This window comes from Apium graveolens, chromosome 4 (genome assembly GCF_009905375.1).
Source record: "Apium graveolens cultivar Ventura chromosome 4, ASM990537v1, whole genome shotgun sequence".
NCBI lineage: Eukaryota > Viridiplantae > Streptophyta > Magnoliopsida > Apiales > Apiaceae > Apium > Apium graveolens.
The window spans coordinates 167740957-167813045 of NC_133650.1; the positions used below are offsets into that span (position 1 = coordinate 167740957).

Sequence of the window (72089 nt, forward strand, 5' to 3'; positions counted from 1 at the left end):
ACATCCGGGATATCGCGTGTAATTATTTTTATCAATAAATAATTTATATATGATTAATATATGATTTTTGGTGAATTATCAGATGATTGGTGTGAATATGTGAATGCTTATATGTGATATAGTATAAGTTTGCTAATTTTATTATGACCAGAATAAAATATAGATAATTACGGTATTTTTCTGGTAATTTTTGGACTGTTATATGATTTTATATTGATTTATGAATTTATTAATTATTTTCTGAATAATTACAAAATTATTTTATAAAGCCGGGAACCGTCCAACTTCAACCGTTTTTACGTTTTTACAACCCAAAACTCTTCCGAAAACTCCTTCCTAACCTAATCTGGTAATTCCGGACATTTTTCGTGTTTTGACTTTTTCAATCCGGATTACGGTTTGACCCGTGCGCTGCCCGGCGTAAGATTTTCTATACAATAATCATTTCGGTGAATCAACAAAACCCGTATTCTCAAAGGACGGGATAATATTACCTTATTTTCGTATAAAGTATTTTTATAAGAAGCCCGGTTTGGATATTTATCCAGTACGGGTATCAAATCAGATCATTTTTATAGTTACTTAGCGACTAAGTAACTAATTTAACGATCCAAAATGATCCAAAATGAACCAATATTCCAAAAATATATATAGCCTATTTATTATTTCATTTTATTCGTTTATTCATTTGCAACCAGTGCAAATATGGTAAATACAGAGAAAAACCCTAGAAACTGATAAGTTCTTGACAATCAAACGTAGGAACGAAGGCGTTATCGAACTCCAATTTAGGCGGTAAGCATATCAAAACGAAGCTCTCGAAAAGTACTTACATGATCAATCATCCGTTTTTATGCAGGAATCAAGGTATTTTTCTGATTTATTTATTTTATTTTGAATTATTTATGAATTAAATTATTAAAATTTGTTCTTGATATTGTTGATATGATTTGATGATTCCATCGCGTAGATAATATTTTTCTGGTCAATTTGATATATTATATGTCAAAAACTGAGTTCAGTAACAGGTAGAAAAGTTGGTCTGATTTTCAGATTTGAATGTTCTTGGTGTTCTTCAATAATTTCAATCGAAATTTGGGATTTTTACAATAGTTGATTCTGGATATGTTTGATGAGTACCAACAGTTAGATTGTGTCAAAACGAATCAAAGCACATGCTCAGTTGCTACGTTTGACCCCCGTTAAGCTTCGCCGGAAAAGCTCGAACCCCGGCCGGCTTCAATGGCGTTTTCGCCGGAAACACAGGACCAGGGTTACGAACAAAAACAAAGCAGGGCCCTGGAAACGTCCAAAGTATTTTTTTTTGCAAAAGATTTCACCAAACGACTGGAGAGTTGCTCGAATTTGGTTCGCCGGATTTACCTCCGGTGGCCGGGTTTCAGTGTTCTTGATTGACTCGTTCGGGTCGGTCTTGGACCCGAAATAAACCCGATTTTGATCTGATTATCTCGAAAAGGTTTCTGAAAACTGTGTTTTTACAGTTTGACCCCCAAAACTTCTGAAATTTTGCAAATAAAGAATCCCTGTTTTAAAAATTTACAGTAAATGGATTTTCGTTTTGAAATATTTTGTTTATTATTTTAAATATTAGAAAACAATTAGTTATTTAATTATTTTAAATTCAGAAAATTATTCTAATTATTTATTTATTCAAAAATAAATCAAAATTATTTTATTGATTAATTTAATTTGTTTTTAATTATTTTAATTAATCGATTAATTTATAATTGGTTGATTAATTAATTTAATAAATTATTAATTAATTTTAATTGATTTAATAATTAGATTTAATTATTTAAAATTGATTTAAAAATTCTGAAAAATAGTTTCGAGCTTTAAAATATTATTTTAAATTATTTTCAAGGCTCGATAATTATTATAAAATAATTTTAAAGTCAGATTCGGGTGTTCGAACCCTAGTATTTTATTATAAAATGATTCGGGTGAAACGAAGGGTAGATAAAAGCTTCTGACGTCTATGTGACGATTAGAATAATATGAGTATGAATAATTGATAGATACTTATGATGCCTAGCAGAGTCAGCAAGGCATAGAAAAGGGAATCAGTGATCCATAAATAGAATCAAAGCGTAGAGAGAGAATGAAAGTAATTGATAAATAGAAGCAAAGCATAGAAAGAGAAGAAAAGTGGTTGATGAATAAAACTTTTAGATGAGTACAAGTAAAGTGGAAATCGTCGGTGATAAGGCAAGTACTTCTGAAGTTCTCTTCAGGATATATTGCAAATATTTTCAAACTTTTTTCATAACATGTCGCTATTATTCAAAATAATTCATGTTCTATATTATAAGTGCTTTAAACTATTTAACCTTGAACCCTGATTCTTATTGATCTTGAGACATAAGCCTTATTTTTCATAAACCATTGACTGTTGAATTCCTAGATACGAGCCATACACATACGATACTACTCCACAAATACATATCTACCACATACTGATTCTGATATTGAATTTCTTAACATACCAACCCTTATTCCTTGTTTAACAGAAGACCAATTCTTGGAACCCTTGAACCCTTGGTCTTCTACTTTCTGATTCTTTCCTTGATTGAAAGCCAATCTTTTTGAATTCCTTGTTATACCGATATAGTATTGTGAATAACCCTATGCTTCAAGATAAATGTTGTTTATGATTCAGCTTATTGATTTACATTAGTTATCATATTGAATTATTTTAGAATTAAATGGTTTTATTAATGTGGACCAGATTCGTGGTCAGACCAGATTCGTGGTCATAATAGGCCAATGCGTGCCTTGGATCCAGTATATAAAGCAAAGCTGGGAGCCTTGCTCGGGGTTAGTGCGTGACTGATCAGCAGCCTAGCCTTGGTTTTAAAATGAAAAGTGAATATCCAATTATAATCATTTCTTATTCGGAAACTTGATTCCTCTGAATCACTTCAATTGGTAATTGTTTAACTTCAATTGCTGCTACTATTACATGTTGAGCTAGTAAGCTCACTCTTGCAAATTTTTTTATGTTTTCAACAGTTGAAGAAGAAAGTGTGGGCAACGAGGATTCCCTGTCCAGTGTGCGAGCTAGGGTTTCCGGTTAAATTGGATCGAGCTAGCAGAAGCTTTATAGTGTAGGTGGGTTATGCAAGATTGTAACAACGATATCCTTAGCCATTGTAAGTTGAACTAGTTGGGATTTGGTATGATATAATAAAAGATAAGGTTGTGGCTTGTTTTCATACGTTAACCTGTTGTGATCCGTGGTTGTGTACAGAAGGGTCAATGCATATAATACTTTATATACAGGTTTAAATATTATGGTATGTTGTGAGCCCCAAACTTCTGACTCGGGTTTGGATGGCGTCACACCCCATATGAAAAGTGAAGATGGCTATGTTTCTGGAAGCTACTGATCTAGATTACCTTGACAAAATTAATGAAGGACCGCATAAGCCAACCAAGCTCTCTATTGTAGTTGCAGATCAGCCAGCAAAGACCATACCAAAGGAGAAAAGTGAGTATACAGTTGAAGATATCTCATCCATTGCCAAGGATGCAAAGGTAAGGCATTTGCTGTATAGTGCCATTGATAATGTCATGTCAAACAGGGTAATTTATTGCAAGACTGCAAAGGACATATGGGATGCTTTGGAGACAAGATGCCAGGGAACTGATGCAATCAAGAAGAACAGAAGGACTATACTCACTGAAGAGTATGAGCACTTTGACTCAAAAAGTAATGAGTCATTAACTGACTTATATGACAGGTTTGTGAAACTCTTGAATGATCTGTCACTGGTGGACAAGGAATATGATCTTGAAGACTCAAATCTAAAATTCCTTTTAGCTCTTCCTGAAAGTTGGGATTTGAAGGCTACTATTATAAGAGACAACTATGCTCTTGATGAAACTACTCTTGATGAAATTTATGGTATGCTCAAGACTTATGAACTTGAGATGGATCAAAGAAGCAAGAGGCAAGGGAGAAAGTCAAGGACAGTTGCTCTTAGGGCTGAGGAGGAATTCCCCAAAGTGGTTGTCTCAAAGAAAGGCAAAGGAAAGGCTCTCATCATAAAGTCTGATTCAGAATCATCAAGTACTGATGATGATGATTCAGAAACTAAAAGTTTACCCGAAATAGATGCTGATGAAGAGATGATGAAATGTGTGCTCTTATGGTGAAGGTTATCACAAAGATAGCGTACAGGAAATTCAGAAGGGGAAAGAAGTTTTTCAAGAAAGGTGGAAGTACTGATAAGAAGGGTTTCAGAAAATCTGAAGGTAGAGGAGGAAAGTCTGACAGAGAAGATTATTCAAATGTCAAATGCTACAATTGTGGTGAGAAAGGCCACATATCTCCTGACTGAAAGAAAGGAAAAAGTGACAAAGGCAAAGCACTTGTCACAAAGAAGAAAAGCTGGATAGACACTTCAGATTCTGATGAGGAGAACTATGCCTTGATGGCAAATGCTGATGGCAGCCCTGAAACTGCTGAATTAAAGGTACCTCAAACAACTTATGCCTTTCATATTGATGATATTACTGAGTTGAGATTATATCTTAAAACCATGTTTATTAGCTACAGAGATCAAACTTTAACATGTGAAAGATTAACTTCTGAAAATCTTGCTTATAAGAAAAGGAATGATTATTTTGAAAAAGAGTTATTTATGTTCCATCAAACTCAGAAAGAGAGAGATGATGCTTTTTATGTTAGAGATGAATTGCTAAAATTGAATAAATCTCTCAAAATTGAGTTAGAAAAAGAAAAAAAGATTATCAGGACTTGGACTAACTCTGGCAGAACAACTCAGAATTTATTAAGTAGTGGAAACTGGAAAGAGGGCTTAGGTTATGGAGATGACAAAAGTGAAAAAGGAACTAAACAAATTGAGCCAATTGTTATTAAACAAACTGTTAAGCCAAAGGTAAATCCTGTTAAGTTTGTAGCTAAAACTGTAAAGTCTGATTCTTAAAAGATGAAAGAGTCTGTGACAGAAGTTAAGGAGAATTCAACTTCTGACAAATTGGAACAAGATAAACCAGCTGAAGTCAATATAGGCTTAATGACAAAGAAGCAGCGTAAGCATAAGCTGAAAGAAATAAGGAATGTCAACAACGTTAAGGCAACTAGGTAAAATAGGAATGGAAAGGAAGGTGTGAATAAAAGCAATAATTATATGCCTGTTCCTAATGATCCTATAAAGAAATGTTATAACTGTGGAAACTCTAACCATCTTGCTTCTTTTTACAGGAAGAATAAGAATATAAACTCTTTACCTCCTAAGTCAGGAGTTAAGAGTCAGTCTGTTAGGTTTAAGCCACAAAATCCTAATTTTCATTGTGGTAGTTTCTAGCATTCCATTTATACTTGTAAGGAATATTATAGTTTATACTATGATTATTATCAAATAAAACCTTCTTTGAAGAAAGTTGCTTTAATTCATTCTAGTGTAAAGTCTGATGCAAAGTCTGATATAAGTTCTGATAAATAACATGTTAGCATAAACTCTGATATTAAATCCACTGCAAATGCTAACAAACTTAAAAAGGCCAAAGGATCCAAGCAAGTCTGGGTCCTTAAAACTAACCATTAGTGGTCTTTGTGATTGCAGGACAACAGGAAAAACATCCTAGTACTGGATAGTGGATGTTCAGAACATATGACTGGAAATAAAGCCCTGCTCTCAAATTTTGTGGAGAAAGCTGGCCCGGGAGTTTCTTATGGAGATGGCAACATGGGAAAAACTCTGGGATATGGCAATATTAATCTTGGGAATGTCATCATTGAAACAGTAGCTCTTGTCTCAGGACTTAAACACAATCTGCTGAGTGTGAGTCAAATCTGTGACAGAGGTTATCATGTGGATTTCTTTGAAGAACACTATAAAGTTGTAAGCAATTCGACAGGCAAAGTGGTTCTGAAAGGATACATGCATGGCAATATTTATGAAGCCAAACTTTCAACAAATTCTGATGGTTCTGCAATCTGTCTGATGAGTAGAGCATCAATTGAAGAAAGCTGGAATTGGCATAAAAGACTCTCTTATTTAAACTTCAACAACATAAATGAGCTTGTAAAGAAAGATCTTGTGAGGGGATTGCCAAAATTAGTATTTGCTCCTGATGGCCATTGAAATTCATTAAATACTGATTGTTATCTGCTGTGGATCTTTAAACTCTGATAGTGTTTTGAATGTTCTGTGACTATTCAATCCAATGAGGATAACTGTGCTAGCTGCTGACCTAGTAGTCTTTAACATACTAGAAATCCCATGTTTGAAGTAGTTGTTTATGTGGAAACTCATTAACACAAGCAAATTCTGATTTTGAGCTTAGTCAAGTTTACTTTATGTATCTTATTACTAAGTCACAAACTAGATTCTTGCTTCTTATCTGTTAGATTCTGATGTCAGTAAATCTTAAGAATGAACTAAATGCTGATAAGCCTCACTTATCAAAAGAAAAGAAAAGAAAAGAAAATAAAAGTCAGGTACTCCTTTGAGATCTAGAGTAAATATGTGGAAGGGAAGACCCAAGTGCATTGCTGGTATTAAGTAATATGCATTAGAAAAGCAAATAAATTTTCTTGGTGACTTTTCACATTCTCTAATTACTGGAAAAATACTACGACAAAAGCATAAATTCTGATAAGCAGTCGTGACTCACTTACACTGAGAAGCCACTGTAAAAAGGAATTTCAAAAGATGCATAAAATGAGCACAAACAGTTGAGGTGGACTTTTGCATATATTTGTTCTTGAGTAGACTTCATGATTGATGACAGATTTTAAGAACTTTTCTGAGTTATGCCTTATTTCTAAGATGTATTGAAGTTTATCAGACTTTAATCTTTATCTGATATTCTGCTGAATGCACACACTTTCACTCCATATGAATAATGAAAATTACTATGGTGATTAAGTTGTTTTTGATAAACTGTTAAGTGTCATTTGCATAATTTCTAAGGATACGTTCTGATGGAAGTTCTGATGATTAAACTCTGAAGAAAACAAGTCAGTATTTGTATGAAGAATCACAGAAAAAGATATTCACTTTTTGAGTTCAGAAGCCATATTCTGATGACTATTAAAATCTGATATAAGCTAAGTTTTGATATTAAATCCTGATGGAATCCTTAATGCTTACGTGGTATTATTCTTTACTTGACTTATTTGTGGTAAAAACTGAAACAGTCATATTTAAACCAGAATATATTTGGGTAAGATAAAAACAGTCATAATCATTATGAGTTAGTGATAAATGTATTGGTCTTGAAAAACTGCATGTGCACGGTAATTATTGCTTATTTTACGTGCCCATTAACTACTGCTTTACTTGTTTACTGACTGTTCACGTGTTGCCAGGTGTAAAGTGTATCCCATGTTTCAAAATTATAGCTGTTGAGTGGAGATACTATATATATAGGGGTTAAAAGATTTTCTAATCTTTTATTTACTTTTCTATTCTTAATCTCTTTTATTCTCTCTCTATCTAATATTCTCTGAAGCGTTCTCTTACAGGCATTCTCACAAACACCTTTCGCGCAATATATTTTCTCACTTAATTTCTTACAGAGATGGCACCAAAAGACGTGATTTTCAATGGAGCTAAGTTTGTTCCCAACAACTACTCGTCTAATCTTAGCAAGGCTGAAGCTCTATCGGAACTTCACTTTATTCAGGTACGCTCTGACCCAACCTGACGCAGTCTCTGGAATCCAAGTACTGGAGTTTTGGAGAAGTGGTATATATAATGATGGAGGTGCTCAAGGGTCCCAAAGTATAATCTTTACAACAGGAGAGGATGAGCATGTAGTGACTCTGGCTACGGTTTGACAAGCACTGCAGCTTCCTGAGAACTACTTTTATACACCTGTTGAAGAGCCAGTTCTTCAAAATATGATGGCAAGTATGGGGTATGAAAAGATATTGGCAAAGCTGGGTCAATTGAAGAGATCTAACATAAGGAGGGAATTGAGTTTCTTCTTTGACTGCATTACAAAGACCTTTGCCAACAAATGTTCTAATTTTGATGCAATCCTCATACTCAGTCAACAAATTGGGTATGCTCTCATTAATCACACCGACTTTGATTATGCAAGTGCTATTTTAGGATTTATTGGGGATAGGATGACAGAAGATAGGAATACTGTCTATTTTGCTAGATTCTGTTAGCTTATTTTATAGTTTTTGCTGTAATGATAAGCCCCAATCCGCTAGTGAATTAATTCCATCATTTAGACTAGAAAAAAGAGCTTTTAATGACTTATTGTCTACTGATAATAAGAAGGCTGTGTTAAGACCCCTCTGAATTCCTTTATCTGTCAAACATGCCTTAATAACTTATGATCCAGTTACATACAATACACTATATCCTGATGTCCAACCATCTGAACCTCAACCATCAGCACCTAACACCACTACCCAAACACCTCAAACTTCTCAACCACAACCAAAATCTACCATCAGGACATCTGTCAAACCATCAACTCAACATCCTGAATCATCAGCACATACCATCAGATTTTCATCTTCCAGGCCAAAGAGGACAAAGTCTGTTCCTCAACCTCCACAAAAGAGAAGGAAGATGATTCTCAGAGATGAATCTGATAGTGATGAGGAAACAATTGAAGCACGGGTTCATGCATCAGAACCTGTGAAAGTTGGAGCTGAGAATGTTACTTCTCAAAAAGAAACTGCAGCTCAAAGTTTTGATACTTTGAAGAAGAAATTTGTAAGTTCTGAAGCTGCTAAAGCAACTCCTTCATTGGCAAGGAGATTGAAGAAAATGAAGGCTAGGAGGTATTTGGCTAAGGCTCCATCAGAAGATACTGAAGAAGCTGAGGAAGGGGATCAGGAATCTCTGATCTCACAAGAACCAATTGTTATTGAAGTCCTTCCAGCTCAAGCTAAAGACACTGCTACTAATACAGTTGTAACCCCTCATGTCTCACCTATAAAGCTACAGATTATGCTAAGAACAAACTGAAAATTCTGAAATAGATATTCATAATTTGAATATGCTAAATGTTCTTTATCTGGAAGCTCCATCTACAGAAGCTCAACAATTTTCAACTCATTTTCCAATTTTAAATTCTGAGATACCATCTACATCAACCACACCAGCTCTGGAGATAAATTCTGATATTCAGAAATTAAATGAAGTTGTTCCTGAATCTCCAGTTGCTTCAAACACTGTTGTGTTGTCAGAACATGATGAGTCTTCCTCAAGTTCTGAAGAAAATGTTTCTGCTGAGACTCCAGTTCCTATACTAGGAAAGGAAGAATTGGTGAAGAAGTTTGTTGAAAAGGAAGCACCTATTCCTTGGGAGGATACTCATAGAGGTGTGGAGTGGACCAAGAAGTGGAATGACACTGATTTCATTCCAAGTTCTAACATTCTGATAGAGCATATTGCTAAAGCTGATGAGTTGCTCACAAATGCTGATTTAAAGACACAACTCAAGATCACTGCTCTATCTACCAAACATCTTCAAGGTCTACATTCTTCTACTCATGAGAAGGTTGATACACTAAAGGAACTTGCTGATAAGCTAGATCTATAGCTTAAGCTTGACAAGAATAGATATATCAGACCTACTCTTGAGAAAATTGAAGCCATTGAGAAGATTCAAGAGAAGCAACATGCCCAAATTGATGAGGTCCTGGCTAACCAAGTTTCTCAGAAAGCTCAATTGGAAGAGATACAATCTTCAGTTGAACTTCTTCTTTCTCTCTTACTTCCTGATGATGCCAAAAAGGGGGAGAAGGTAGTTAAGTCCAAATGCTCACCTACTGAAATACTGAAGAAAAAGGATGATAAAGGTGATGACCAGGGAAACTCTGATAAGAGTAGAGGTCAAGGAAAAGTTCAAGGAAAATATTCTACACAGAACAAGTCAAGTTCTGATGCTATGAATGCTAAAGGTCTGAAGTCAAGTTCTGATATTCTGATTCAGTCAGGATCTAAAGACTCTCAGAAGTTTTTACAAACTCTTAAGCTAAAAGGGAAGCAGACTACTGTTTATTACAAAAATCCTAAAATCCAGACACTTGATGAGGAGATAACTAGAAGATTATTTCTGAAAAAAAATCCAGGAATGGATTTGGAAACTCTTAAGGAGGAAGAAGCTAGATTTGCTGCTGAGAAGACAAATCTTAAGTCTAAAGCTTCTGATACAAAGAAACCTTCAAGGACTAAGGAAAAAGGTATTGTGATCAGGGAAAAGTCAAATTCTAAGATTTCAAAGTACAAGACTAGATCAAAAACTGAAATTGATCCTAAGTCAAAAGGAAAAGAAAAGGTTGGTGAACCTTTAAAGATTGAGAAAAAGATAAGTTCTTCCATTTCAGTCTATCAAACTACAGTGCATGATGATGATTTGATAGAAGATGAAACTGTTCAAATTCTGAAAAGAAGAAAGGTAATTGAAGAATCTAAAACAACCTCTAACAATGCTCAAGTTGTTCAGAATGAAGAACAGCAAGCTACAGAAGAAATAACAAATTCTGATCAAGTTAATTTGGAAAAGATGACAATTGCTGATAAGAAGAAGCTGTTATGGAAGAAAGCTACTCCAGTTGAACCAAAATCCAATCTCTTGATGAATCAACTCGCAACATTTAGATTGAGATCCAAGCAACCCAGAGATAAAGCTGGATTAGGTTCTGATAAAGAGAAAATACAAATAGGAGTAGAAGTTACTCTAAGAGATCCTTTCATGTTGACAAACAAACCATATGAACAAATCAAACAAAAGCACCTTGACAAGGTGTTATCTTCTCGAATCGTGATAGATGCTCATGATAAGGAAAATCTAAATGAGAAATTGATTTGATTTCTCTATGATGGATTAACTTACAGACTAGCTGATACTGATGTGCTAAAGAAGTCTGTCAGAGAACTTCAACATATTCACTATCTTCTGGAAGTAAAATCTGATGTCACAAGAAGATGGCCAGAATACATTTTGAAGGCTATAAGAGATCTATTTAGAATCTCTGGTACAAAGACTTCTCAGTATATACCAATGATTACTGAAGATGATGGAAGAGAAATTCCTATGCTGAAGAATTCTGCTAAGGAGGAAGTTATTCTGAAAGGAAGATGCTTATGTTATAATGAAAACTGTCCACATCCTAGAGTTATCAGACTTGGTGATGGACTTGAAAGAACATCAATTCAAGCTCTCAGAACAGCCATTTATCAGATTGGTGATAGTAAAGATAAAGAACTGATGCAGATTAAAGCACAGTTAGTTGAAATTCTGAGGAAAGCTGAAGACAAGCTGGTAAGAGATTTTGTTAAGAATCATTATGGATTCAGATTGATCCAGTGAAGTTAGTAAAGCTAAAAGGACTGTAAGCTGTAGTTAATAGTCTTACTAAACTCTTATTTCATTTGAACTTAAATGTTTTTGACATCATCAAACCTATTAACTTGTATATTTTGCATAATTTACAAGTTGGGGGAGATTGTTAGATATATTTGAGATGTCATGTCTATTATGTTTCATGTTTAATTTTCAGATCTTAACAAACAGGAAATATCAGTACTTACTGGAATCAGTACTTACTGGAAGTCAGAACTTAAAGATATTCAGGACTTAGATTATCAGAAGATAATATCAGAAGATGGATATCAGAACTTAAGTACTGAAGGACTAACAGTTAAGGAAGGAAGCTGATTTACAGGAAGGAAGATCAAGACTAATACAAAAAGAAGATATGCATGGAAAGAGTTAAAGAACTTAAAGTCTTGTATAAGATATCTGATTGATATATTTTAGGAGACAGAATTATATTCCATATCAATTAGAAGTTATCTTGTAACTGTGTACTATATAAACACAAACATAGGTTAACACTATATGTGTTATCATTATCGAAAAGATCATACATTGTAACCTAGCAACTCTCGAGATATTTGTTCATCACTGAGAGAGTACAGTTCCATTGTAACAGAGTTTATTATATCGAATATATCTGTTTACTGTTACTTATGTTCGAAATCGATTTGATTGTATTCTACACTGTATTCAACCCCTTTCTACAGTGTTGTATGACCTAACAATCTGTTATGTGCCATATATGTTCAGTGTGGTTCGAGATATTTTTCGACTATTTTATTAAGTGTTAAATGAGTTTATATTAAAAATTATGTTATCAAGATTAAATTTTAATAGTTGTTATTGCATATAGAGAATTTGGCCTTATTTTGCATAATACGGCGTTTACTATATTGATTTTCAGAACATCCAGTTAATTTAGAAAATATCTTGTTTTGTGAAAAATAAATTTTCTGGGCCCTCATAGGTACTCCGAAACCCACAAAAATCATATTAATATTTAAAAAATTATGGGACTTTCAAATATTGTATATTTTTTATTATTGAATAGTTTTATTCAATTATATATTTTTAGGGAATTATGGGACTTTCTAATTTGTATATTTTTTAATTTTTGATTTCTAGGGTTTATGTCAAAATTGGGGGTTTTTGGTTTTGGGGTTATTTGTTTGATTTGATGATAGCTTCATATGATGATATATGATTGATTTGCATCATCAGTTAAATCATTTTTTGCTAGAAATCATAACCCGATTGTTAGGTATTTAAGAAATTTTTGAATAATTCATTTTTGATTTTGAGCAACCTGAGGTATATTTGATGTTAAGGCTTATGTTCTACAGGTTGTAAGCTTTGATTTGACATATTAAAATCGAAGTTTCATATACAAATTAAGTAAATCAATTTTTGGCAGGTTTTTGGATTTATTTAGCCGGAGAGAGTTTCAGGGATGATTCTGATTGATTAATGATTGATATGTGTTGTCGATATTGTGAGAAATAAAAACCCCGTAAAAACCACACCAAACAGTGCTATTTTTTCCAGAAATAGGGCTCACCGGATTCTGGTGAGACCTGCCAGATTCTGGGTTTCATCCCGGATTCCGGTGATGTTTAGACCCATTAACCTAAAACCTATGACCCGATTTTGATCTAGAAAAACTCAAATGCAATTCCGAAAAACTGTTTCTGGATTTTAATATTAAAATAAATTCAAATTTTAGTTTATTTATTTAAATAAATTGATTAATTAATTTAATTAATTAATTAATTAATTAAATAAATAAATTTGAATTAATTTTAATTATTTTCTAAAATCCAAAATTTTATTTAGATGGTTATTTATTTATTTTGTTAAATTATTTTAATAATTAATCATTTTATTTAAATAATTATTTATTTTACATTTATTTAATTTCCAAAATTTATGGAAAATCATTTTAAATTCTGATTTTTCCTAAATAATATTTTAAAAATAAGATTAATGATTAATTAATTTGAAAATCAATTATTTTGAATAATAATTTGATTATTCTCTTTAATTAAATATTAATCGAAACATTTATCCATTTTAAATGGAACGGACGTGATAGGGATAAATAAATTATGATAGTATAATTAAATACTGCAAGGTGTGGGCTGCTAGGCCCAATAAAAAGATATATGATACTCAGACCGGAAAGGTTAAGCCTGATGGACCAGATTAGGCCTGATGGAATAAAAAAGGCCCAAAAGCCCTGATTATTAATTAATTTCGTAATTAATTAATAAGGGAAAAATCAGCTATTGAGAAGAGTCCCGATAAGGATATAAATCCTTATAGATTATCCTCAAGGGGACCTAATAGGATAAGGAATCAGTTTCCTACTGTCTAGGACTCCAAAGTCCATTCTAATTATGAGACTTGCCCACCAAGTCTCCTATACCAAGTCCAATTCAAGGACTCCCAACATCTATATAAGGGGCCTCACCCCACAAATCAGAACTACGTTTTTTGGCTTGATTCTCTAATATACAGAGATACGTAGGCATCTCGTAAAGGCAGATTTGAGCCACGAAACACGAGAGCAGCCATTAAAGGCCTTGAGCTCCCGAATCCTAGTAATAAATACAGCAAATAATAACCTTAGTTTTTATCCATAACATTTGGCGCCGTCTGTGGGACACAACAACAACCATGGCGAGAACACGGAGAACAATTGAAGCTCTAGAGGAAGGAACACCATTAGAGACAACCCAGGTGATTTCATCAACCGTGGAGGTTCCTCCCCATTCAACTTATGCATCTACTCAGGGGGAAGCCCAGACAGGGGCAACTCATCCTCAGCCACAAGGGACAACTCCCCCGACTGTTCAAGGTACGAATCCTCAAGTTCAACAAATACATATACCTGTGAATTCTCGACCCGTCGGGTATGAATATTCAACTATTGTTACTACTAACCCCCCTTATGGGATGCCCCTTCACCCTGAGGTTGGAGGAAGCGGATATGCTGGGCGAAGCGAAGCACGAGGGCGGTCGCCCCCCTATATACGAGGCTTGGATCCTATCCCTGAGGATCGGGAATTTTCTGGTCCATACACTGAGAGAGACTCCGAATCTTCGGATGATGAAGTGGCCCCGAGAAGGAGGCGTCTTGGAAAAGAGCCAATGGCCGATGGAAGGCAACGCCCCCAAAGCACCCCAGGGGCGAATCCCCAAGAAGTGCAGGAAAAGATCAGGGCTCATGAGGCTGAAATCCAAAGGCTGAGGAGTGATTTGGAGGCTCACCAAGCCACCAGACCCCACATACCTCCTAGGGGGAGAAATCCTCCTCCTATCATAGACCTGGATGGTCCGGTAAGAAGAAGGGCTGCTGTCCTAAGAACTGATCCAAGCAATCTCCTTCCCCTTGGAGATCCTGATGATCCAACTCCACCCTTCACAGAAGAGATAATGAATGCCCATATCTCAAGGAAATTCAAGATGCCCACTATCAAAGCCTATGATGGCACGGGAGACCCCGCTAATCATGTTAGGACATTCTCTAATGCACTGCTGCTGCAACCCGTGAATGATGCTATAAAATGTCGGGCCTTCCCTCAAACCCTGTCGGGTATGGCTCAAAGATGGTACAGTCGCCTACCCCAAATTCTATTGGATCATTCAGAGAATTAAGTCAGGCTTTTATTGAGCAATTCATCAGTGGAAGAGTCCATGAGAAAAGTTCAGCATCTCTTATGAGTCTTGTGCAGGGAGCTAAGGAATCCTTAAGAGATTACCTGAATCGTTTTACAAAGGAGGCTTTAAAAGTCCCAGACCTTGATGATAAGGTAGCCATGATAACACTGCAACAAGGAACTAGGGATGAGTTTTTCAAGATGTCTTTGGCCAAACGACCCCCTGAGAGCATGTTGCAGCTCCAAGAGAGGGCAGGGAAGTATATCAAGGTTGAAGAAAGTATGAGGAAGACCGTAGTAAGTAATGAGCCCACTGGAGGCAAGAAACGAAAAGCTGATTTGGAGTATATTGCTAAGGACAAATATCCTAGAACCGAACAAAACCCTGATTCAACCCCCAAGAAGGGAGGACCTGGGCAAAAGTTCACTGAATACGCTAAGTTGAATGCTCCCAGAAGTCAGATTTTGATGGAGATTGAGAAAGACAGAGATATTCGCTGGCCTAAGCCCTTGAAGGCTGATCCCGCCAAGCTAGATAAGGGCAAGTATTGCAGGTTTCACAAAGATGTTGGCCATGACACCGATGAATGTAGGCAATTGAAAGATGAAATTGAGTTTTTGATTCGAAAAGGAAGATTAAACAAGTATACTGGAGATGGAGGGGACAGAAATAATAATGGAAGGAAGAACTTTGAAGATCGTAGGAGGGACCAAGACGATCAGGGGCGAAACCCCCAGCCTAGAGGACCAGTTATAAACACCATTTATGGAGGGCCGAGACCTCGAGGGCCTGTGATAAACACGATCTTTGGAGGTCCAACTGCTGCTGGATTGTCCAAAAATTCCAGAAAGGCATATACTAGAGAGGTTATGCATATTGTTGGAGAAGCCCCGAAGAGGGCCAGGACAGAAGTAACATTGGCTTTTGATGATTCCGACCTAGAGGGTGTGAAGTTTCCCCATGACGACCCGCTGGTCATAACACCAATAATAGGAAATAGCCCGGTTAAGAGGGTCCTTGTGGATAATGGTGCTTCTGTGGATATCTTGCTCCATGACACCTTTCTAAGGATGGGGTATAACGACTCCCAGTTAACACCAACCGACATGCCGATATATGGATTTGCTGGAGTAGAATGTCCTGTGGAAGGGATAATCAAATTGCCAACCACCATAGGTACGGAGCCAAGGCAAGCAACGCAGATGCTGGATTTCGTGGTGGTAAAGGCTAGTTCGACTTATAATGCTATCATGGGGAGAACAGGGATACATGCCTTCAAGGCAGTCCCCTCTTCCTACCATTCAGTCATGAAGTTTCCCACCCGAAACGGGATTGGAGAAGAAAGAGGAGATCAAAAAATGGCTAGAAGCTGTTATGTGGCCTCTTTGAGGGCAGATGGAGTCGGGGGGCAGGTTCTTCCTATTGAAGATATGGATGTTCGAGAAAATGATGAGAATAGAGGAAGGCCAGCAGAAGAATTGGTCTCGGTTCCTTTAGACCCCGAGAATCCTGAGAGGACGACTTTCATTGGAGCCACATTAGAGGAGCCCTTTAGAGGGAAGTTGGTGAAATTTTTGCAAGAAAATAGTGATGTGTTTGCATGGTCAGTAGCTGATATGCCAGGCATAGACCCGGAGTTAATTACTCACAAGCTAAACGTGGATCCAAGCCGGAAGACAGTGAAACAAAAGAAAAGAAATTTTGCCCCGGAAAGACAAGAGGCTATAAAACAGGAAGTAGAAAAGCTCTTAGAGGCTGGTTTCATAGAGGAGATCCAATTTCCGGAGTGGTTAGCCAACCCTGTAATGGTGAAGAAGGCTAATGGAAAGTGGAGGATGTGTATAGACTTCACTGATCTGAATGATGCATGCCCCAAAGACTGTTTTCCGCTGCCTAGGATTGATACTTTGATTGATGCCACTGCTGGACATGAGATGCCGAGTTTCATGGATGGATTTAGCGGATACAACCAGATCAAAATGCATAAGGATGACATTCCAAAGGTATCATTTATCACTAACTTTGGTGTTTATTGTTATCTTGTTATGGCGTTTGGTCTCAAGAATGCAGGAGCCACCTATCAAAGATTGGTAAACAAAATTTTTAAGGATCTTATTGGTAAGACTATGGAAGTCTATGTTGATGACATGTTAGTCAAGAGTCTAGTAAAGACCGATCACATAACCCATTTGAGGGAAGCTTTTGAGGTCCTGAGGTACCACAAGATGATGTTGAATCCTGCGAAGTGTGCTTTCGGAGTAGGATCTGGAAAATTCTTGGGATTGATGGTCTCAAAGAGGGGAATTGAGGCTAACCCCGATAAAATAAAGGCAATCCTGGACATGGAACCCCCAAAAACTGTCAAGGATGTTCAGAAGCTCACGGGAAGGGTTGCTGCGCTAGGACGATTCATCTCCAAGTTAGGAGACAAGTGCTTATCATTCTTCAAGTCACTAAAGAACATCAAAGACTTTGTATGGAGTGAGGAAAATCAGAAGGCATTTAAAGAGTTAAAGAAGTATATGGGCCAGGCCCCGTTGTTGGCCAAGCCAGTTCTGAATGAAGTTTTATTCTTGTACTTGGCTGTTTCAGAGAGCGCCTTGAGCGCCGTGTTGGTTAAGGAGGAACTGAAAGTCCAGAAACCCGTATACTATGTCAGCAAAATTTTGCATGGTGCTGAGTTGAATTATTCAGCCATTGAGAAATTCGCTTTAGCCTTGGTAATGGCTTCAAGAAAGCTGCGTCCTTATTTTCAAGCTCACCAAATTGAAGTGCTAACAAATCAGCCACCGAAAAATATCATTCACAGTCCCAAGGCAAGTGGGAGACTGATTAAGTGGGCAATAGAGTTGGGAGAGTTCGATCTCAAGTATAAGCCACGTACGGCCATAAAAGCCCAGGCACTAGCTGACTTCGTGGTGGAATGTACCATACCCAACCAAGAAGTCGGGGGGCAGGAAGATACCATACCTCAAGACAAGGGAGTCGACAATGGGGACAAGGAGAAAGAATATTGGGTTCTCTATTTTGATGGAGCATCAAAAACAAATTCCAGTGGAGCAGGGTTGGTTTTGCAAAGCCCTGATGGATTCTTAATTGAGTATGCCATGAAGCTAGACTTCCCAACCACAAACAATGAGGCAGAGTATGAAGCCCTGATTGCTGGCCTTGGTCTAGCTAGGACACTTAGAGTCAAAAACTTAAAGGTCCGTGGAGACTCGAAGCTGATCATATCCCAGGTAAAGGGAGAATTTGAGGCAAGGGATGATACGATGGCTAAGTATGTTCGCCTAGTAAGGGCTGTGATGACCCAATTTAATGAATGCCATGTTGAACACATTCCAAGGGAAGAAAATGCTAAAGCAGATGCGCTATCAAAGTTTGCTTCATCTGAGATTGAAGAAAGTTCAGGAAGTGTGTACTTCCGTGTTTTGAAGACACGAAGCATAGATGTTAAGCTTGTGGCTCCCGTAGGCTTGGGGACGTCATGGATTGATCCCATCAAGGCTCACATTCAGACCGGTTGGTTGCCAAGCGATGCAGTTGAGGTACGGAAGTTAACTGTTCGAGCACTAAGGTACTCTTTGATAGATGGGATTCTATATAAAAGATCTTTCGTGGTTCCTTACTTGAGGAGTCTCAGGCCCGATGAGGCACGCTTAGCTCTTGAGGAAGTGCATGAAGGTATTTGTGGACAACACTTGGGGGGCAGAGCCTTAGCTCATAAGATAACCCGTTTAGGCTTTTATTGGCCAGAAATGATGGCTGATGCCAAATAATATGTAAAGAAGTGTGATCGCTGTCAGAAGCATGCACCAGTTGTTAGACAACCCCTCGAGATGCTGACCGCTATCAACTCGCCTATTCCCTTTGCTATGTGGGGGATGGATATTCTAGGGCCTTTTCCTATGGCCACGGCACAAAGGAAGTTTCTGATTGTAGCCATTGATTATTTCACCAAGTGGATCGAAGCCAAACCTTTGGCCAAAATCACAACTAAGAAGGTTGCACAATTTCTGTGGGAAAACATTATGTGCCGATATGGAATTCCCCGTATCCTCATCACTGACAATGGAACACAATTCAACAACGAGGAATTCAAGAAGTATTGTGAAGAAAATGAAATTGAGTTACGGTTCACCTCTGTGGCTCACCCACAAGCTAATGGGCAAGCAGAAGTAGCAAATCGAATAATCCTGGATGGATTAAAGAAGAGGATCGAGAAGTCAAGAAATAATTGGGTGGACGAGATACTTCCCATATTATGGGCCTATAGGACTACCTGTAGAGTCACGACAGGAGCAACTCCCTTCATGTTGGCATATGGGGCAGAAGCAGTAGTTCCAGTAGAGATATCACATTCCTCTCCAAGGATTCAGGCTTTCAATGCAGAAGAAAATGAGGAAGGGCAGAGGTTAGCCCTGGATCTGATCGATGAAGTGCGAGATAGGGCACATGCAAAGATAGTAGAATATCAGAAAAAGGCTTCATTCTACTACAACCTAAGGGTTAAAGAAAGGTTTTTTAAACAAGGCGATCTAGTCTTGAGGAAGATAGAAGCATCTGGTGTAGGACAAAAAGGAAAGCTTGCCCCGGATTGGGAAGGGCCGTACAGAGTCAAGAGCGTTCAGGGTAGAGGAACCTACAAGCTGGAAACTATGGATGGTTTTGAAGTCCCGAGGACCTGGCACGCACAAAACCTGAAGGTTTACTACGTGTAAGATAGACGAAGTACGATTCTCACTTGTCAAGATGACAAGTAGGTTGAAAAGCACCTTGAAGCTTTGTTTGCTTAGGATTTACATGTTTTGACTTTATTTTGAGGTTTATTAAAGACTTGTGTAAGGGATGAATCCCAATAATTTATGAAATTCAGAAAATTTTCGAAATATATTTGAATCTCTATGGCATGGCAAGTAAATTAAGCACATGATATGAAAGCCCAATAAAAAGGCCCAATTCAGAAGAAATAATGAAGTTAAGTCTTGTTGGGCCTGGAAGTAAATCAAGCCCAGATAAGGGACCAAATGCTCAAATCAAAGTCCTGCACCGGGGTCCAAAGTCTGGAAGAAAATATAGATGAGTATTATCTTCAAAAAAAAAACACCTAGAAACTCTAGATAAATCTAGAAAATCCAAGTGTTTAGGGGCCCAAGAAGCCCAGTGTCAATGCTCAAATCCAGGATTTTCTAAAGAAAATCAACAAAAGGACCCAAAAATAAAAAGCCCATGATAGAAAAAGGGGCCCAGGTAAATAAAGCCTAGAAGAAGGCCCAGTCCAAGAAAGCCCAGTAAAGGGATCAAGCCCAGAAAAAAGGACCAAAAGTTGGAAAAAAGCCAAAAAGAAAAGCCCAGATTTAAGAAATGGGTCCAAGATTAAAACCCATGAAAGAAAATCCAGCCCAAGAATTATTGGGCTTAAGGGTACAAAAAAGCCCAGTTCAGAAAAAGCCAAGTATTCAACAAATCAGGAGCCCAAAAGAATCCTGCCCAGACTTAGGGCCCAAATCAAACATATGGAGTCACAAAAAGTGATATATCCTAAATTCTTGACCCAATTCGATCAGGTTTCATGTTGTAATCCTTGTCGAATTAATTGAGGTCGAAAAGGCTTCGACCAAGGCTAAGAGAAAGGGTTAATTCGGTCAAAATCCTAGTTCCTGACCGAAAGAGTCAAGATTCAAATCGAAGAATCCTAACACCAAGAGAATTTGTCGACCAGGAGGTAAGTAAGGATCCTGATCGAATGAATCCTGATCGAAAAAGCTTCGACCAAGGCTAGAAAAGAAGGTTAATTCAGTCAAAAATATTCCTGAGGAAATAAACAAGCCCAGTTAAGGGCCCAAGTGTTTGAAAGGCTCAGCAAAATGGCCCAAGTTAAAAAAAAGGGGTGGAAGAAAAGTGGAAGAGAAGCCCTGTTAAAACAATGGGACCAAATGCCAAAGACCCAGGACATAGTCTGGTCCAAGTTTAAGCCCAGAAAAGGGCCTAGTTAATTAAAGAATTAGGGCCCAAATGCAAAACCCAGATAAACCCAGAAAAATGGGCCCAAAATTTTGTTGAAGCCCCGAAAAAGGAGTGCTGTTGAAAACGGGCCCAATAAAGGGGGATGGCATAAGATAGAGGCCCAGGGATAAGGCCCACTATATTTAAATAGGGTTAAATCATGCCCATGAGCCAAAGTCCAGTTGAAAAAATATGCCCAAAGATCAGCCCAACAAATTTAGCCCAGATTTAAGGGCCCAAAATCTAAATTATATGCAAAAAAAAAAAAAAAAAATTATGTAAATATTACTGATCCATTCGACCAGAAAACATAAAGAAATCCTGGTCGAATGGCTTGAGGTCGAAAACCTGTCGATCAGGGGTAAAAAACGGCCTTAATTCGACCAGAACCAGGACCAATTCTACCAGAAATTGTGAAAGATTCCTGATCGAAATCCTCGAGCCCGAATTACTGTCGACCTGGGCAATCAAAAAGGGGATAATTCGGTCAAAAGTAGAGATCCTGACCGAAAATCCTGATCGAAATAGAATCCTGGCCGAAGGAAGCAAGTCCTGATCGAAAATTCCTGGTCGAAATAAAAAAAGAAGGAAGGAAAAATCCTGGCCGAAATTCGACCAGGATTCCTAATCGAAAGCATCCTCCTCGAAAAGCCTTCGACCAAGGCACAGTAGAGGCTAATTCGACCAGGATCCTGGTCGAACAGGATTCCTGGTCGAAATTTATATATATAAAAAAAAAAAAAATCTGAAAAATTACAGAAATTAAGGAAATTCCTTAAATATTTTCTGAAAAATGTTAATATTTTCAGAAATAAGGAATAAATCCAGAAAATTAAAGGATAAATCCCAGAAATTAGGGAAAAATCCAAAAAAATAAGGAAATTCCTTAAATATTTTCTGAAAAATGTTAATATTTTCAGAAATAAGGAATAAATCCAGAAAATTAAAGGATAAATCCCAGAAATTAGGGAAAAATCCAGAAAAATAAGGAAATTCCTTAAATATTTTATGAAAAATGTTAATATTTTCAGAAATAAGGAATAAATCCAGAAATTTAAAGGATAAATCCCAGAAATTAGGGAAAAATCCAGAAAAATAAGGAAATTCCTTAAATATTTTCTGAAAAATGTTAATATTTTCAGAAATAAGGAATAAATCCAGAAAATTAGAGGATAAATCCCAGAAATTAGGGACAAATCCAGAAAAATAAGGAAATTCCTTAAATATTTCCTGAAAAATGTTAATATTTTCAGAAATAAGGAATAAATCCAGAAAATTAAAGGATAAATCCCAGAAATAAGGAATAAATCCAGAAAATTAAAGGATAAATCCCAGAAATTAGGGAAAAATCCAGAAAAATAAGGAAATTCCTTAAATATTTTCTGAAAAATGTTAATATTTTCAGAAATAAGGAATAAATCCAGAAAATTAGGGAAAAATCCCATAAAATTATGGAAAAATCCCAGAAAATTAGGGGAAAATCCTGGAAAATTAGGGAAAATCCCGGAAAATTAGGGAAAAATCCAGAAAATTAGGGAAAAATCCCGGAAAAAAGGGAAAAATTCCTGGAAATTAAGATAATTCCTGAATAAAAGGAAAATTCATTGTAAATATGTAGGTCGCTCCACACTTTACGCGAAAACGAAACCTTGAAAGGGAATAAACAAACTTAACTTCTGCGAAACCTAATCAATGTTTCCCAAAAGTTGGGGGGCAAATGATAGGGATAAATAAATTATGATAGTATAATTAAATACTGCAAGGTGTGGGCTGCTAGGCCCAATAAAAAGATATATGATACTCAGACCGGAAAGGTTAAGCCTGATGGACCAGATTAGGCCTGATGGAATAAAAAAGGCCCAAAAGCCCTGATTATTAATTAATTTCATAATTAATTAATAAGGGAAAAATCAGCTATTGAGAAGAGTCCCGATAAGGATATAAATCCTTATAGATTATCCTCAAGGGGACCTAATAGGATAAGGAATCAGTTTCCTACTGTCTAGGACTTCAAAGTCCATTCTAATTATGAGACTTGCCCACCAAGTCTCCTATACCAAGTCCAATTCAAGGACTCCCAACATCTATATAAGGGGTCTCACCCCACAAATCAGAACTACGTTTTTTGGCTTGATTCTCTAATATACAGAGATACGTAGGCATCTCATAAAGGCAGATTTGAGCCACGAAACACGAGAGCAGCCATTAAAGGCCTTGAGCTCCCGAATCCTAGTAATAAATACAGCAAATAATAACCTTAGTTTTTATCCATAACAGGACGTTCCTAAAAATTGAAAAAAATGATCTATTTCCGATAAAATTATTTCAAATCTCAATTTCTTTTGGAAACGAGTCGGATTTCGATATTTATTTATTTTTAGACCCAAATTGTTTTAGAAATGTGGATTAAATAATTTATAAAATTATTATACGAGTCAAATATTATGTAAAAATGTGAATAATAACCTGATTTCGATTCTAAAAAAATATTTTACTAACCTGTATGACGACCTGACTTATGTGTTATATGATTATGTGTGTAGTTGAGTTCTAATTGCTATCTTTGATTATTTTGTGAGTTATTTACTATCATACGGGTAAAAGATAGGATATAAACATGTACAATTATTGTACAAACTAACTAAAATAGTATCTTTTTTATAGATATAAACCGGACGAGGCAATACAAGCCAGGGTTAGCTAGAAGTAGTAAAATTTGTTTTAATCACATACTAGGAAAGTTTTCTCCCTTATTCTAATTTCAGAGTGAAATATTTTACCTATCGTTTCACCATATACTTATTATGCTAGTACGCATATTCCCTGATCTTTCAGTATGATAATTATTGATATCTTAAGCATGTGACCTTTGTTGTGGCTTATTGCAACTCAGTTATTGTTCTTTTAATAACAATTCTTATAATAATTCTTGTTAGTCTAGATAAGTTGAACGCTTCAACTTGTATTCTATTTTCTTACGCATTATTTATATCTAGTTATAAATTATGATGTTAGAATAATATCGAAGCATACCGATTATTCTGGATGCTTACCTTATGGACTGGATGGTTACAGATAGGGCCAGGGATAGACTAGACCTTTTGTTTTATTAAGGCCATAATAGGTCTGGGTACCCTATGTGATGGTGGGTCAATGCGGATGGGCATAGGTCTATACTTTAACCTGACTAATTAGCTGGTTATAGTACATATATTAGTTCTTGTGTCCAGTCTAGTTTATTGTTGATCGCTGTGAGCGGCATTCCTTTTAATTACAAAAGTACATATATCTATTGAGATTACTTATTCATTATTTATCAAATTCACATGTTTTACTTCTGTTGATACTGGTACCTATATAATATGGACTTGCTGAGCAATTATGGCTCATGCTCATTGTTACTCCCTTTATATTTTAGTTAACCTAGAGAATAAAGTTTGTTCACACTCGAGTGGTAAATAAGCGTGTGAAAAGACGGGACCCTCTAGCACCTAGGTTGCTAGCACCAATTCAGGAGGAGAGCTTTGAGTTACCTACCCAGGTGTATTTTATGCAGTGTATGTTATATGTTAAAACTGAACTAGTTGTAAAACTTAACTAGATTTTTTGGTTGTAGTGTGTTTCTTATCATATTTATGTTAAAAGTTTAATTTTGAATGTAATAATAGTTATGTTTGTGTTCTTGTTGCATGCCATAACCTGAGATCGATCCTTAATAGTTAAATGGGGTCAGATGCATGTTTATTTAGATATATTATACATGTTCATTTATGTTTATGATAGGCAAGTAATCCCCAAATCTAGAACCCGGATTTGGATGGCGTTACATCTATCATATCATTTACTAGAATTACAACTTCTTTCCCAGTTTCTTATAATTCCTATAAATATATTAAATATTCATGACTCCCTTAATTTTGTTAAACTCTCACTGAAAAATTAACAATCACAAGAAATATTAATACAACTAAACAACATAAGAAGCTAAAGTATACTACCCAACTCTTGGATTGAAAGATTAGCTACTCATGTCAAGATAAACAAGATATGAATTTAGATTATAAACCATGAGCGTAGGAATTTAAGTACAAAGAATACAACTTGAAAGGTTCCTTTGGAATTCGGACGAATCCCTTCGCTCCTTCCTCCAACCTCGCTCTCAAAGTGCTTATTCTCCTTTTCTCTCAAAAGTTACAAAATATCCCTATTTTATTCTACTATACATATTAGTTGTCTATAAAGAATATGTAAAAACCTAATATATTAAAGAGTTTTAATTTTTTTCCAAAAATAAATTGAATTATGATGTAAAATTCGTAGGCTATCTTCCAGGCCTGATTTTGGTATGCTCTAGTTAGAATCTTGAATTTGGACCACTTCTAAACTGTAGATAATTCTGTTAGCTTTGATGTACTGTAAGATTGCCCAATTTTGATGTTTAGAACTCAAGTTAGGGCCCAAACTGTGTTCACTACACCATATGTGGGCTATTGCAACACCAAAAAAGTGTAGTATAAGACCCCAAATATGTTACAATAGAAGCTTTTGCAACGTTTTTGCTAAAATTCAGCGTTGCATTTGCTGCCGTTGCAATAGACCCCTATAGCAACATTTTTCAGAGTTATTGCAACATTTTCAAAGTATTACAATAATAATTTTGTTGCAACACTTTTCTCAATTTTAGTAACATATTTATGATATTGCAATAGACCTCTGCAACATTGTTTTGTAACATTTATTGAGGTAAAAGTGTTGCAAGAAAAATTTATTGCAAAACTTAGCTGCAACATTTTTTTGCCTATTGTAATAATTTTTATTTTTTAGCAACTTTTATCTGCAACACATGGTTTTCTATTTTAATATTTTCACATTATACTAGAAACACATATGTGCTAACACTTTTTATTAGTACAAATTTTATTATGATGTTTTATTTTTTATATAATATCGCAAAATTATACCAAAAAAGCATCCACATTTCAAATTTTGCTTAGTATGGAATCCAACAAAACAAATGATAATAATCCCAAACAAAATCAGCTTATATCACTACATCATCTTACATATATTACTTGAGTCTAAAGTCCAAAGTATAATGGCAAATAACTAATAACTTTCAATATTGGCTACAGCTCCTGTGTAAAATTTTAATACAACCTATATTACATTTCAACATAGGAACTTGTATGTCATTCCCATTCATTTGGCTTCTGTTTCCTTTTCCCACAAGAACCTGTACATGTTTATAGTGAAATTTTGAATCCTTATGTGCAAGACGCTCAGCTCAGCTGCTCTTACAAGTCTTTTTTATGGGAGCCTTCCATATTGTTCCCAAGCTTTGTGCATGCCTGCAAGTTCTCGTGGGACAGCTACGGAGAGTGCACCACTAGCTTTTAGAGCAGTATTTCCACCATACATATTCTACAGGAAGGGAACAAAATCGCAAAACTTAAGTCCATTTTATATAAATTTGAAATATCAAGACTCAATTTCAATTCCCAAAGTTACATCCTCTGTAAAGTAGTGTCAAGAAAAGCCTTTCTTTTAAGGTAACATTTGCAATATATAAAATTGGGGTAATGTTGCCTACAATGATCTTTCTTGCTAATGCAGGAATTTTGTGTGCTTTGATCGTGTGTACCATATATGGTTACCTGATCATAATTAACTTGAAGCTACTTTATTAAGTTCTCGGAGTAATTATCTAGTTCAAATTGACTTAGATTAGTTTCCTCTTCTGATGAGTAATTCATCTTCTGATGAGTAAAAAATAATCAAGACCCTGAAATAAAACTCAAATCTACTTCGAGCAAAATCAAAACATGATTTTCATATCCTAGGTACTAAGAAACAGATAACATACATATGGACTTGGAGAACCCATATATAATCTCTAGTTGACAAAAACAACCTAAAGTATCAATATTGCCCATATTATGTACTTAGATCTACTTCGTGGAGCTAGATAACACGTACATTCATACAAATAACATCACAAAAACATTAGATTAACATACATTTATTCTTAGCTATATCTGCTAAAACCATGAAATTAGACTTAAAATGATATACAAATTGTGTACTAAAAACCACATTTCATGTGCCAGAAACAATCTAATATACATGTCATAGAGCTCCATTAGAAAGGGAGAGAATAACATTTATTTACCTCAAGAATGGGGCTTTATGAACAGGGCCAAGAGACTGAGGATTTCAAGAAAGAGAGTGAAACTGTAATATAATGGAAATAATGAGTTGATAAACCCTGTAAGAAACTATAAATTTTAAGAATGTAGAGTTGAACAAAGTAAAACAACAAAACTAAAACAAAAAACAAACTTCCTGATTTCTAATACATGATCTTATCCTAGAAAACATAAAGTACTACATGTATATAATGATTGTTCGCATTACAAGTTTGTATAAAAAGCAAATATAGAAAATTAAGTAATACACATACATTTTAGAGCAGAAGCAAGCTATGTAGGCTAGAAAATATCTTCTGCTTCACAAGGAAAAGTTACTCAACATTACAGAGGAAGATATGTGTATTTATGTTGCTACTCAGTTGTTTTAAAACTATAAGCACTAAATGCATCATATTCTATTAACACTCCTGGTACTTGTAAAACATATATTAACAATACAGTTTCAAATTCATTCCTCCTGGCCGTTTATATTCAAATACAAACTTGTTCAAAATATCTAATGAAAATAAATTAATATAATCAAGTAAATCTTAAAATTAACATGTAACACTAAGATTCAGCAGTAGACCACATGAGCACGCATTGTATTACAATGTCAATTAGTATAAAACCATAAGGAGTCACAGTAGATCCTTGTTATTCCTTATCAACCTATGCATATATAAAAGGTTTCCCAGTTGCCCATACACTGCTCCTTCCTTCATTTATCTAAATATAGTGGTATATTTTACAGAGGAGGTTACAGATACAACAAGTGATATATTCTAACAGTGATATTTAGTGTAAAGAAGCACACATTTATCCATCTTACTGTATAGTTAGTTATTGCACACATAAATATGATACATTGTCTTTGCACAAAGATTGAAAGCAAAAATGCCATAAAATGCTAATGCTAAATTCTACAGCAAATGCTAAATTCTTTTATATTTTTGTAGGGACATGGGCTCATCCATCCAGTACCCTATTTCCTGCCATACTATTTTCAAGTCACACACTGATAAAATGTTAAAATTTGATTGTAATTATTCATAATGTATATGAAGATAAACAAAACAAAAAAAATTAATAAATATTAGTACAAATTAGATGACAGAGATTTTACGCAGATGCAAAACAATCAATTATTAAAGAGAAATCAAACACTTCACAACTAATTCAAGTAAAATAGATAAATTCAGTGTGTTAACCCCAATTTCCCAAAACAACATTAATCGAAAGTGCATATTATAATATGAATTAGAGAAATATTTGATTACCTCAGCATCACGTGGATGGAACTTTGTTGCTTTTTAAAGGTATTCCAAGGCCTTCTCATTCTGTTCAAGCTAAACGAATATATGACCAACAACCTGTATGATTTTATATGGAAAGAAGTCAATACAGTATGTATATAGCTTTGGCATGTGGGAGAGAAAGGCAGTGCAATAATTATATAGTAATAAGAAAACAAATTTACAAATAATTATAGTAAGCGAAGAAAAGAACTAGGTTCAAGAATAAAACAAATTAACCAAAAAATCTTTTAACAAACTCACTTTCAGCGTCTCACAGTTTTCAGGGGCCACCTCCAAATCTTTTTCATAGTTTGAAAGGGAACTCCTCAAATCTCCCAAATGCAATTGAATGTGTATACAAAAAACTTGTAAATTCAATACTCAATTTATACTAATTTAATCAAAAACCAAACATTTATAATCATAAATTTTAACTTGAAGACATACATATACCTCAAAACGCGCATATACAACATACTTATACTTTAATTAAACATAATCGAAAGTTACCTAAAATCAAAGCCCTAACTGAATATGACTGAATCAAAACTTTCATTAGTTGTGGGGTTTTGGGATCATCTCCAATTATATTTGGATTGTTGCTCAAATCTATACTGAATTAGGTTTCGGGTTTTGGGGTTTCTGCTCTATTAAAGATAAGAAACGCATATTTAGGGAGGGGGGAGAGAGAGGGAGAGAGATATAGGTAGAGAGAGATGAAAGAGATGAGATATGTGTTGTAGATGAAGTAGTCGAAGAGATGAGAGAATGAGAATAAAATGTTTTTTGTGATATAAAATATTTTGGTACCAATTTATCCCGCCCAATGAAAATTTTGGTGTCCCGCCTATAATTTTCGGAAAAAGGAATGAATACTGTTTCATCTATTGTAACGCTTTGTTAAAGTATTGCAATTGTTCGAAAATTTCAAAACTATTATTTCCCTTGCAACACTTTCAGGTTTTATACAACATTTTTTAAAATATTGCAATAGACCACCAAATTTTATCTTTATTGTAACATTTTATGTAATATTAATATATATTGGGCTTGCAATAACCCATATATGGTGTAGTGGTTGTATGCCCATGCAACCGTTGAAATCCGAATTTGCTTATAATTCAAGTCCAAATAAGCCCAATTTCATATAAATTTGAGAATTTTGTATTTCCTGTAATAAAATATTAAACTCTAATTAATAATATCCGATTAATAATATAATATTATAAATATGAACATAAAATCCTTTAAAATATATATAAATATATACTCTATCAAATATCTCTACACTTAGTATTTTGCACGTCCTCGTGCAAACTAATATAGTAAACTACTAACTAATACTACTTTTGTAAGGTGATCACGGTTGCATTTGGAATATACAACAAGCCCCTTTAAATCCCAAGGTAGCCCTAGTGGACGAGTAAGGTCTCGTGAGGGTCTATAGTTTATGTACCCACAGAATCCATCTAACCCATGTAATATGAAACTATATGAATGCAACTAAATAATCTTAAATGCAAAGATCTCAACTATAATAGTGTATATCAAGTCAGCAGTAACCCTTAGCTCATGCACCAAATGTATACATATCAAGCTCACACACAATATCGCCATATAGTTAACACAAGTACAGAGTATGTGTGTGTGCTTAGCTTAACAACATGCTCTCTATTGAACCAAGAACAAAGAAACAGAAGTTTCAACATGACAAGTCATGCGAGTTAATAGCTCCCAAGTTGAGAACTATAATAGATCTTAAACACTTCATTACTTAGAACTAGCCATCGTTCAAGTTTAGCAAGAGATTTTCATGTCTTCTTTTCTTTCTATAACACTACTACTATATATACATATGGTTTTTTACTGTTCGGTCTAAGGTTGGGCGGCTCCTCAGTGTAAATGAGTTATGACTGCCATAAGACTTCACAAGCTCGATCTAAGATTGGGTGGCTCCTTAGTGTAAGTGAGTTACGACCTCTATCAGACTTTTCCGACCATGTTATACACACATATATATTAAATGGTTTATTTAACTATGCAATGGTCGAGATCCCTAAAAATTTATGCATAAACACCCATTTAGCGAGTGTTGGGTCAGCAATCCCAAACCATAAAAGGGTTTGGGTTACTAAGCACAAAGTCCCCTCAGACTTAATTACTCGAGTATTAATGAGCTCAACCTAGTCAAACATACCACAATTTTTAAAGTTTCCTTTTCTTTCTTTTTCAATTTTTTTTTGTTTTTTTATGAAGACATATACACGCCATTAATTTCCTCAAACTTAAGCGTTTACCTACTAAGCTCAATATAAAATAGTCAAAATTCTAATCATCAACAAGCGGCTACCCCTCAAAAAATAAGCATATCTAAGTTTCAATTCAAGAGCATAATAATAGTGTGTTAAGAAATAAGCTCTGTACTAGTGACACTACGCATGTAACATCTTTAGCATGTGATCATAACAAGACTTAGTCAATAATAAGGTACACATAGTATCATCATATGTCACCAACTTGGACTACTACTAATATGAGATCATGATATGATGTGCAATATAATGTAAAAAACATATATGTAACTATATGATACAATGCAATCTATACGATTTTTTTATTATATATAATACAACTACTGAAAACATATCCCTACACTAAAATGAGTCAATATCTTCATGACACGCTAAACTAATAATTCTACAATTTAAAAGAATGAAAGAAATACTCCCCTATGTATATGCTTGAAGTGTCGTGATTTATGACTAGCTTGATTGAGACTATACAAACTCATCTCTCTTTTTTTATTGATGTAGTTATGTTGCATGAGCATGCGAATCAATTGCACGAACATGCCAATCAAATGCGCGATCATGTCAATCGCCTGTGTGACCCTTCCAAACCCCAAAATTTGGCCGTGAGTTTCTTGTCCAGTTGCATGGTCATGCCATAAGGTTGCGTGATCATGCCAAATTGTAAAAAGCAAGTCGAGGGTATTGTTTATGCTGCATGACCATGTCGTAAGTCTGCGTGATCATGCCAAATTCAGATAAACAAGCCGAGTGGTATTAGTTCCTACTGCATGAGCATGTTGGACACCTTGCGCGATCATGCTATTTATCTATTCTTCTTCAAAACTATTCTAAATACCTAAATCACTTCAAGCAAACACATCAAGGAAACATGTGGGAATAAAAAAAATCTAACTAAGACTATAATCTTGGGTTGCCTCCCAAGCAGTGCTTCTTTAATGTCATTAGCCCGAGTTATACATACAGCTAGCATTATCAATATGGTGAAAAAGTAAATAAATGTACATACCTATAAATTATTAATAAAATTATGATGTGCAAACATACCTTCGATCCATAAAAATAAAAATAACTTTATGATCCACACTTGCATAAGAGACTTTGAAAACTCAAAATATCTCGAAAGTCATCAGAATAATCACCACAAATACGACCCATGAACTCCTCCCATATTGGATCTTTATATTCATAAGCAAGCCTTTAAATTTCATCAATCTTAAATCCCTCCTCAATTTTAATTGGACACTCATCAATTTTTATCCCGTCTACCATTTTATTAAGCTCAACAACATTATCTAAATTTGGTAGAATTTCAATTTCATTCAAATTATCTTTATCACACATGTGACTATCATCAACTAAACATGTAGACTCATTATACACAAAATTTTCATCAATTGCTAAATAAGAATCATGAATCATTGAAAAATTGACACAAGAAGGGACTTGAAGACAACCGTTATGCATCACAAGTTAAACTTCCATTATAAAATGATTTCTTTCTCTATTCTCCTCGTACCAACCTATTGATTCAAGCTCACATGGAATATCATTTTTACGAACTATCTCAAAAGATGGGTCATTAAAATTTTTAAAAAGTCCCAAGGAATGTAAATAACGATTAAAATAATTCAAACTCTCATCAACCGTATTGCATACGTATGAATCATCATTGTATTGATTTTTAAAAGAGTATGAAAAATCAGTGCAAGGAAGGTATGAACCATAATATGAGTTGTAACAATCAAACGTGTTCACCTAATACGTGCTAAAATTTTGAAAAGAATTGAAATCTTGATATCTTTCTTGTTATACATGTCTCACCTCAAAAGCTTTCCAATGTGCACTTCAAAGTAACCTGTAAACACACAAAAGAAAAAAAAAGAAAAAAAAGGGAAAAAACTATATACAAAGATAAAATCCAAACTACAAGAAATAATTAACTAGAAATCAATATTGTTGCTTGCCCTGACAGAGGCGCCAATTTGTTAAAGTTTACTTAAAAAGTATCGTTTACAAGGATTGACTAATCTTAGTACCAATTCCAAGTCTTTTATCCCTCACAGTTCAGAAGTGTGGAAAAGAATTTGATGGTTGTTTGAACTATCTACTAGCTTAATGTGATAAACAAATAAAACTATATAATAAGTGTGAGAAAACTATCTGTAATATCACGTATTTTCAGAATTTAGAATTTATCATTATTTGAATATTTGTGGTGATTTCTATTATAGAAGGAATAAAATTGCGAATATTTTATTCCTATTTGATAAGTTCGTATTGTTAAATGGCTCAATATACTAATTGTTAAAGTTTTAGTGTTGTATCGATCCCTGTCAGTAATTGTGAAAATATTAATTACTTTTACTATTTTCAAAAGTTTATTTACAAGCCGATCATTTTATCGATATCGGTAAATTGAGTATGTTTAGAAATTTTAGGGATCAAATGGATATTTTAATTGTGTGAAAAATATATTTGGTATTTTGTCCAAGTCTGCCCTAATAGTGGGTGAATTGTGAAAATATTTAGAAATAAGATTTTATGACTATTTTATTACGGGTTAAATGAATTATTATGTGTTTATTATTATTTAAAAATTTTGTTGGCTATGATTTAGCATGCGGTAGAGTTGTGTGTGGTCCTGTAAGGACCAAAATATTTTTCGGATATATGTTATGTGTTTAAAATGCGTTTGTATGAGATTATACGCGATCTGAACACGTGATAAAGTGTGTTTATTACGTTGTACCTATTTTGTATCGGTTTGCGTGCATTTGCATATATTAAATTAGTTTTTGAGATTTAATGTTAATTTATAAAATATTTCAGTTTCTTAAAAGTTATCGGACTGCGCACCTATCGGGACGTAAAAGCCCACAAAATATGTATTTTCATTTTTATAAAATCGTGGGACTTTCAAATATTATATTTTTTTGGAATATTCATAATTTTTAGGGAATTTTGATATAATTTTTGTATTTATTTAAAAATTATTCCCCGTAAAATATCATTCCCAGGGTATTTGCTTTAAATTGTGGCATCAAAACATCAATTTATAATTTATCGGGTGTAACTTTTGATAAATATAAAAGGCCACAAAATTCATGTTTTAATTTTTAATAAAATCATGGGTATTCTAAAAATCCATTATTTTTACATTTTTGGAACATTCATAACTTTTGGGGAATTTTGGCATACATATTGTATTTATTTGAAATAATCTTTTAAATATTATTCCCCATAAATTATTAATTTAGGACTAATCAATAGGTATACATAGGATTTTCAAGAGTAAAATAAAATAAAATTCGAAGTCAGGTAAAACCTGACCCAAACAACATCACCTTTCATTTCTTTTACAACCCCCCATCATTTATCAACTCATGTCCAACATCCCCACCCCTATTTCTCCTTTTTCCTTCTTCTGTCTCTCCCCTCCATACAACTTTATATACTAAATGACTTCAAAACTTTATTACTCACAGACCGTTCATCCAAATTTCAATTACTATATATAAAAATGACCAGTTGTTCAATATCTACGCATAGCATGTGTATGTTTATGGATATTAATTTTGGATTTTTCTGGAAATATTTTTCGGATATCGGATAATTTTTTGGGGTGATCAGAATTTATTTTAAGATGCCGATCATTCAAGACGATCGAGACTAAATGAAATGGATGAAGAGTGAAGTCGAATAGTGATTTCATGAGACCGAATGATGGAATAGTCGTGTTATTGTGAGTATGCTTAACTGCTAAAAACCAAAAGCAACTTTCCAATACTATTCTAATTCCAGGATAGTTCAATTTTTACATATCAAACTGCTAGTTATAATTATGCAAGTCTTCTTCTCTATTTTAATTCCATAATAGTTAAATATTTTACATATCAAAGTGATTGATTCTGTTTATGCAAGTACTCTTCTCCTATTCTATGTTTAGAATAGTTAAGTGTTTTTACTTATCCAATTACGGGATTTATAAATGTTATAAATTGTGAGAAAGATGATTTTATTGTGAGTATTCCTGCCCAAGTGAATGGGGGAATAAAATTTATAAGGGTGTCGATTATTATGACCCCTTTCGATAAAAGGTTTTAAGATTGGATGGTTGCGTTAGAGACCATGGTGGCGGTCCAGAGTGAACTATATATTATACTTGATTATAATACCTAGATAGGCTAATGTGTGCCTTGGGTTCCCCTTTGTTTAGTTGGCTATGCTTCGGCATACCGGTGTTGCTCCATGGCTGATTACCTGGGGCAGTACACCATCGTTTGAGGATTCCAATCTAAATTATTGTTTATAATTTATTTTGATAATCATATATTAAATGATTTATCAAAGTATTTCTCTTTTTGGATAAAATATGAGAAACAATTTTGATTCAATTTATGATTGATATTGATATTTAAATTGCTGTTAATATCTAAAATTGGTATTAATATATATGATTGATCTTGACTTCAATACTTCAGTACTGGTATGTTGTGAGCATCTAAGAATAGTATTGATATCTAATTTGACATTGACATCAAACTGAATATTAATATCAAGACCGGGGTTTGGATAAAGTTTATGATTCAATCCATAATCACCGTTTCATATTGTTTTTTATAATATTTCCAAAAACACTGTTTTACGAGTTTTATTCTCGTCGAGATCTAAATTATTGCTGAAGCATTATCACTCAAAAATATCAAAAGCGTTATGAATATTGTTTAGGAAACAATTATGGATTCCTTCGCTAATTTTTTTGATTTAGCAATTATTGATTTTAAATGTTCTGCTTTATTGCAGATGTCGGTTTTTATATCAGAAGACCGTATATATGTTATACTGAACTTGCTTAGCATTTCTTTCGCTCATACTTGTCCGTTTTTAAATTTAACCTTCTAGTGATGAATAACTTGAGCTGTTTAGCAGCGTAATTCGAGAAAGACTGAGAAGGATGGAATTACGAAGATGATTGGTCCAGGGTTTGTGGAACTACTATAAGTTCTATTGTGTAAAGTTGTTTGTATATCTTATAATTATATTATTGTGTAATTTGAGTCTAGTATACTTACTTTCGAAGTTATACTAGCGGGTTTAGTATTGAGTTTGAAATGTGTTGAAAAGAGTTTTAAAAGAAAGTAAAAAATTTACTTGTGGAATTTGGAATTATTGTTTCTAGAACTGTAACCTAAAAAGATCTTGGTATGGTTTTGGGTCGAGATGCTATATTTTACTTGCTGAGCAATTGCTGACATTTACTTATTGATTAAACAAGTTATTTTGGATTGCGGTTCATCATGATGACCAAATCCTCTGACCCCGGATTTGGGGGCGTTACAGGTTGGTATCAGAGCTGAGGTTATAGTAAAATAGAAATGAGAGTGTGTAATTATGTGTATAGTTATGTAAGGATGCAAGAGCTCTTATCGAGTTCATGTTGGGACTACTGGATATAGTTCCAATTAGCGAGTTAAGATAGGCGTGCTAGTTTGAGATGGTTATGCTGAGATGGATAGAACTTCTGGCAGTTGCAAACATCTATTATGGAATTATCTAAGATTACTACGAGTTGACGACGAGGTAGAATATCGATAGCCTTAGGACGTGAAGAAGAAGAGTTTAAAAGTGGATGATAAGTCATCAAATAAGTTCAAATAGAAGATAAGTATGAAGACCTTGAAAATACCTTTTCTTTTATAAATTATTTTCAACTCTCTGAAAAGGGGTAACTTTTAAAGGATATATACCCTAACACTTGTTTTCAATCATGTGTATTTGTTTAAACATTCCAGAGGCTGTCATGAACCTATTTTCCGATTTTGATAGCTCTTCCAAGTTGTGATATTGGAGTTTCCACCTTTCTTTTATGGTGGATAGTTTAATTTGTGATGTAGCACCACTTGCTAATTTTGTGCCAGAATTTTATTTTTTGAATTTCATTTCCTCTAGAAATAGTACTTTTGGAAACTGTACAGTTTGGATCCAAAGTGTGCATCTAAACTTCATTCGTTAAAGATCATTATTTATTCTTCTTATTTTGAATTCCTTTCATATTTTTTACTCTGACTGAGATGAACAACCCTATTTATAGGGGATGTCAGGACTCTCTATCTGTGTGATAGAAGTTAGATGAGAAGCCATCACTGGTGTGTTGTGCATTACAAAAAGGCTAATTACCTTCACTTGTAAGTGTCTTAACTAAGGCACACAATATAAGTTCTTTTGATTATTTGATCTCTCGGTTAAAATTTTTATATATTTCAAATGAGGGTACTTCAATAATTATAATGCTATGTTCTAAAACTGTGTAATTTTTTTTTGATACAGAATTCTCTTCTTTTCATAATTCCATGATTTTATAATCTAAAATATTTAAAGGTATGCCAATCAAGTGGAGATGAGTTAACCTTGTCAAGTAAATATAAGGCTATGTGATGGGATTACCAAGAGCAACAGTGGATTGCAATGCGATTAAAATATCAGTGGTGTATAACAAAGTCAGTCAGTTCCTCTATTTTTCTCTCTGTCTCTCTTTCTTTTTCTTTCTCTTTATCTCTCTCATTCTTTCTTTCTCTCTATCAGTGGAAGTGATTATATTCAGAAGTTGGTCAAATTCTAAGAAAAATAAATAATAGTGTGAAGTAAATCTTCCGTGATAATTATGTCGTATAAGGAGTTCCAGATCTTATTTGAGATTTTCATAAAGGTTGTGTATGCAAGATTGAAAACTTAGAAAGAAGATCCCTAGTATTTTCTTCTGTTGATTCCAAGGACGGAATCCTTATAAGGGGGTATATTATAATATTCCATATTTTTAAAATTTAGAATTATCATTATTTGAATATTTGATGTAATTTTCTGTTATAGAAGGAATAAAATTGTGGATATTTATTCTTTTCTGATAAGTTCATGTTATTAAATGGCACAATATGCTGGTTGTTAAAGTGTTAGTGTTGTACCGATCCTTGTCAGTAATTGTGAAAGTATGAATTACTTTTACTATTTTCAAAAGATTATTTTACAAGCCGACCATTTTATCAATATCGGTAAATTGAGTATGTTTGAAAATTTTAGGGATCAAATGGATATTTTAATTGTGTGAAAAATATATTTGGTATTTTGTTGGGTCTGCCTTGATAGTGGGTGAATTGTGAAAATATTTAAAAATACGATTTTACGACTATTTTGTTACATGTTATATTAATTATTATGTGTTTATTATTATTTGAAATTATGTTGGCTATGATTAAGCATTCGGTAGAGTTGTGTGTGGTCCCGTAAGGACCAAAATATTTTTCAGATATTTGTTATGTGTTTAAAATGCGTTTGTGTGAAATTATACACGATCTGAACGCGTATCAAAGTGCGTTTAGTACGTGGTACCTGTTTTTTATCAGTGTGCGTGCATTTACGTATTTTATATTTATTTTCGGGGTTTACTGTTAATTTAGAAAATATTTCAGTTTCTTAAAAGTTATCGGACTACCCCCTATCGGGACGTCAAAACCCACAAAATATGTATTTTCATTGTTAGAAAATCGTGGGACTTTAAAATATTATATATTTTTGTATTTTTGGAATATTTGTAATTTTTGGGGAATTTTGGTATAATTTTTGTATTTATTTAAAAACCATATTTTAAAATTATTCCCTGGAAAATATCATTCCCGGGCTAGTTGCTTTAAATTTCGGGATCAAAACATCGATTTATAATTTATCGGGTGTAATTTTTGATAAATATAAAAGGCCAAAATTCATGTTTTAATTATTTATAAAATCATGGGTATTCAAAAGATCCATCATTTTTGCATATTTGAAACATTCATAATTTTTGGAGAATTTTGGCTATATTGTATTTATTTGAAAAAAAATATTTTAAATATTATTCCCCATAAATTGTTAATTTAGGACTAATCAATAGGTATACATATGATTTTAAAGAGCAAAGAAAACCAAAATTCGAAGTCAGGTAAAACCTGACCTAGACAACACCGCCTTTCATTTCTTTTACACGCACCAACCCCCCTCATTTATCCACTCACGTACAACATTCCCACCCCCATTTCTCTCTTTCCCTTCCTCTTTTATCCCTGTCCTCCATACATGTTTATATACTAAACGACTTCAAAAATTTATTACTTACAAACCATTCTTCCAAATTTAAATCGCTATATATAGAAATGACCAGCTCTTCAATATCTATGATAATATGTGTATGTCTATGGCTATTAATTTCGAATTTTTCTGAAATATTTTTCGGACATCGGATAACCTCATGAGGTGATCAAAATTTATTTTAAGATGTCGATCGTTTTGAGACGATCATGACCTAATGAAATATATGAAGAGTAAAGTCTAAGAGTATGAAATATTGGGTTTGCAACACTGCATCAGCAGCATATCAGAGAATTAGTAAAATAAAAGATGGTGATGTCATGAGACAGAATGACGGAATAGTCCTGTTATTGCGAGTGTGCTTAACTGCTAAAAACCAAAGGCAAGTTTCCATATACTATTCTAATTCCAGAATAGTTCAATATTTTACATATCAAACTGCTAGTTATAATTATGCAAGTCTTCCTTTTCTATTCCAATTCCAGAATAGTTAAATGCTTTACATATCATAATGATTGGTTCTATTTATGCAAGTACTCTTCTGCTATTCTATTTTCAGAATAGTTAAATGTTTTTACTTATCCAAGTTTTGGATTTATAAATGTTTTAGATTTTGAGAAGATGATTTTGTTGCGAGTAAACCTGCCCAAGTGAATAGGGGAATAAAATTTATAAGGGTATCGATTATTATGACCCATTTCGATAAAAGGTTTTAAAAATGGATGGTTGCGTAAGAGGCTGTGGTGGTGATCCAGTGTGAGCTATGTATTATACTTGATTATAATACCTTGCTAGGCTAATATGTGCCTTGGGTGCCCCTTTGTTTAGTTGGCTATGCTTCGGCAGACCGGTATTGCTCCGCGGCTGATCACCGACAGCAACACACCGTCATTTGAAGATTTAAATCTAAATTGTTGTTTCTAAATTATTTTCATAATCATATAATAAATAAAATGTGAGAAATAGTTTTGGTTCAATTTATGATTGATTTTAATATTTATTTGATGTTAATATAAAAAATTGGTATATATGATTGATGTTGATTTCAATACTTCAGTGTTGGTATATTGTGAGAATATATGATTAGTATTGATATATAATTTGACATTGATATCAAATTGAATATAAATATCAAGAGTGGGGTTTTGAATAATGTTTATGATTAAGTCTATAATCACTGTTTCATATTGTTGTTTACAATATTTTCATAAACACTGTTTTACGAGTTTTATTCTTGTCAAGATTTAAATTATTGCTGAAGCATTTTCGCTCAAAAATATCAAAAGGGTTATGAATATGGTTGAGGAAACAATTATGGATTCCTTAGCTAATTTTTCTGATTCAGCAATTATTGATTTTAAATGTTCTGCTTTATTGCAGATGTCGGTTTTTATATCCAAAGACCATATATATATATTATACTTAACTTGCTGAGCATTTCTTTCGCTCATATTTGTCTGTTTTAAGAAATTACCTTCTAATGAGGAGTAACTTAAGTTGTTTAGCCGTGTAATTTGAGAAAGGCTGAGAAGGATGTAATTACGAAGATGATTGGTCCAGGGTTTGCGGAACTAGTGTAAGTTCTATTATGTAAAGTTGTTTGTATAAATTATAGTTATATTATTATGTAGTTTGGGCCTAGTATACTTTCTTTTGAAGTTATACTAGCGGGTTTAATATTGAGTTTGAAATTTGTTGAAAAGAGTTTTAAAAGAAAGTGAAAATTTTACTTGTGGAATTTGAAATTTTTATTTCTAGAACTGTAACCTAAAAAGATCTTGGTAGTTTGGGGTCAAGATACTATATTTTCCTTGTTGAGCAGTTGCTAACATTTATTTATTGCTTAAACAGGTTATTTTGGATTGAGGTTTCATCGTGACAACCAAATCCTCTGACCCCGGATTTGGGGGCGTTACACAATCCAAGAATTAAGGTTCTTCAATGGCTATCATGAATATCTAATTAACGTCTCTTGTTAGATAAAAAAAATCATTCTAATATTTATAAAATCCCTTTCCCGGGTAGATTATAGTGCCTACAATTATCCCTTAAAAGCCACTCCCATGGTCATACAAAGTACAATTATAGACTATTAAAAGCCAAGGATTACATGTTTTATAATTTACATATTAATCTCCCGATCCAATACTTAAATTGTGTCTAACATATCATGTACTAGAATTACAACTCCTCTCCCGATTCGTTATAATTCCTATAGATACAATCAAAGGTTCGCCATTCCCTTAATTGTGGTAAGCTCTTAGTGACAAATTAACAATCACAAGAAATCATAATACAACTAAATAACACAACATGCCAAAGAATACTACCCAACTCTTGGATTAAGGATTAGCTACTCATAACAAGATAAACAAGATATGAATTTAGATTACAAACAATGAGTGTAGGAATTTAAGTACAAAGAATACAACTTGAAAAGTTCATTTGGAATCTGGACAAATCCCTTCGCTCCTTACTCCAACCCCGCTCTCAAAGTGCTTCTTCTTGTCTCTCAAGAATTACAAAGTATCTCTATTCTATTCTACAATACGTATTGGTTTTCTGTATACAATATGTAAAAACCTAATATATTAAAGAGTTTTAATGTTTTTTCCAAAATAAATTGGATTCTGATGTAAAATTCGTGGGCTGTCTTTCAGGTCTGATTCAGGGTTGCTCTAGTTAGAATCTGTTGCCCAGTAAAATAATTCTTTAAGGGGGGTTGGATATAATTACTAAATAAATCGATGTATTAAGAAAGTAAAGTAAGAACATATGAATCAAATAACAGTTTATATTGTTCTTTAATAAAATGTTACAAAACTCTCTCAAGAATAATATTCTTAAGAGCTTCTAGGTTATACGAATACTCGAGTTGTGCACCACACATTGTGATAACCTATTCCGTGTTTATATACTATCCAACTATAAATTAGTCCTCTATCAATTACAAGATATGTTACAATATAACTCAAATACTTTACATATCTAAATTAACTACGATCCTATAAATGAGCACCTTCTGATTTATCTCACAGTCATGACTTATCATCCAAGTCATTCTTCAACGGATAGCTTTGATCAACAGTAAATGCTTTAGCTTCAACAGATAATCATTTATGTATATCAACAGATGATATCAAAACTTTCAACGAATAATCATATTACAGTAGTTGATCATATCCTGATTGTGACATAGATCCTCATATTCGACTTAGCCAATTCTCAACAATCTCCCCCAATTTATGCTTTGCAGAATAAGCATGAATTCCAATAGAATTATCTAGTGCCAAAATCCAGATAGACAAAATAAGTAGTGTAAAGCTTACTTTGTTTCAGATGTAGATCTTCATATTTCTTGATAAACTCTGCAGTATCTCTGAACAAAAGCTTTAACTCTGTCATCAATCTTTTTTAGCATAATATCTTCTAACTTGATCTTCAAATTCTTTTCATACTCTGTTTTGTCAGTTAATTAATAGATAGCAGCGCCCTTAGACTTCTGATTTGTGCTCATTCTGTCATCATGTCTTCCAGTGAAATATAGCAAGTTTTTCTTCCATCAGGATTCATAGTTATATGTCTCTGAGTAAGAACAATTTCAATGATAGCTTCACCTTTCTTCATGTTGATTTCTTGCCTTATGAAATTTATGTATTTAGGAACATATAATCCTAAATAATATTGACCATCATCCAGTCTCCTTCTTATGATATTGGAAAGAATCATGTTTGACCATAACCTAGAAGTTTCATCTTCAACTCTTAGCAAATAGTGAATGTACTTCAATTCTTTTGTAGACATGATCATCAGTTCATCAAGTGAAAGAACTTGAACTTGATCATTTTGCAATAAGAGTAAGATCTTCTATTTAGATTCAGAACCATCATGTTTGTCAAGAATAATCTTCACAGCTTCAAGTCTATCCAGATGATCAGCAATTATTTCCTGATCTGGACTATCAGCAAGTGTGAAGTTCAACAACGTTAAGTTGACAAGATTAGCTTCATGATGTCCTATTCCAGATCTTGTGAATGGTTCAAACAACTCCAGCTTCTTAGCTTATTCTAACCAAGATTTCTTATCTCCCATGGTATTATAACTAAGTAAACCATCCAACCTTATTCCTTCAGGAGTAAAACTCAATTTATCATTACAATTAAGATCAACAACCTTTTTCCATTTGCATTTATTCTTGATCTTTGGAAATACTTGAGCTCTCCTCTCTGCTTTTTCTTGTAACATCTTCTTATTTGTACTCCCCCATCTATTTCTCTCATATCTTCTAAGCATATTCTTGTATTCTTGATCAGCTTTATCAACAGTTATTCTGATTTTTCCTTCATGTGCCCTTTCTTCTCTGTCAAAAACCATTTCTTCTTCCTTGAAGTTTTAAACATAAATAGCTTCAACATAAGCAGAGAGAATCTGTAAATCAATTCGAAATAGAATTCTTTTTCCTCAGTTTTCACAGAATCAGGAATCACTCTTTCAGTGTTAGGAAAATCATCATAACTTGTAACTTTTTAATCAGGAATTGAACTAGGAGTAACAAAAGCAGTTTCCATGTTAGATCCATGTCATCTATTTTTAGAGACTTCAGTTAAATGTGTCTTCTTTTGACTTTGAATTCCAGTTCCAGATTAAACTTTCACAGTATCAACTTTCATAGCATGAGATGTCTCCTTTTCTTTTTCATCACCATTGTTAAGTAACATTAATGTCCACTTAAAACTCTTCATAAAGGCTCGAATTGGTGTTTTGTACTTAAGTTGTGTGTGTTTTTGATGTGTTATTGTAGTGTTTTGCATTTCAGGGCATAATCGGAAGCATGAATGATTTTACTTTATTTTAATGCTAGAAGAGTGTTAGGATGGAACCTTGATCTTTGTGTAAAAAAACCTAGCAGTTGAAGGCAAGAAAATAAGAAATTTCAGTTTTTTCCAGAAGCTCAGCGCAGACGCGCTACACTTGGGAGTGGTCGCGCCATACTCAGAGTGGCTGCGCGGGATCCCAGGGCAGCCGCGCTAGGTCGTTTTCTAGAATCCCGATTCTTCTATGATTTTGAGAGTTTGAAGCCCAGCTCGATTCTGAAGCCAATATAACTCCTAAAAAAGATGTTTTTCATAACGGAGAGCAAGGAAATAACAACAAGAAGACCTAATAGCACAAATTCAATGAAGGAGAAGAAGAGCTTGTTTTTACTTGTGATTCTTTGTTTAAGTTGTAATCTTGGATTCTTGTTTTCTTTATTGTTTGAAACTAATACTCTTGTTAACGTATTTTTTTATATTTATTCAGTTTATAAAGACTTAGTTTATTTACCATGCTTTCATCGGATCCCACAGTAATGATGAGTTCAGTTATTAATTAATCGTTATCGTAGGGTTCTAACGGATTTACTTATGGATTTCTATAGTTAATTGTTTCGCTACCTAAGTGTGTAGTGTTTGTATGATATCCTAGTATTGGTTGTGCTTATTCGTCTTATGAGCATCGTGAACTTATAAGATAGCATGATAATCTCTATTGAAGTGACGATGAATATTGAGGTTTAGAACTTGCCATGCTAGCATAGGTTCATGTATTTGTTATGCATGATTCGTAGGTAATTTTAACCATCTTACTTGCCCTATGTAATCAAGATAGATAACTTGTTCATTAAACCTTTATATTGTCAAATTCTATAGATATATAGGGTCTCAACATATTTGGTGTCTATTCAGCTTCTATCTCTTTTGTGGATGTATAATAGTTGGGTATTTGTACAACGAAAGTTGGCGTTTACTAGTTTCATGTTATCTGATTAGTTGTCATCACCATCGCATGTTAAGGTTAAGAACAATGAATTCTCTTAGTTAATGCTATTTAGTATAATTTTTAGTTTAATTAAAACCCAATTTATTATTTGTCTTACCATTGAACGATAGGCATATCATTGTTGCATAAGTGCATAAATTGAACTTAACCTAAACCGGTCTCTGTGGGAACGAACTGGAAAGTATTCTATATTATTGAGAATGCGTATACTTGCGTGTAAATTTAGCGCATGTTTTCGTCCTAACAAGTTTTTGGCACCGCTGCCGGGGACTCGATGTTAATTTTTAGTTTCTGTGCTTGACATCAGTGGTCGTTAAAGTTCACTGACTCGAATATTTTAACTACTTGTTTGTTTGTTGGTATTTCTGGTACTCTAGTGAGCATTTATGCTAACGTGTTCTCGATCTCGCAATAGAACACTGGATAAAGTGGAGGAAGAAGTTGAAGTAGAAGAAGTTTTTGAGGAAGTTGAGAAAGTTGAAAAAGAAGTTATTATTGCAATGGGAGAACCAACAGCGAATCCAAAGGCTTTGATGGATTACTCTCAACTAAAGATCAATGATATTCTGTCTAGCATTATCAGACCAACCATCACGACTAATAATTTTGAAATCAAGGCTAGCACGATTTAAATAATGCAGAACTCAGTTTAGTTTGGAAGTTCTCCAACGGAAGATCCCAACATGCATATTAGAAATTTCATAGAGATCTGTAACACTTTCAAATACAACAACTTTTCTGAAGATGCTGTTAAGCTGAGGCTTTTCCCATTCTCTCTGAGGGATAAAGCTAAGTGTTGGTTGCATTATCTACCACCAGGCTCTATTACTACTTGGGAAGATCTTGCTCAAAAGTTTCTTACTAAATTCTTCCCTATGGCAAAGACAGCTGCAATTAGAAATGTTTTACTCAATTTACACAGCAATTCGGAGAGTCTTTATGTGAAGCTTGGGATCATTATAAGGAGATACTTAGGAAGTGTCCTCATCACAGGATGCCTAATTGAATGATTATCAACTGCTTCTATAATGGTTTGGGAGCACAGTCTAGACCCATGCTTGATGCAGCATCAGGTGGAGCCTTATGGGCTAAGAGCTACGATGAAGCTTATGAGTTAATTGAACTAATGCCTGCTAATGAATACCAGAACCCTTCTCAGAGACTACCTCAAGGAAAGGTAGCAGGCATTATGGAGGTGGATGCAGCTACTGCTATAGCTGCTCAGCTTAAGGCTTTAATGATGAAGGTGGATTCTTTGGCTAATTATGGAGTTAATCAGATTAGAAGTGTCTGTGAGCTTTGTGCTGGTGCGCATGAGATGGAGCAATGTGCTATATCTAGTGAATCAGCTCAGTCCGTGAGCAACTTTTAGAGTTCGCAACAATCACTTCCAGCCACTTATCATCCCAAAAACCACAATCATCCTAACTTCAGCTAGAGCAACAATCAGCATGCGGTGTAACAGCCTTATCAGCAGTATGCAGCAAAGCAATTCAACCCTCCTAGTTTTTAACAACCATGATATGCACCAAGACAACAACTCCAACTTCAACAATCTAATGTAAAATCTGAATTGGAGGAGTTGAGGCTCATGTGCAAGAGCCAAGCGGTTTCTATTAAAACCTTGGAGAATCAAATTGGGCAGATTGTGAATGCATTGTTGAATTGACAACCTGGTACACTCCCCAGTGACACAGAAGTTACAGGAAAGAGGGAAGTAAAAGTACAGGTTAAGGTAATTACATGGAGGTCTGGGAAGGTTGTGAACCCCGACAAATCTCAAGTTCCAGAAGATGAAGTTGTGGCTGAAGAAGAAGTGCAGAAGGGAGTAGAAGTGGAAATAATGAATAAAAATGTGGAACACACTCCTCCTGAGGGTAATACAGGGGAAAAACAGGTTTGTCCTCCACCTCCTTTTCCTAAGAGGCTGCAGAAGCAAAAGTTGGATAAGCAATTTGCTAAGTTTCTGGAGGTGTTCAAGAAACTTTATATCAATATACCTTTCGCTGAAGCTCTTGAATAGAAGCCTAGCTATGCGAAGTTTATGAAAAGTATTCTCTCTAGGAAAGTGAAGCTCGATGACTTAGAGACCGTTGCTCTTATGGAGTAATGCAGTGTTGTGCTGCAGCAGAAGTTGCCTCTGAAGCTTAAGGATCCTGGAAGCTTCACTATCCTTGCATCATCGGAAAATTTTTGTTCGACAAGTGTTTATGTGATTTGGGAGCTAGCATCAATCTGATTCCTTTGTCTATCTTCAAGAAGTTGGATCTACCTGGATCCAAAGCCTACATATATGTAATTACAGTTGGCCGATTCTTCTATTACATATCCACTAGGCATTGTGGAGGATGTCTCGGTCAAAGTGGACAAACTCATCTTTCCTGCTGACTTTATAATTCTAGATTTCGAGGAGGATAAAAAGATTCCCATAATCTTGGGAAGACCATTCTTGGCTACTGGCCAAGCCTTGATCGATGTGCAAAAGGGTGAGCTCACTATGCGAGTACTTGATCATGATGTGACGTTTAATGTTTTCAATGCCACAAAATTCCCTACTGATAAAGAGGAGTGATTAAAAGTGGAATTGGACGATTCTGTAGTTACTACAGAACTTGACCAAATGCTAAGGTCTGATGCATTAGAGAAAGCCTTGATGGGGAATTCAGATAGTGAAGATGACGAAGGTGATGAGCAGTTGCAGTATTTGAATGCTTCTCCTTGGAAGCGAAGGCTGGATATGCCTTTTGAATCTCTTGGAATGTCATAACTCAAAAATGTTGAGGGGCGTCTCAAGCCATCTATTGAGGAAGCTCCTACACTCGAGCTTAAACCATTGCCTGAACACTTGAGGTATGTGTTTTAGGTGATGCATCTACTTTGCCTATTATTATTGCATCTGACTTTTCAGGTAGTGATGAGGAAAAGCTTTTGAGAATTCTGAGAGAGTTTAAATCGTCAATTGGATGGACTATAGAAGATATCACGAGAATCAACCCTACTTATTGCATGCATAAAATTCTGCTAGAGGAAGAAATAAGTCGACTGTTGAGCAACAAAGGAGGCTAAATCCGATCGTGAATGAGGTCGTGAAGAAGGAAATTCTTAGTGGCTAGATGCAGGAATCATTTATCCTATTTCTGACAGTTCTTGGGTGAGCCCAGTTCAATGTGTTCCAAAGAAAGGAAGCATCAAAGTGGTTGCTAATGGGAAGAATGAACTCATTTCTACTCGAACAGTCACAGGGTGGAGAGTTTGCATGGATTACAGGAAGATGAACAAGGCCACGAGGAAGGATCACTTCCCTCTTCCTTTTATTGATCAGATGCTTGATAGATTGGCTAGGCCTGAATACTATTTTCTTATGGATGGCTATTCGGGTTATAATTAGATTTTCATCGCTCTAGAAGATCAGGAAAAGACTACCTTCATTTTCCCGTTTGGTACATTTGCGTTTAGAAGAGCTTCTTTTGGGTTATGTGGTACACCAACGACATTTCGTGAACTTATAAGATAGTGTGTTAATCTCTATTGAAGCGACAATGAATATAGAGGTTTAGAACTTGCCATGCTAGCATAGGTTCATGTATTTGTTATGCATGATTCGTAGGTAATTTTAACAATCTTACTTGCCCTATGTAATCAAGATAGATAACTTGTTCATTAAACCTTTATGTTGTCAAATTCTATAGACATATAGGGTCTCAACATATTTGGTGTCTATTCAGCTTCTATCTCTTTTGTGGATGTCTAATAGTTGGGTATTTGTAAAATGAAAGTTGGCGTTTACTAGTTTCGTGTTATCTGATTAGTTGTCATCACCATCGCATGGTAAGGTTAAGAACAATAACTTTGAATAAAGTAGTAATGAAGTTAGAATCCCATGGTTGCCTCATATAAGTAATTCAACCTCAATTCTCTTAGTTAATGCTATTTAGTATACATTTTAGTTTAATCAAAACCCAATTTGTTATTTGTCTTAGCATTGAACGATAGGCATATCATTGTTGCATAAGTGCATAAATTGAACTTAACCTAAATCGGTCTCTGTGGGAACGAATTGGAAAGTATTTAATATTACTTGAGAACGCGTATACTTGCATGTAAATTTAGCGTGTGTTTTCATCCTAACAAGTTTTTGGCGCCGCTTCCGGGGACTCGATATTAATTTTTAGTTTATGTGCTTGACATCAGTGGTCGTTAAAGTTCACTGACTCGGATATTTTACTTGTTTGCTTGTTGGTTGGTAATCTAGAGAGCGTTTATGCTAACGTGTTCATGATCTCGCAAGAGAACACTGGATAAAGTGGAGGAAGAAGTTGAAGTAGAAAAAGTTTTTGAAGAAGTTGAGAAAGTTGAAAAATAAGTTGTTATTGCAAGGGAGAACCAACATCGAATCTGAAGGCTCTGATGGATTACTCTCAACTAAAGATCAATGATATTCCATCTAGCATTGTCAGACAAGTCATCACGGCTAATACTTTTGAAATCAAGGCTAGCACAATTCAAATGATGCAGAACTCAGTTCCGTTTGGGGGTTCTCCAACGGAAGATCCCAACATGCATATTAGAGATTTCATAGAGATCTGCAACACTTTCAAATACAACAACTTTTCTGAAGATGCTGTTAAGCTGAGGCTTTTCCCATTCTCTCTGAGGGATAAAGCAAAGTGTTGGTTGCATTCTCTACCACCAGTGGGAAGATCTTGCTCAAATGTTTTTTACTAAATTCTTCCCTATGGCAAAGATAGCTGCAATTAGAAACGCTCTTACTCAATTTGCGCAGTTATCGGGAGAGTCTTTATGTGAAGCTTGGGATCATTATTAGGAGATGCTTAGGAAGTGTCCTCATCATAGGATTCCTGACTGGATGATTATTAACTGCTTTTATAATGGTTTGGGAGAATAGTCCAGACCCATGCTTGATGCAACATCAGGTGGACCCTTATGGGCTAAGAGCTATGATGAAGCTTATGAGTTAATTGAACTGATGGCTGCTAATGAATACCAGAACCCTTCTCAAAGACTACCTCAAGGAAAGGTAGCATGAATTATGGAGGTGGATGCAGCTACTGCTATGGCTGCTCAGCTTAAGGCTTTAACAATGAAGGTGGATTCTTTGGCTAATTATAGGGTTAATCAGATTAGAAGTGTCTGTGAGCTTTGTGCTCGTGCGTATGAGACGGAGAAGTGTGCTATATCTAGTGAATCAGCTCAGTTCCTGAGCAATTTTCAGAGGTCGCAACAACCACTTCCATCCACTTATCATCCCAACAATCGCAATCACCCTACTTCCGCTGGAGCAACAATCAAAACACGGTGCAATAGCCTTATCAACCGTATGTAGCAAAATAATTCAACCCTCCTGGTTTTCAACAACCGCGATATGCACCAAGACAACAACTCCAACTTCTACAATCTAATGAAAAATCTGAATTGGAGGAGTTGAGGCTCATGTGCAAGAGCCAAGCGGTTTCTATTAAGACCTTGGAGAGTCATATTTGGCAGAATGCCAATGCATTGCTGAATCGACAACCTGGTACACTCCCTAGTGACACAGAAGTTCCAGGAAAGAGGGAAGTAAAAGAACAGGTAAGGTAATTACATTGAGGTCTGGGAAGGTTGCGAACCTCGAAAAATCTCAAGTTCCAAAATATGAAGTTGTTGGTGAAGAAGATGTGTAGAAGGAAGCAGAAGTGAAAACAAGGAAGAAAACTATGGAACACACTCCTTCTGGGGGTAATACAGGGGAGAAACAGGTCTGCCCTCCACCTCCTTTTCCTAAGAGGCTGCAGAAGCAAAAGTTGGATAAGCAATATTCTAAGTTTGTGAAGGTGTTCAAGAAACTTCATATCAACATACCTTTCGCTGAAGCTCTTGAACAGATGCCTAGCTAAGCGAAGTTTATGAAAGGTATTCTCTCTAAGAAATTGAAGCTCGATGACTTAGAGACCGTTGCTCTTATGGAGGAATACAGTTCAGTGCTGCAATAGAAGTTGCCTTTGAAGCTTTAGGATCCTGGAAGCTTTACTATCCTTGCACCATCGGAAAATTTTTGTTCGACAAGTGTTTATATGATTTTGGAGCTACCATCAATCTGATGCCTTTTTCTATCTTTGAGAAGTTGGATCTACCTGATCCAAAGCCTACATATATGTAATTGCAGTTGGCCGATCGTTCTGTTACATATCCACGAGGCATTATGGAGGATGTCTTGTTCAAAGTGGACAAACTCATCTTTCCTGTTGACTTTGTAATTCTTGATTTTGAGGAGGATAAAAAGATTCCCATAATCTTGGGAAGACCATTATTGGCTACTGGCCAAGCCTTGATTGATGTGCAAAAGGGTGAGCTCACTATGCGAGTACTGGATTATGATGTGACGTTTAATGTTTTCAATTCCATGAAATTCCCTACTGATAAAGAGGAATGCTTAAAAGTGGAATTGGTCAATTCTGTGGTTACTTCAGAACTTGATCAAATGTTAAGGTCTGATGCCTTAGAGAAAGCCTTGATGGGGAATTTAGATAGTGAAAATTATGAAGGTGATGAGCAGTTGTAGTATTTGAATGCTTCTCCTTGGAAGCGAAGGCTGGATATGCCTTTTGAGTCTCTTGGAATGTCATAACTCAAAAATACTGAGGGGCGTCTCAAGCCATCTATTGACGAAGCTCCTACACTCGAGCTTAACCATTGCCTGAACACTTGAGGTATGTGTTTTTAGGTGATGCATCTACTTTGCCTATTATTATTGCATCTGACCTTTCAAGTAGTGATGAGGAAAAGCTTTTGAGAATTCTGAGAGAGTTCAAATTGTCAATTGGATGGACTATAGCAGTTATCAAGGAAATCAGCCCTACTTATTGCATGCATAAAATTCTGCTAGAGGAAGAAATAAGCCGACTATTGAGAAACAACGGAGGCTAAATCCGATCATGAAGGAGGTCGTGAAGAATAATTTTCTTAATAACTAGATGCAGGCATCATTTATCCTATTTCTGACAGTTCTTGGTGAGCCTAGTTCAGTGTGTTCCAAAGAAATGAAGCATCACAGTGGTTCCTAATGGGAAGAATGAGCTCATTTCTACTCGAACAGTCACTGGGTAGAGAGTTTGCATGGATTACAGGAAGCTGAACAAGGCCACGAGGAAGGATAACTTCCCTCTTCCTTTTATTGATCAGATGCTTGACAGATTGGCTGGGCATGAATACTATTGTCTTCTAGATGGCTATTCGGGTTATAATCAGATTTGCATCGCTCCAGAAGATCAGAAAAAGACTAACTTCACTTTCCTGTTTGGTACTTTTGCCTTCAGAAGAGTTTCTTTTGGGTTATATAGTGCACCAGCGACATTTCAAAGATGCATGCTGGCCACTTTCTCTGACATGATTGGTCAAAATGTAGAGGTGTTCAAGGACGATTTTTCTGTGTTCGATGATTCTTTCAACGAGTGCTTGCAAAATCTTGGCGCAGTTCTTAAAAGGTGTGTTCAGACCAATCTGGTTCTCAACTGGGAGGAATGTCACTTTATGGTGTAACATGGCATCATTCTTGGGCACAAGGTATCTTGTAAGGGTCTTGAGGTGGACAAAGCCAAGTTGGAGGTCATTGAAAACCTCCCTCCACCAATTTCTGTTATGGGAGTCCGCAGTTTTCTTGGTCATGCGAGTTTCTATCACCGGTTCATCAAGGATTTTTCTAAAATCTCTAAGCCATTGTATAATCTTCTAGAGAAAGATGTCCCTTTCAAGTTTCATGATGAGTGTCTAGTTGCTTTTGAAAGCTTAAAGAAGAGCTTGATCACGACACCTGTCATAACTGCACCTGATTGGAATGAGCCTTTTGAAATGATGTGTGATGCAAGTGACTATGCATTTGGAGCGGTTTTTGGGCAAATGAAGAACAATATATTTTATGTGGTCTACTATGCTAGTAAGACCCTTAATGGTGCTCAACTGAACTACACTACTACTAGGAAGGAACTCTTAGCCATTGTCTATGGTTTTGAGAAGTTTTGATCTTATTTGCTTGGGACGAAGGTGACAGTTTTCACTGATCACGCCGCGATTCGCTATCTCGTCTCGAAGAAGGACGAGTAACCTAGATTGATTCGATGGGTTCTTTTACTTCAGGAGTTTGAGTTAGAGATTAAGGATATAAAAGGTACTAAGAATCAAGTTGCGGATCATCTCTCTCGGTTAGAAGATCCAAGTACACCTTTGCAGGATAAGATATTGATAAATGAGTCTTTTCCCGATGAGCATTTGTTTGGGGTGCAAGAAGAAGAAGTGTGATTCGTAGACATTGTGAACTACCTTGTGAGCAACATTATGCCTCCAGACTTGTCTTCTGCTCAAAGGAAAAAGTTTCTTCAAGAGGTGAAATGGTATATGTGAGATGAACCGTTTATGTTTTGGCAAGGAGCTGACCAAATCATCAAGAGATGTATTCCGTACATCGAGTTGGAGGGTATCTTGCGAGACTGTCATTCAACTGTTTATGGAGGCCACTATGGTGGAGAAAAGACAGCAACTTGTATCCTTCAAGCAAGATTCTTCTGGCCTACATTCTTTAAGAATGCGCATCAGTTCATTTTGAAGTGTGATCGCTGTTAGCGTGTTGGTTATATGTCCAAGAGGGACGAGATGCTTCTTAATGTGCTTCTCGAGGTTGAGGTCTTCGATGTTTGGGGAATTGACATCATGGGACCATTTATCTCATTGTGCAACAATCAGTATATCTTGTTGGCGGTTGATTATGTCTCAAAATAGGTGGAAGTTAAAGCTTTTCCAACGAATGATGCGAAGGTAGTGATTAATTTTCTTCACAAGTAGATATTCAGAAGATTTGGGACTTCAAGAGTCATAATCAGTGATGAGGGATCGCATTTCTGCAATCGCAAGTTCACTGCTATGATGCAAAGATATAATGTGAATCATCGCATTGCTACAGCCTACCATCCTCATACTAATGGCCAAGCTGAGGTATCTAATAGAGAGATCAAGCGTATTCTAGAAAAAGTTGTATGTCCATCGAGAAAGGATTGGTCTTTGAAGCTGGATAAAGCTGTTTGGGCTTATCGAACAGCATTCAAGACTCCACTAAGCATGTCACCGTTTCAATTGGTTTGTGGTAAAGGATGTCATTTGCCTATGGAGCTAGATCACAAGGCTCATATTTATATGAGTAGTTAAGGAATATTTTTGTGTGAGTCCATATAGATGCATATTCATGATAGTTAGTTCATATAGTTTGCATATTTGTCATGTAGTTATTTGTTTTTGTTTTTGATTTGCGTATTTGTTATTATGATAGTATGTTGCATATAGTTGCATTAGCATTATATCATGATTCCTCAAGTTTGCTTTTCCGATTAATTTGTGATGTTAATTCAAGTGTAGTGATGTCGTATAGAGGAATGTTAAAGTCCTAACGAATTGATTTCCATGCTAGAAACAATAAGATTTTCACTAAGTCTTATAGGTTGCTTGAGTGCTAGATCATGATCATGGCTTGTTTATTTTTCGAGGTTTAATCACTTGTTTATGTCTAGAATATATGTTATTCTCTTAGTGACGAAATAACATGGATTTTTAGAATTAGAGAAAACATTGGATTTCATTACTAGTTGTGGTTAGGTGTCAAATGGCTAGTAGCCGGCTCATATTTATATGAGTAGTCTAGGGTTGAGCGAGATGGAGCGAAACACACTCGTTCAGAAATTGTTGAAAAAAAGAAAAAATAGAAGGAAAAAAAGAAATAAGAAAGAGAAAAAAAGAAAAAAATATGTGTTATGCATAATTGATCACGAGTGGGCTTTTTAATAATCGAGTTATTAAATTCTAGGGCACTTTGTGCCTAGTGACCTAAGGACTTTATAGTCTGGGATCCGCTAACCTAATGCTCACTCTACATGGGTATTATTGCATAAGTCTTTTGCGGACCTCACTCATTGCACGATCAAATATGCATGATTATGTTTTGTTATGTGTTATAAATAAAAACATTAATCCTTGTATAACTCTGATAAAAATTGAAATATTGTTAGTCATTTTAAGTTTATCGTTTATTCTATTTATAACCTTGTGATTGCCTTAATGAGTGGTGAGTTATGATTACTGATCTAGTTACAAGAGTATATCTATTAAGCAATTGCATACAAGCACGTTTCTGGCTTGTGAGTTGATTTGTGGGATTTGATTGAACTTCGTGCGAATAATCGCATTCTTTGAGATGTTGCTCATTGGTTGGTTTAGTTATTTTGAGGGGATTATTGCATTCATGCATTTTTATTTTTTGTTTTTGAGTTTGTTGTGCTTAAGGACAAGAATCGATTCAAGTTTGGGGTGTGTGTTAAGTGGCATTTATGTCCACTTAGAACGCTTCGTAAAGGCTCGAATTGTTATTTTGTACTCAATTTGTGTGTGTTTTTGTAGTGTTTTGCATTTTAGGGCATAATCGGAAGCAAAATTTGTTTTACATTGTTTTTATGATAGAAGAGTGTTAGGATGGAGCCTTGATCATTTGCGTAAAAGAAACTAGTTGTTGAAGGCAAGAAAATAAGAAATTTCACTTTTTTCCAGAAGCTCGGCGCGACCGCGCTACACTTGGGAGCGGTCGCGCGAGATCCCAGGGCGACCGCGCTATGTTATTTTCCAGAATCCTGATTCTTCACTGATTTTGAGAGTTTGAAGCCCAGATCGATTCTGAAGCCTATATAACTCCTAAAAAGACGTTTTTTATAACGGAGAGCAAGGAGATGACAACAAGAAGACCCAATAACACAAATTCAACGAAGAAGAAGAGCTTGGTTTTACTTGTGATTCTTTGCTTAAGTTATAATCTTGGATGCTTGTTTTCTTTATTGTTCAAACCTAATACTCACTTTAACATACTTTGTTATATTTATTCAGTTTATAAAGACTTAGTTTATTTACCATGCTTTCATCGGAACCCACGGTGATGATGAGTTCGATTATGAACTAATTGTTATCTTGGGTTCTAACGGATTTACTTATGGATTGCTATAGTTAATTGTTTCGATACCTAAGTGTGTGGTGATTGTATGATATCCTAGTATTGGTTGTGCTTATTCGTCTTATGAGCATCGTGAACTAATAAGATAGCGTGTTAATCTCTATTGAAGCGACAATGAACATAGAGTTTTAGAACTTGCCATGCTAGCATAGGTTCATGTATTTGTTATGCATGATTCGTAGGTAATTTTAACCATCTTACTTGCCCTATGTAATCAAAATAGATAACTTGTTCATTAAACCTTTATGTTGTCAAATTCTAGAGACATATAGGGTCTCAACATATTTGGTGTCTATTCAGCTTCTATCTCTTTTGTGGATGTCTAATAGTTGGGTATTTGTACAACAAAAGTTGGCGTTTACTAGTTTCTTGTTATCTGATTAGTTATCATTACCATCGCATGCTAAGGTTAAGAACAATGACTTTGAATAAAGTAGTAATGAAGTTAGAATCCCATGTTTGTCTAATATAAGTAATTCAACCTCAATTCTCTTAGTTAATCCTATTTAGTATAAGTTTTAGTTTAATCAAAACCCAATTTGTTATTTGTCTTAGCATTGAACAATAGGCATATCATTGTTGCATAAGTGCATAAATTGAACTTAACCTAAACCGGTCTCTGTGGGAACGAACTGGAAAGTATTCTATATTACTTGAGAATGCGTATACGTGCGTGTAAATTTAGCACGTGTTTTCGTCCTAACAAATTTTTGGAGCCGCTGACGGGGACTCGATGTTAATTTTTAGTTTATGTGCTTGACATCAGTGGTCGTTAAACTTCGCTGACTCAGATATTTTACTTGTTTGTTTGTTGGTATTTCTGGTACTCTAGAGAGCGTTTATGCTAACGTGCTCTCGAACTCGCAAGAGAGCACTTGATAAAGTGGAGGAAGAAGTTGAAGTAATAGAAGTTTTTGAAGAAGTTGAGAAAGTTGAAAAAGAAGTTGTTATTGCAATGGGAGAAGCAACAACGAATCCGAAGGTTTTGATGGATTACTCTCAACTAAAGATCAATGATATTCAGTCTAGCTTTGTCAGACCAGCCATCACGACTAATACTTTTGAAATCAAGGCTAACACAATTCAAATGATGCAAAACTCATTTCAGTTTGGGGGTTCTCCAACGGAAGATCCCAACATGCATATTAGAGATTTCATAGAGATTTGCAACACTTTCAAATATAACAACTTTTCTGAAGATGCTGTTAAGCTGAGGCTTTTCCCATTCTCTCTGAGAGATAAAGCTAAGTGTTGATTGCCTTCTCTACCACCAGGCTCTATTACTACTTGGGAAGATCTTGCTCAAAAGTTTCTTACTAAATTCTTCCCTATGGAAAAGACAGCTGCAATCAGAAACACTCTTACTCAATTTGCGCAGCAATCGGGAGAGTTTTTATGAAAAGCTTGGGATCATTATATGGAGATGCTTAGGAAGTGTCCTCATTATAGGATGCCTGACTGGATGATTATCAACTGCTTTTATAATGCTTTGGGAGCACAGTCCAGACCCATGCTTGATGCAACATCAGGTGGAGCCTTATGGGCTAAGAGCTATGATGAAGCTTATGAGTTATTTGAACTGATGGCTGCTAATGAATACTAGAACGCTTCTCAGAGACTACCTCAAGGAAAGGTAGCAGGAATTATGGAGGTGGATGCAACTACTTCTATAGCTGCTCAGCTTAAGGCTTTAACGATGAAGGTGGATTCTTTGGCTAATTATGGGGTTAATCAGATTAGAAGTGTCTGTGAGCTTTGTGCTGATGCGCATGAGATGGAGCAGTGTGCTATATCTAGTGAATCAGCTCAGTTCATGAGCAAATTTCAGAGGTCGCAAAAACCAATTCCAGCCACTTATCATCCCAACAACCGCAATCATCCTAACTTCAGTTGGAGCAACAATCAAAATATGGTGCAACAGCCATATCAGCAGTATGCAGCAAAGCAATTCAACCATCCTGGTTTTCAACAACCGCGCACCAAGACAACAACTCTAACTTCAACAATCTAATGAAAAATCTGAATTGGAGGAGTTGAGGCTCATGTGCAAGAGCCAAGCGATTTCTATTAAGACCTTGGAGAATCAAATTGGGAAGATTGCCAATGCATTGCTGATCAACAACCTGGTACACTCCCTAGTGGCATAAAAGTTCCAAGAAAGAGGGAAGCAAAAGAACAGGTTAAGGCAATTACATTGAGGTCTGGGAAGGTTGCGAACCCCGAAGAATCTCAAGTTTCAGAAGATGAAGTTGTGGCTGAAGAATATGTGCATAAGGAAGTAGAAGTGGAAACAAGGAAGAAAACTGTGGAACACACTCCTCCTGAGGGTAATACAGGGGAGAAACAGGTCTGTCCTCCACCTCCTTTTCCTAAGAGGCTACAGAAGCAAAATTTGGATAAGCAATTTGCTAAGTTTCTGGAGGTGTTCAAGAAACTTCATATCAACATACCTTTCGCTGAAGCTCTTGAACAGATGCCTAGCTATGTGAAGTTTATGAAAGGTATTCTCTCTAGGAAGGTGAAGCTCGATGACTTAGAGACCGTTGCTCTTATGAAGGAATGCAGTGCTGTGCTGCAGCAGAAGTTGCCTCTGAAGCTTAAGGATCCTGGAAGCTTCACTATCCTTACACCATCGGAAAATTTTTGTTCAACAAGTGTTTATGTGATTTTGGAGCTAGCATCAATCTGATGCCTTTGTCTATCTTCAAAAAGTTGGATTTACCTGATCCAAAGCCTACATATATGTAATTGCAGTTGGCCGATCGTTCCATTACATATCCACGAGGCATTATGGAGGATGTCTTGGTCAAAATAGACAAACTCGTCTTTCCTGGTGACTTTGTAATTCTTGATTTCGAGGAGGATAAAAAGATTCCCATAATCTTGGGAAGACCATTCTTGGTTACTGGCCAAGCCTTGATTAATGTGCAAAACGGTGAGCTCACTATGCGAGTACTGGATCATGACGTGACGTTTAATGTTTTCAATGCGATGAAATTCCCTACTGATAAAGAGGAGTGCTTAAAAGTGGAATTGGTCGATTCTGTGGTTACTTCAGAACTTGATCAAATACTAAGGTCTGATGCCTTAGAGAAAGCCTTGATGGAGAATTCAAATAGTGAAGATGACGAAGGTGATCAGCAGTTGCAGTATTTGAATGCTTCTCCTTGGAAGCGAAGGCTGGATACGCCTTTTGAATCTCTTGGAATGTCATAACTCAAAAATGCTGAGGGGTGTCTCAAGCCATCTATTGAGGAAGCTCCTACACTCGAGCTTAAACCATTGCCTGAACACGTGAGGTATGTGTTTTTAGGTGATGCATCTACTTTGCCTATTATTATTGCATCTGACCTTTCAGTTAGTGATGAGGAAAAACTTTTGAGAGTTCTGAGAGAGTTCAAATCGTCAATTGGATGGACTATAGCAGATATCAAGGGAATCAACCCTACTTATTGCATGCATAAAATTCTTCTAGAGGAAGAAGTAAGCCGACCGTTGAGCAACAAAGGAGGCTAAATCCGATCATGAAGGAGGTCATGAAGAAGGAAATTCTTAGTGGCTGGATGCAGGCATCATTTATCCTATTTCTAAAAGTTCTTGGGTGAGCCCAGTTCAGTGTGTGCCAAAGAAAGGAAGCATCACAGTGGTTGCCAATTGGAAGAATGGGCTCATTTCTACTTAAACAGTCACGGGGTGGAGAGTTTGCATGGATTACAAGAAGCTGAACAAGGCCACAAGGAAGGATCACTTCCCTCTTCCTTTTATTGATCAGATGCTTTACATATTGGTTGGCATGAATACTATTATCTTCTGGATGGCTATTCGGGTTATAATCAAATTTGCTTCGCTCTAGAAGATCAGGAAAAGACTACCTTCACTTTCCCATTTGGTACTTTTGCCTTCAGAAGAGTTTCTTTTGGGTTATGTGGTGCACTAGTGATATTTTAGAGATGCATGATGGCCACCTTCTCTGACATGATTGGTCAGAATATGGAGGTGTTCATGGATGATTTTTCTGTGTTCGACGATTCTTTCGACGAGTGCTTGCAAAATCTTGGCACAATTCTTAAAAGGTGTGTTGAGACCAATCTGGTTCTCAACTGGGAGGAATGTCACTTTATGGTGCAACAGGGCATCATTCTTGGGCACAAGGTATCTAGTAAGAGTCTTGAGGTGGACAAATCCAAGGTGGGGGTCATTAAAAACCTCCCTCCACCAATTTCTGTTAAGGGAGTCCACAGTTTTCTTGGTCATGCGGGTTTTAATCGGCGGTTCATCAAGGATTTTTCTAAAATCTCTAAGCCATTGTACAATCTGCTAGAGAAAGATGTCCCTTTAAAATTTGATGATGAGTGTCTAGCTGCTTTTGAAAGCTTAAAGAAGAGCTTGATCACTGCACCTCTCATAACTGCACCTGATTGGAGTTAGCCTTTTGAAATGATGTGTGATGCAAGTGAGTATGCAGTTGGAGCGGTTCTTGGGCAAATAAAGAACAATATATTTCATGTGGTCTACTATGCTAGTAAGACCCTTAATGGTGCTCAAATGAACTACACTACTACTAGGAAGTAACTCTTAGCCATTGTCTATGGTTTTGAGAAGTTTCGATCTTATTTGCTTGGGACGAAGGTGACAGTTTTCACTGATCACGCCGTGATTCGCTATCTCTTCTCGAAGAAGGACTCGTAGCCTAGATTGATTCGATGGGTTCTTTTACTTCAGGAGTTTGAGTTGGAGATCAAGGATAGAAAAGGTACTGAGAATCAAGTTGCGGATCATCTCTCTCGGTTAGAAGATCCAAGTACAACTTTGCAGGATAGGACATTGATAAATGAGTCTTTTCCCGACGAGCATTTGTTTGGGGTGCAAGAAGAAGAACTGTGATTCGTAGACATTGTGAACTACCTTGTGAGAAACATTATGAAAGAGATATGTCCTAAGTCCAATCATGTATGAGGATTTAGGAATAACTTTTATGTAATCTGTTTTTGATTTCATTGATATTAATAAAAGACTTGTTTTGTTTTTATTGTGGGCTCTATCTATTTTAAGTGTTTAAATAAGATATACCACAGTTTAGAGTAAAGCTTTTTATGGATTGTGTTGAGATCATAATAATGAGACCTAAAAGATGATAACTCTAAACTTAAATAGTTCCTGGTCGTAGGATTACTAACTGGTAATTAATAATCCGCAAAGATCGGTACATATTATGCTTGCTTCATTATGAAGGATGTCTGTCCTCATAGACATTTGTGTGGTGACACTATAGCTAGTATGTAGGTGCTTATTATAGAATAAGTCCACTGAACATGACTCACACAGCTGAACAACTGATGGAGTTCACTCACATGTCAGCAGTTGTTCACATAGTGATAGTTGTACAAGTATCCTTAGACTTGAGGTCATCATAGTCATCTTGTGTACACTGAACTATGCTTTGGTTTAGTTCTTAGTCTCCAGGGACAGTTATAAGGGCTCTACTGGGTATAGGAATTTGTACACGAAGATAGTGTATGATCAATAAAGGATCTACCCCTTCCAGTAAAGGAAGAGAATGTTCAAGGCTGATCCACTTATGCTAGTTCAGGAATCTCTGGCCAGAGTGAATGAAATTAGAAAGGAGTTTCTAATTTACATTAAATAGAACTAAGCATAGTGAATGGGAAAGCAAGTGATTAAATAAGATAGGCTTGATACAAGTTCCATGCCTTGTATTTAATCGTGACATTACAGGGTAGAAGGAATTGATTGTACGGTAACTACTCACTGAATAGGTTCTTGGTATTCTAAGCAGTGAATTCGTATTATCCGGATAGTCGCGATATGCTGAGAAGTATCCCTCACGATGTAGAATAAATATGTTTAATTAATTAATCATATTTAATGAATTAGAGAATTTATATAAATAATGATAAAATAGTTTTATTATTATTTATTTCTACTACCGGCTTAATATTGAACCTACAGGGTCACACCATAAAAGAGAATGATGTAATGGTGGATGAATTAATTAATAATGGCTGATAATTATTTATTTATGAAATAAATAATTAATTGGAAAATTTAATAATTGATTAAATGAGATTTAATTGATTATAAATTAATTAAAAAAGGTTCTTAATATTATTAATTAAGAATTTAATTTTGGAAATTAAATCAAGTGAGAGAATTATTTCTAAAGAGTTTAGAAAAAGGATTAATAATTAAAAGGTGTTTGAATTATTACTGAGAATAATAAAGGGTTAATAATAATAATATTTTATGGGAAAATTTTCAGCTGAAAATTTTGCCTATAAATATACTATCATAAACCCTATTTTTGCCTCAACCTAAAAATTTAACAAAACCCCAATTCTCTCCACCTCCTCCTTCTCCATTACATCGTTTTCTTGGTGGATACCGGTGGAGTGGTTCACACTTGAGAAGCAGCTGCTAAGGATCTCCGCTCGTGGTTCTTGGATCGCTATTAAAGACCTCCATCTTTCCATTAACGTAAAGCTTCTTAAGGTAAACATACTGAACTACAAATTAAATATTATTTTTCGCATCGATCCTGCGGAGGGTTTCGGTTTTTTTAAGGTTTAAATTTATGTTTTCGCTGCGTTTATGTGCTAAAACCCTTCACATTATGCCTCCAGACTTGTCTTCTGCTCAAAGGAAAAAGTTTCTTCACAAGGTGAAGTGTTATATGTGGGATGAACCATTTATGTTTCGGCAAGGAGCTGACCAAATCATCAGGAGATGTATTTCGTACAGCGAGATGGAAGGTATCTTGCGAGACTACCATTCAACTATTTATGGAGGCCACTATGGTGGAGAAAAGACAGCAGCTCGTATCTTTCAAGCAAGATTCTTCTGGCCTACATTGTTTAAGAATGTGCATCAGTTTGTTTTGAAGTGTGATCGCTGTCAGCGTGTTGGTTATATGTCCAAGAGGGATGATATGCCTCTTAATGTGCTTCTCGAGGTTGAGGTCTTCGATGTTTGGGGAATTGACATCATGAGACCATTTGTCTCATTGTGGAACAATCAGTATATCTTGTTGGCGGTAGATTATGTCTCCAAATGGGTGGAAGTTAAAGCTTTACCAATGAATGATGCGAAAGTAGTGCTTAATTTTCTTCAAAAGTAGATATTCACAAGATTTGGGACATCAAGAGTCATAATCAGTGACAAGGGATCGTATTTCTGCAATCGCAAGTTCACTGCTATGATGCAAAGATACAATGTGAATTATCGCATTGTTATAGCCTACCATCCTCAGACTAACGGCCAAGCTGAGGTATCTAACAGATAGATCTAGCATATTCTAGAGAAAGTTGTATGTCCATTAAGAAAGGATTGGTCTTTGAAGCTGGATAAAGCTGTCGGGGCTTATTGAACAACATTCAAGACTCCGCTAGGCATGTCACTGTTTCAATTGGTTTATGGTAAATGATGTCATTTGCCTGTGGAGCTAGAGCACAAGGCTCATATTTATATGAGTAGTTAAGGAATATTTGTGTGTGAGTCCACATAGATGCATATTCATGATAGTTAGTTTATATAGTTTACATATTTGTCATGTAGTTATTTGTTTTTGTTTTTGATTTGCGTATTTGTTATCATGATAGTATGTTGCATATAGTTGCATTAGCATTATATCATGATCCCTCAAGTTTACTTTTCCGATTAATTTGTGATGTTAATTCGAGTGTAGTGATGTCGTATAGAGGAATGTTAAGTCCTAACGAATTGATTTGCATGCTAGAAACAATAAGACTTTTACTAAGTCTTATAGGTTGCTTGTGTGCTAGATCATGATCATTGCTTGTTTATTTTTCGAGGTTTAATCACTTGTTTATGTCTAGAATATATGTTATTCTCTTAGTGACGAAATAACATGGATTTTTAAAATTGGAGAAAAATATTGGATTTTATTGCTAGTTGTGGATATGTGTCAAATGGCTAGTAGCCGGCTCATATTTATATGAGTAGTCTAGGGTTGAGCGAGATGGAGCGAAACACACTCTTTCAGAATTGTTGAAAAAAAGAAGAAAATAGAAGGAAAAAAAGAAATAATAAAATTAAAAAAAAGAAAAAAATATGTGTTGTGCATGATTGCTCACGAGTGGGCTTTTTAATACTTGAGTTATTAAATTCTAGGGGACTTTGTGCCTAGTGACGTAGAGCCTTTATAGTCTGGGATCCGCTAACCTAACGCTCACTACATGGGTATTATTGCATAAGTCTTTTATGGACCTCACTCATTGCACGATCAAATAAGCATGTTTGTGTTTTGTTATGTGTTATAGATAAAAGCATGAATTATTGTATAACTCTGATAAAAATTAAAATGTTGTTAGTCATTTTGAGTTTATCGCTTATTCTATTTATAACCTTGTGATTGCCTTAATGAGTGGTGAGTTATGATTACTGATCTAGTTGCAAGAGTATATTTGTTAAGCAATTGCACATAAGCATGTTTCTGGCTTGTGCGTTGATTTGTGGGATTTTATTGAACTTTGTGCGAATAATTGAATTCTTTGAGATGTTTTTTATTGATTGGTTTAGTTATTCTGAGGGGATCATTGTATTCATGTTAGTTACATTCATGCATTTTTATTTCTTGTTTTTGAGTTTGTTATGCTTGAGGACAAGAATCGATTCAAGTTTGGGGGTGTGTTAAGTGGCATTTATGTCCACTTAGAACACTTCGTAAAGGCTCCAATTGGTATTTTGTACTCAAGTTGTGTGTGTTTTTTATGTGTTTTTGTAGTGTTTTGCATTTCAGGGTATAATCGGAAGCAGGATTGCTTTTACATTAATTTTATGCTAGATGAGTGTTAGGATGGAGCCTTGATCATTTGCCTAAAAGAAACCAGTAGTTGAAGGCAAGAAAATAAGAAATTTCACTTTTTTCCAGAAGCTCGGCGCGGCCGCGCCATACTCAGAGCAGCCGCGCGGGATCTCAGGGCGGCCGCGCTAGGTTGTTTTCCAGAATCCTGATTCTTCTCTGATTTTGAGAGTTTGAAGCCCGACTCGATTCTGAAGCCTATATAACTCCTAAAAAGATGTTTTTCATAACGGAGAGCAAGGAGATGACAGCAAAAAGACCCAATAGCACATATTCGACGAAGAAGAAGAGCTTCTTTTTACTTGTGATTCTTTGCTTAAGTTGTAATCTTGGATGATTATTTTTTTTATTGTTTGAACCTAATACGCTTGTTAACATACTTTGTTATATTTATTCAGTTTATAAAGACTTAGTTTATTTACCATGCTTTCATCGGAACCCACGGTGATGATGAGTTTGGTTTTGATCTAATAGTTATCGTGGGGTTCTAACGGATTTACTTATGGATTTCTATAGTTAATTGTTTCGATACCTAAGTGTGTGGTGATTGTATGATATCCTAGTATTGGTTGTGCTTATTCGTCTTATGAGCATTGCGAACTTATAATATAGCGTGTTAATCTCTATTGAAGCGACAATGAATATAGAGGTTTAGAACTTTCCATGCTAGCATAGGTTCGTATATTTGTTATGCATTATTCGTAGGTAATTTTAACCATCTTACTTGCCCTATGTATTCAAGATAGATAACTTGTTCATTAAACCTTTATGTTGTGAAATTCTATAGACATATAGGGTCTCAACATATTTGGTGTCTATTCAGCTTCTATCTCTTTTGTGGATGTCTAATTTACATTTTAAGTATGTGGAATTAATTTAAGGCAGAACTGGAAGAGAATAAAAGTATATAAAGAACTGACTTCTCGACAAGTCATTTTGAGACTTCTCGACAAGTCATTTTGAGACTTCTCGACAAGTCATTTTGAGACTTCTCGATAGAGTTCTCGATAAGTCTATTTCATGACTTCTCGACAAGCCTCATTATGACTTCTCGATAAGTGTTGTTGAAATTTCGACATATGTTTATACATGGACTTATCTACAAGTATAATTTTTAGACTGCTCGATAACTCAGAACTGAAATAATTTAATACTTTTGATATAAAATCATTCTTATTTTATATTGATTTAGTTAATGTAAATTGGAATAATTCAGTCCAATTAGGACAAATTGGGTATTTATTATACATCTCGATAAGTCACTATCTAGATCTCGATAAGATTCAGGATAGTAACATCTCGACATGAGTTTTTTAATTCACGTGACTTCTTGATAAACAAATATCAACCGTTTATTCCCACTTCTCGACAAGTCACATCTCTAGCCTATAAATACCCAAACATCTCGACGTAACCCCTTTTTACTCTTTTGAGATCTCAATTGACCTAGCTTTTGCAAATCTTCACCAATTTCTCTCGTTTCAAACTCTTTCTTTCTCAAATCTCTTACCCACTCAAACCTCAAACACTTACAATGGCTGCAAAAAATGTTAGAGCTGTTATCCCAAAGGATGGTACCAACTACTTGGATTTTATAGATGTAAATCAAACTCCTGACAGTTTCAAATGCTTTGTCAAGTTTCTATCTGAATCTTATCTTGCAGGGGCTTTAACCGCTAACCCTGTTCTGTACCTGGACGTGCTCAATGAATTTTGGAACTCAGCTGTGGTGAATACAGTTGTGCATGAAAACCAGGTGATTTCCTTGGTTGTGAATTGCTCATTTCAGAGAAGACATGTGGAGTTTGATGCCAATGATGTCAACAAAGCTTTGGGCATTCTTACAGATGGCATGGTGGAGTTACCTACAACACAAGAGCTGGCTGAGTTTATAGATTTCATAAACTACAGTGAGAAGATCAATATTTCCAGCCTGAACAAAAAGCACCTAAGGAGGGAATGATCTTTTCTGTTTGATTCTATTGTGAGGGATTTTATTTACAGGAAGACTGGGTATGACAATATATCCAGTGTAGTTCAGAAGTTGGTGTTCTCCATGGCATACAACAGGCACAATGCCATTGGTAAGCAGAGGTAAGGAAATTTTCTTCACCAGATTCATAATGTCTACTTTAAACTATAAAGTTGCATATATACATATGATTGATGGAATTGATAGAAGTAAAATAGGCAATTGTAAACAAGTGTCCAAAATCTTATTTGGATCACTCATTACAAAGAATCAGGCGAAGGTTGCCCTAAACGTCACTGACTTCATGTTGGAGAGATTTAGGAACTTCACTTATCTTATGCCTAACATGACAACCAGTGCAATATCTAGTTCAGTTATGGCTCCTGCACCTGTAGAAGTACAAAAATAGAATAACCAATAGGAGCCTTCCATAACTGAAAATATTTCTTCAAAACCATTAGCAGCTAGGGAACTAACTACTTCATCCTCTCAACAGGGTGGAGTTAGTAAAAAGAAGAGAAAGCAAACACTATTGGTTACTATTTCGGAGAGTAGTGAGGACCAAATAATTATAGAGTCAAACATGGTCAGAAAGCCAAAGAAGTCTAGGAAGGTTGAGTTAACCACTCAAATGGCCACCTCTGCATCTTTTCAAAAAGATGCAATTGTAACAAATGGGTTTGAACAGACTCTAGGGGCACCTTCTCAACAAGGTGTCACTATTGAACAAACCAATCTCCCCACTGCATTCTGTAAAGAGCCTGCACCACCACTTTAGCACTCTCAAGAGGTTAAAAGAAGCAATTTGGATGGCACACACACATAGAGCACATATCTTGAAACTCCCTCATCCATTTAGGGGGAGTTGCCAAAAATCAACACTGAAATTTCCAATCTTATATCTCAAATTTCTCCTTCTTTTAATGAAAGGCTTGAATCTACTTCTCAAGTCTTTCCAAAATCAAGTGACACGGTTCAAGAAACTGTGATCACCATTGAGACACAACATTTAGATGGTGAGAGGTTATATGCTGAGGTAGACCTTGATGACACTATCACAAACACAGGGGTTTCATCAATTTTTATTGAAGACCCTTTGCATGTTACCCAAACACCTTCATGTGCACCACGGTCTTCACAGACAGCTAGGTTTGAGGGTAGTCCTCTTGAGGGAGAGCTACTCAAATCCTCTCCAATTCAATTGGAAGTTTCTTAAGAAGGAACAACTCCCGGCACAACCCAGGATGAGATTGCTTTGTCAATTGAAGCTCGGAGTCCAAATGCCAATGATCTAGTCATTGAGCAGGAAAGTATAGCACATTCAAGTGCCAGTTCCTTGCAAGAGGAACAAGGGTTTGAGGCCATGATACATGATAGTAACCTATTCCAATCCCCTCCAATTCAAATGGAGGTTCTCACCAGTGGTAAACCGTGACGTCCTCCAAACCTGGGTCAGAAGTTTGGGGTTCACAACACACACACACACACATAATATAAACCTGTTTATAAAATAATATATGCAATGACCCAACACTACACAACCACGGATTGCAACGGGTTAAAGTATGAACACAAGCCACAACCTTAATTACATTTCAATGTACCAAATCCTAACTAGTTAACTTACATCCGATAATTAAAACATTCTTACAAACTTGTAATAACTGAAAACTAAAACATAAAGCTTCTGCTAGCTCGATCCAACTCAACCTGGAATCCTAGCCCGCACACTGGTCTAGGGATCCTCGTTACCAACAGTCTCCTTCTTAACTAGAAAATAACATAAATAAATTCGCAAGAGTGAGCTACCCAGCTCAGCAAGTCATAATGACAATAACTGAGGATAAACATTGATCAAAATGAAATAATTCAGAGAAATCAAGTTTCTTGTTAAGGAATTATTAGAGGTTAGGCTGCTGATCAGTCACACACTAACCCCGAGCAAGGCACACAACTCTACTCTATATACTGGATCCAAGGCACACATTGGCCTAATATGACCACCAACCTAGTCTGACCATGCATCTGGTCCATATTTATAAAACCATCCAATTCTATAACAATTCAATATGATAATAAATGTAATTCAATTAAACAAAATCATAAATAACATTGATAAGACATTCGTCTCAAAGCATAAGGTAATTCATGAGAATCGCAAAGGTATATCAATGTATGTATGAAGAATGGCTTCAAGCCTGTAAAATAATGAAGTAATTGAAGAAGAATTATTTAATGGTTATACAAGGATTGGTTTTCTAATGTTACAAGGTATGGAAGAAAGTATGAGTGTTTGTACGTTAAGTGTAATAACTTGAATTTTTGAGACTTTGTAAAATGTTTGATGAATAGTAACCTTGACAATCGGGGATCTTATGGATAAAACTTAGGGTATATTTAATGTTAGGGTTCGTGAACTTTGAGGCTCGATTTGACTGCTTTTGTGTTTCGTGACTCAATCTGCCTTAACAAAATGCCTACGTACCTCGCTGTTCGCCAAGGATCAAGTCTAATATGTAGTTCTGATTTTTGGGGTGAGGCCCCTTATATAGATGTTGGGAGTCCTTGAATCAGACTAGGGTTAAGAGACTTGGTGGAAAAGTCTCAGAATTAGAATGGACTTTGGAGTCCCGCAATTCAGGAAGTTGATTCCTTATCTTATGGGATTTCTTGGAGGCCAATCTCCAAGGAATTGTGTCCTTATTTGGACTTTATCATCAGCTGATTTATCCCTTATTAATTAATTACGAAATTAATTAATATTCAGGCTTTTGGTTCCTTTTTAATGGGCTTTACTATTAGCCCAATTATGGTATAATTATTGCGATATTAATTACGTAGTCAGGGTTTATTTTACTCCCTATCATTTGCCCCCAACTTATGGGAAACCGTAAAAGATTTCGCAGAAGTTAAGTTCATTTGTTCCTTACAGGGTATCATTTTTGCGTAAAGTGTGGAGCGACCTACACATTTACAACGATTTGCCTTGTACATGGCTTCAGGGATGTTTTGGAACCTCCGTATTATTTTCTTACCTTATTCCTTCTTTTAAAGAATTTTCTGATAATTTTCCTAACTTACAGGAATTTTCCCTAATTCACAGGAATTTTCCCTTAATTTATGGGATTTCCCTAATTTTTAGGAATTTTACCTTAATTTCTGGGATGATTCCCTAATTTTCAGGAATTTTCCCTTAATTTATGGGATTTTCCCTAATTTTCAGGAATTTCCAGTAATTTATGGGATTTTTAGAAATTATTCCTTTATTCAGAAAATAGTTATAATTTTTCTGAAACTCTTTTGAGGTTTTTAGGAAATTATTTCAGAATAATTTTTCCTGAATTTTCCTGAAATTTCTAATTTTCTCCCTTTTTTATACATATTTTCGACCAGGAATCCATTCGACCAGGATCTTGGTCGAATTATCCACCCATTTTGTCTGGTCGAAGCGACATTTGGTCAGGAAACTTCGATCAGGATCCTGACCAAATTCGGTCAGGATTTATGGCTGACCTTGACTTTTGACCGAATTAAGGTCCCCCGTTGCTCTGGTTGTGGTTGTTTTCGACTAGGTGCTTTCGACTAGGAATCCTGATCGAATTTCGGTCAGGAGTTAAAGATGACTTATTGTTTCTGACCGAATTAAGGGCTCTTTAATCCTGGTCGAGGGTTTTTCGATCAGAAACTATCGACCAGGATCTTGGCCCATTTTTCGGTCAGGATTTTCAATTTTTTGTTTAATTGGGCTTTAACCTCAAATTGGGCTTCTCCCTGGGCCCCCTTAGTAGGCCAATATATTGACCATGGGCCTTGCTTTACTAAGCTTTTAATCTTGGGCCCTTCTTCCTCTCCTTCAGAAAATTCCAGAATTGGGCCCATATACTGGGCTTCTTGTTGGGCTTATTTTTATACTTTCCAGGCTAAAAAATATTTGGACTCTTTAAAACTTTCTAGAGTTCTCTAGAATACACACACACACATACACATATATATATATATTTATATATGTGTTATATATATATATATTTCTTTGTTTAGGTTGTTTTGGAATCTTCCATAATTGGGCCCATGAATTGGGCTGGGCCTTTTTTACCAATTATAGCCGGTTAAAATTCCAATTTTACCGGCCCATTGACCGGTTAAAGATGCTATATAAAATGGAGAGTGAAGTGGGATTTCATACTTCCTCACTTCTCATTTCTCATATCAAGAAAAGCTCTCATCCCCTCTCTCAAACTCCAAGATTTCTCTGGCAGAGAATCATCCTTTTCCGACCACCTTTCTCCTCCTCCCACAGCTTCCAGTTTTCATCTACCTCTATTAATGGCGGATAAGAGTTCTGAGAGGGCAGCTAAGATCGCTTCCACTTCCAAACGAGGTAACAATATCGAAATTCGCTCTTCTTATATGTCGTTAATAGACATGATTAAGACTAGGGGTGATGAATACCCATCTAATGCTCATTTAGATTCATTTGACTATTGTAAAAAATGGTACAACGTAGATGCTATCAATAAGCTTAACATGATCTATAATGTTCGTCCCCCTCTTAGTATAATATCTGGGATATATCGTGTAATTATTTTTGCTACTAAATAATTATTATCTGTGTTCAGTATCTATTATGTGAATTAATTATTAAGTGTTATCTGTGTTTCGATATTTAAAAATAATATTAATTGAGTATTTTAATTTTTGTATGTCCAAAATAAAATATAGATAATTGTCATATCTTCCTAATTATTTTTATGTTGATTTATGGATTTATAAAGATCATATGAAATTTATAAAATCTTTTTTTGAGTATTTAATTTTTTTTTTATAAAAACGGGAACCAACCGACGTCATCCGTTGTTACGTTTTTGGAACCCGAAACTCTTCCGAGAACTCCTTCCGAACCTAATTGTAATATTCCGAGCATATTCCATATTTCGACTTTTTCGATCCGGCGTACGGTTTGTTCTGCGCGGGTCCCGGCGCAACATTTTTGATACAATATTCGTTTCGGTAAATCAATAAAACCCGTATTTTCGATAAACGGGAGCTTTTTATTAAACTATCCCAATTATCACCTCGTAGTACGTGTAACCAGGCGCTGAGACCAAGACCACAGTACAAATTGTATTGGTTTGGATAATTATCCCGAAAACCGATACCGTTTGGATCAGTTTTTATAAATAAACGTACCGTTTTATATCTGGAATGATCCAACGGGATACTAATTTTCCGTAATTATAAATAGCCTTTTCCCGTATTTTATTTCATATCAAAATCATTTGCAGATAGTTAATTTTATAATTTTCAGCGAAAAACCCTAATTTCATAAACTGTTCTAAGAATCAAACAGCAAAACGAAGGCGTTACCAATCTCTGTTTTCAAAGCTCGAGTACTCAATCCAAAGGATTTGAAGTGTTCTATCAGGTTCTGAGCTTCGTTTTACTGCACAAATCAAGGTTTATTTTCTATATTTTTGTTTATTTTCGAATTAATTTTATTA

At 35.4% G+C, this 72089-nt stretch overlaps 1 long non-coding RNA gene and 2 other non-coding genes across 3 annotated transcripts; all 3 read right to left on the reverse strand.

Moving 5' to 3' along the window:
- Positions 1-26101: 26101 nt before the first annotated feature.
- LOC141716950 (uncharacterized) lies at positions 26102-29238 on the reverse strand. The gene is made up of 4 exons (XR_012573456.1): positions 29009-29238; positions 28481-28573; positions 27182-27243; positions 26102-26433 (listed from the first exon to the last, which is right to left on the reverse strand). It is a non-coding gene; the product is annotated as an uncharacterized LOC141716950 (long non-coding RNA).
- Positions 29239-45635: 16397 nt separating this feature from the next.
- Positions 45636-45741, reverse strand: LOC141722470 (small nucleolar RNA R71). Its single transcript, XR_012575490.1, has one exon. It is a non-coding gene; the product is annotated as a small nucleolar RNA R71 (small nucleolar RNA).
- A 3754-nt stretch (positions 45742-49495) lies between these two features.
- Positions 49496-49602, reverse strand: LOC141722605 (small nucleolar RNA R71). Its single transcript, XR_012575616.1, has one exon. It is a non-coding gene; the product is annotated as a small nucleolar RNA R71 (small nucleolar RNA).
- Between the last annotated feature and the right edge of the window lie 22487 nt (positions 49603-72089).